The following is a 72089-nucleotide window of genomic DNA, read 5'->3' as shown; positions in this document are numbered from 1 at the left end:
GGTGGCTGACTACACAATCCAATTCATGAAGTTGACTGTGGAAAACTGACTGGGAAGGATGAGACCTTAACAGCTGTTATAGATCAGTGCCCACTACAACTCAGTCCTCTGGTGAGGTGATGGGTGGCACAGGAGGCTGGGGTTGTGTGTATAACTGTTTCTTTCTGCCATTCCTTGCTTCTTACTTGCCTTCCTTCAGTGCTCCTTGCTTCTTGCTCATCTTCCTCTGCTCCAGTGTGGCTCACCCACAGGCTGTGATCTCCTTAAAGGTGTTCCTGCACCAGCATGGCTCACCCATGGGCTGCAGTCCCCTCAGGAGTTATCCCCTCAGACACTGAGCACTTCCTTTCAGGAGTGTGTCCCTAGCTGTGTCTCCAATGTGGTTGCAGCTCCTAAATTTTTGTGAGCTGAGGTTCTCTCTGCTCCTCTGACTGGCTGAAGTTTTGGTATGTGATAGTTTTTTTTACATTGGTTTCAGAGCCAGCTGGAACCAGCTGTGACTTGCACAGGGCAGTTCATGATCTCCTCCCACACACGTCACCTCGGCAGCCCCCTGCTTCCCAAATTCTGCAATTTATGCCCAATCAACCAGGTTACAAAAGCACATCCTTATCACAGAATGGTTAAGGTTGGAAGGGACCTCTGGAGACCACCTAGTCCAACCCCCCTGCTCAAGCAGGGTCACCTAGAGCACATTGCACAGGATCGCGTCCAGGCAGGTTTTGAAAATCTCCAGAGAAGGAGACTCCACAACCTCTCTGGGCAACCTGTTCCAGTGCTCTGTCACCCTCACAGTGAAGTTTTTTCTCATGGACTTATCGTTGACTGGAAACTAGATGTCTTGTGTTTTCCTGCAGGAAGGGGTTCCTAGATCCTGAGGGCAAGAGCCTGCCCTGGGATCTTCTCCAGGCTGCCTTCCCAACCTCTGCACCCCATGTGGGTCTGTCCAGAGAGTCCCATGTTTCTGGCTTTACACTGTGTGAGGCTGCATGACCTTCACGACCCTGTTTCCTGCTGATGGCCCTCCATCCTGGAGGGTGGTGACCAAAGAGTGTAATTATGCTACAGCCACACCAAGTTGATGCCCCCAGATCATGTCTGTGTCCTCTTGACAGCACAGCCTTAGCCCCAATATGCCTGCATCACTGCAGCTCTGTCTTGCCTGGTTCCCAGGAGTATATCTCTGCCTTAGACTCTGCTTCTCCCCTTTCCCCTCACTATGCTCCCACATGAATACAGTGAATCTGGATGTCTTTGAGATGAAGGGGTCAGAAACATTACTACCTTGTTGCTCATTTTACTGCCCTGCTGACCTGACACCAGGTCACAGCAGGCTGAATGACATCATGATGAAGAACCAGCACCTACTGCTGCTTACCCTGGAGCTCTGTAAACATCTGCAGGGGACTTGCTTGTTCACAGAGCTGGACCTGTGAGAGGCCTACAGTTTACTCCAAATCTGGCAGGGGAAGACTGCCTTCCACACTGCATACAGCCACTAAGCGTATCTTGTGATGTCATCTGTTCTCTGCAATGCTCCAGCCAACTTCCAGCATTTTGTAAATGATGTCCTGAGGGACTGGCTTCATTACTAGGTCATGGCATATCTAAATGACATCTCTTACATTCTACACTACTTAAGAGGCACACATAGACCATGTCTGGGAGGCTTGAGTTACTTGTGGCAGCACCAACTCTATCCCAAACTTGAGACAGGCTCTTTGACCAGCAGAGGATAGAGTTCCTGTGGTACCTAATGGGCCCAAGCATCTTGCATATGGACCCCAAAAAAGCTGAAGCCATCAAATGTTGCCAGCTCCCTTCTGGTGTGCAGGGGTTGCAAAAGATCCTAAGATTCTTCTGGTGCTGTGGCTCCTACAAGGGCACTCACGTGGAAGGGAGCTTCCTTTTGATGGATGCCTGAAGCACAAGTGGCTCTTGAGAAACTGAAATGGGTATTCACCACAGGTCCTGTCCTATTCTACCCAGATTGCAGACAGCCATAAGTTGTGGAAGCAGGTGCCTCAAATCAAGCCATAGGGGCCATCATCTCCCAGAGGGCTGGCCCTACACAGGAGCTCTACCCCATACTTTTTTCTCCTGGCAGCTCCTCCTTGCTGAGGAGCTAGGCATTTATTTGGGACAAGGAGCTTCTGGCAATCAAAGCACCTTTGAAGAGTGGCAGCAGCTCCTTGAGGGGACAACTGTGATGCTGATGAACCACCAGAATGTGGACTAATATCAAGAGGTGAATTGCGTCTCTCTCAGTCTTGCTCACTGAGCCTCCTCTTTTTGTTTCCCCTTTGCTTTCATGTAACATCCAGGAAAGCAGAATGGCAAGGCAGATGACTTGTCATGGAAGGAGGATTCAGATTTGCTTGCACACCATGTGCATGCACCCTGATCCTTTTTTCTCCAAGATGCTTTGTTGCAGTCATGGCAGAGGATGAATTCGTAATAGGATTTTGCCATGCCACTGCAAATGACCTATGCTTAATAGCATCCCATTGGCACAGCTGCCCTCAGCCTGCAAGAACACAATGGTTGCCTGTACCAGGGCAGGCAGCTCTACATTCTTCAGGGACCACTGCAAACGTGTTCCACTGCTTCCATCATGCATCTGCACCCAGACACAGGGGCTGGTGGAAGATGCAGCACCTGATTTCCTTTGCCTATTCGTTGCCCACAGTACAGGCAGATGTGGCTATGTCTAAGCATGCGACAGCTGTGCTCACACCAAAAGGCCTCTGTAAAGATCTCAGGATCTCTTACAGCCCCTCCCCATGGCCAAACATCCTTGACAATTTCTGTTCATGAGTACTGCCCTCTGATCAGGAGCAACTGACAGAGCTCCTTAGCAGCAGCCAGATCTTGCTGGAGCTTCCCAGTAGAAGTTAAGGCCTGTGGCTGTCCTTGCCTGGCCCTCCTCACCTGTCAGCAGCAGGAACCCTCTAGGTGCTCAGAGAGTTCCCAGAATTTAGCTGTATAGACATGAACTATAGCTTGTTACCGAGTTTCAGGGCATCCATAGTTCTATTCAGAAAATCCCGACAAGTGGATGTGGTGCTGCAGCGCCCAGTATGAACACAAAGCATCTCCAATGCCCATGAGCAAATCCAACACATTGGACTTGCTATGCATCCATTTCTCAGATAACTTTTATCCAGAATACAATACACTTGCTCCTTTTGCATCTATCATTTTACCTCTGACTGTGCTGGATCTGTAAATACACAACAGTCATGTGCCTGGAATTCCTCATCAACCCTTCCTGCTTTTCCACAGAAACAAAATTTCTAAACAGAAAAAGAGATTGCATGTCATAAAATCTGTATGTATCACTGTTCTAACACCACATTAATTTAATTGTTGAAAAAAACCACAGTGTCAAGTGATAGGTATATTTGCATAGTGTGCTAAATAAATACAGTTCTACTCTATAACATATCTAGATTAAAGGCTGTCAGTTTTGTTCTGCTTTAAAAAGTTTTTCTTTTTTGCGATACTTGTACAAAATAAGCATTGGATGAGCATGCTGTACTAGCTACACATTAATGAAGTGAACTTCTGCCATTAGTATTGCTGTTTCAAACTGGATACAACTACAGTGATATTAATTCAATTACTATGATTTTTTAGCAATAAATTAAAGAGATCTGAATGCTACATGTGTGTTATCAAATAACATGGAAGAAGACTGTAGAGTATGTTCTACAAATAAGTAATCAAATTTTCCATTGATCTTTGCTTTGGAGCATGGTAAACTTCACTTTTTGATTTTTTTTTAAACATATGGATTTGGGCGTATTTCCATCTGTCATTTGAGCGTTCCCAATGATGTGTGCATATATCTCTCAAAGTACAAGACTGGAAGATAATGAGATGAAGCATACTGTAATGGAAGAGAACACCTAGGTAATATATATAAGGTGGAAAGCTCTATTCCTGTTTCATGAGAACTCTCATGCTGCAACATATATACATAAATAGAAAAATAATGACCTCCTACTATATGTCCAAATTTTTACATAAAATTTCCTCCTTTTTTTCTGAGAAAAGGAAGGACAGTAATATTTAGTTAGTTTTATGTTAACAAGAGATGTATGACTTCATGTTAATTGATATAAGCAAAGGAATACAAGGGGATTCTACCAATGTTGTGTCACCCAATTTACTACAAAATAATTCATGTACAACTCTGGTCACCTATGCTTAAGAAAATGTGATTCATGATCCAGGGAACTGAAGATTCCTTCTATGAGAGAAAACAAAGACAGCTCAGATTGCTTAGCCTAAAAGAGGCCAAAATAAAGCAGGACAGGGTCAACAAAAAACAAGATGAAGTTTGATTTTGTTCTTTGTAAATACAGCATGAGAGAACACAGCTGGAAGTGAGAAGAGATTTTTAAGGTAACCAAAAAACTGCAGATCAGAAGGATATAAACTGGCTATGACTAAATTTAAACTGGAAATTAAAAATTAGCTTCTAACATTTGAAGAGTGAGGTTCTGGAACAACTCCCAATAAATGCAGACAGAATAAGAAGTCTAAATAGCTGATAATTACTGTAAAGGATTAAATGTGACTGCAAGGCGTTTGACTCAATGATTCACGAGGTTTATTCCAACTTCTGTGCTCCTAATTTCTCTATAAATTATGTATACATGCTGGGGTGGTAACCCACAAACAGTAAATCTCCCAATGATATTGTCTTCATCACCTTTTCAGGAGTTTAGTAATAAAAGTCAATACAGTTTTGATGACCTGGAAGCTGCCGCATATCACCCAAGCATGAAGCATGAGCATGGATGTCATACCAACTGCCCCATATAAATTCTATTTAAAGTTTGATACTTAATGCCACTCAAGAAAATTGCCACTGAGGAAGATTTTCCTAAATCTTCATGTTGATCAGGTCTGATCATAGTGCTAAGCAGTAGCTTTCCCACTGCTTCTTGACTGTAACTGACATGGCTATTCTGAACTAGTCATGGGAATATTAAAAAAATGAATCTAGTATCTGTATTGATGATCCCTGTGGTGGCTCAGTGATAAGCTTTACATAAGCATTTCATACTGCTTCTAAGTTGGAGGCAATACCTTTTTTTACTCCTCCTTGGTAATAACTTGGGAAAACATTACATGCAAGCTAGTAAGAGCTTTCAAATGTCATATGCCAAAAGGATCAAAGCTGACAACAGCTGAGCAGCTTCATTGCTGACTGCAACAGCATTATCCTGGTTGGAGTGCTGGTATGTCAAACCCAGGCATCTGCAAGAAGAAAAAAGTATTCCCAATTGTTCCTAAATAGTAAGTAAATTATATGACACACATTAGAGTTGCCTAGCCACTTATTCAAAGGCAATCAAGTAATATTTGTTTTCATTTGTAACTAAATTTTTTTTTGCAGATAGATTTTATAAAACAATTTTTTAAAAATAAGTGATAGTTGTATGTAATTTGGCTAAAATAAACTAATTATACTCTCAGTTACAGGAATGTGATTTTCATGGACCCAACTGGGATTTACTGCTAAGTGTGTCCATAATTAGATCTTAATGTCTGTGCTTTCAAAGTCAGCTGAGACACCTAAATCACTCACGGCTTTTAAAAAGAAGCTGCCTGGCAACGAAGCTGTAGCTGCTCAGCCTCTCTGAAGGCAAAAATACCTGGAGATGAACAACAAAGAATAGAATTATAGGAATAATAATCAATCATCTAAAGGTGAAAATACTAAATATAGCTTTACACTGGCTAAATACAAGTTCTGATTAAGCAGTTAGGACTTTGTGTTAGTTTATACATGTCTTTAAAGCCCCTTTCCCTTCTTCTTCCAGAACATGGAACAAATCACAAATTATACAATTTAAAACAGCGCTCCGTGTTCTGGGAAAGAAACAGATCTGTATTGGAGGCATTTGCTGCCCCAGGCTGGACTTGGTACCAATATAGGTAAGATCTTAAGATAGATGGCTCTACCATTGTCAGTCACATTCATTTTCTCTTCCTCCCTTGTCACTATGCACTTGCATGGCAATCACTGGATTGTGTCTGACCTTCACCGGGCCTGATCCTAATGTCTTCCCAGCTTGAACCCTGGACCTGCCTAATCACCACAAACTTGCCTGAAGATCTGAACTCTTGCTGAACCTGGCTGCTACCCCCAGGTTTGCCCTGTTTGCCTCGTTCGGGTATTGTGGATGGCAAGGCCCCTGCCCTACCGGCCGTGTCATCCCACTTTGGCTCCTGGCTCCCTTAGAGAGCAGCTGGCCCTTACTGCTCCCTGACATTGTGTTTCCAAACCCACTTTCTTTTAGGCTTTTGAAAGACTTCCTTTCTTTGGAAGGAGGCAGATAAGAACACTGGCTTTTCCTATATTTTGTACATAGCTTGTGAACAGATACAAAATCTGGCTGCACAGTCCAAATGCTATCATCCTACACAACTAACTTTTTGGATGTGCTTGAATACATTATCTTAGTTTTAAAAATGCAGTAAGAATCTAAATTTTTTCTCATAACTAATGTCACTAATTTTAGCTAGGAAAAAGAACAGCCTTTTTGTAAGAGTTACACCCCCTCATCCTAAAAAAAAAACAAACAACAAAACTTGTTTCCTTGTATTGTCTGCAGAAGCAGAGCTTTAAGTAACTACTGTTCCCCAAAGACAATTTCAGTTACACTGGAAATCTTGCCAGATTTAGAAACCTATGACTGGAAGGCCATAAGGATAATTTCCAGAAATCCTAGCCCCCTCTTCCAAAGGACTGAGAATTCTGCATAGCATTTCTAAGTATAATATGAATCCTGTGCTTATTCTAAAATAGAGATTCAAGAGCATCATAACATGCAAGTCTTTAAATATTTTGTTTTAATATGGAGTAGAAGTAATTTGAGAAGAATATTGTATTAATTTTTCATCCAGTTCAAATTTAGCTTTCTTTGCTGATTGCTCTAGGTAAAATAGATAAGTTTGATGCTCTCATCTGAGCTTCATAGAAATTGGAGCACACAAAACAAATTCACTGGTCTCTTTTCAGTGGTCAAGCCTGATTGATAGTCTTCTTATGTGATGCTCAAGACTGAGATATTTTGTGTAGATCACACTAAGATTAATTTAAAATTGCTGAGTGAAACAAGATAATAAATTATGGATCAGTGTACAGCTTCAGAAGAAAATGCCTCATTCTTCAGTTTTCCCCTAACAGCCTCATCAAAACTAGTGTCTTATTTCTAGCACTGAATCCACAATGAGGGCTTCTTTACTTGTGTAGATTCTACATTTCGTGCGAGTAAAAACAGTTCAGGACCAATAGCTCTAATGCAAGCAAATAATTCTTCTTTTCTGCTTTCTGTCATGGGAATAGAATTTAAAAAATCGGTAATTTTATGGGAATTTATTTTTCTGATAAATACAATACTTAAATACAATGATGAAATCAGTGTGGCTATCCTTTTTGATTTTTTGTTTGAAGCCTTCCTCTCACCTGGTTTTGTTCATAATGTTTTTCAGTTTTGTGAAACTTTTTTTAAACAACATGTATAAATTACAATTTTTACTTTTTTCCTTTTTGTCTGACCCTTTTTGCCTGCTAAGATGAGATCTAATATAAAATTTCCTCCCATTGGATACATTCTTTTCCAGTTATGAAATTGTCATTCATAAGGTAAATAGCCATAAAAAAAATCACCTCAGAGAGCAACCTGTATTATCTAATACAATGGCATATACTATACTGAGGATTACTAGAAATAAAATTAAATTATAGGTCTACATTTTACACAGCTGACACCAGTCTCTTCAGCAGTATTGATTTCTGTCCTCCTGAGTATTTTAGCATGTGGAATGTTGTGGTTTATGGTAGAGCCACCTCCTCTTGCCTAGATTACTCTTTGAGATCCACTTCTTAGCATTTGCTTTGGAGCTGTCATCTTTGCACCAAAGCTTCTCTCATGCTTGGTCCATGGGGACTACATAGATGCAATGGATCCAAATTTTGGTACTCCGGGTTCAAATAAATGAAACTTAGGATATACTTTTTCTTAAGATTTCCTTTGGAAAATTTAACTCTGAAGCTTGTATGCTACCAAGGGAAAGATCACTATTTCCACAGGAGCTCCCTGTCCCACAGTACACATCAAAAGTTTTTCAGGGAGGAGGGAATGGACGACACATATCACGTGACTGCATATCTTTCATTTCTTCAGGAAACAATGTGACAGAATGAGAGGATCTTCTCACTGGTGGGTCTTTTCAAAAGACATGCTATTCTTCTTACCCAGTGCACATGGCTTTATATGATCTTGTTTGCTTTGTTCTCTTGCTCCTGTAGAAGGAGTTGCCCTAAGTAGATCATTTTCATTAGCRACTAATAATGAGAAATTCCAGCTATCTTTCGTCTGTCCTGTTGTACTCTAAGAAATGTCTTTACTAGCTGATGTTCGCTTGAGATTCCTTGCCTGTGCCAGGAGATCAGCAAAAGGGAATCTACACTTGAGAGGGCTTCTCTGTCCTTTCAGGATTCCCAAGTGGAACTGTGCTGATTAGGGAATGCTGAGCAAATCTCCCAGCCTGTACACCAAGCCTTCTAACAGGACCAGGAGGACATCCTGCCAACCATGTCTGCTTCCTGAAGTTTAAGAGAACTTGATCTGCAAATAAGTACAGGTTGTAAGTCTTTCCTTCTCTCCCTGGAGCCTAATTTTATTTCTGCTAAGTTAGAGATAAAGCCAGTGATTCATCTGGAGGCAATCTACACTCATCCTGCACTTGACCCAGCCAAAATCCCTACTCAGTCTTCAAGCTGAGGTATTCTAACCTCTGGCATCCCCCATCATCATCACTCAGCAGTACTTGTCAGCATACTATTCAGTCTACATAGCTGGTCCAATCTACCTTAGTTGTATGGTCTCTTCTCCTATTATTCATATAACATTCCAGCCTGTTTTTTTCCTGTTATTATAGCTGATGGCCACTTTGGGTTTCTCACATCTGTTCTTGCACTTGGGTTTCTAATGTGTAATGCTGTTGTCCTATGTTATTCCCTCCCAAGGGACTGCTCACAGCTGTAGACAAAAGAAGGTAAAACATGAGAGAGGGTCACACCAGTTCTGACTGAATATAGTAGCTAACAATAAACTATCAGTTCATTGGTTTACATCTGCTGGAAGAAAATGGTCAATACAAGTAGAAGAAACTATAATGGTCTCAAATGAGGACATATACCAGCACAGCTAAAAACAATCAAAAAGTAAAAACCATGCTCAAACAAATGAAGCAGCAGAAAAGGTGCCAAGGTTACCATTAAACAGTGCAATAAAACTATTACCAGCAAAATAAAGTACATGGCACAGCCTGAGAGTGTACAATGTGTCCTCTGCTTCTTCCTACTTGTGCATCTGACTGGACAATTGCCTACAGAGGGCTGTGAAGTTGGACTGTTGTTTACAGTAGTGGGTACTCCTACAGTGAGTGGTTCAAAGAGTTCCTCTAGGGGGAAGACAGTTATACAGACTCCTGCATCCAGATGCTACTGGAGTGGATTACTTAAGAGGGAGAAGTAATAAGGTTTGGTTGGCCCTTTCTAGCAGAGGCTATCACAACCACTCTCTGCAGCAGGAGGCTCAAGGCTAGGCAGAGTTTGACTTCCTCCCACAAGAGGGGGAGTCTCGCCTGTATTCTCTTCTGTCTTGCTCTCTAGGTCCCTATGGGCCTCAGAGAATTGCCTGTGAGTTCTCTTGGGGGGCTGATGCACCAATATTTGAGGTGGAGATTTTCCAACAGATCCAGCTATCAGTCCTGGCTGCTCCAGAGCATGTGAAAAGTGCTTCTAAGCAGAAGCTCCTTGGTTGCCCTCCGCCTCAAGTTCCCATGTCCCTTTCTCTGGGGAATCAATTTCTTGTTGGAAACAAGGATTGCAGGCCTGCAAGTCTTTTGAAGTGACTGAAAACATACAAGGCACTACACTGCTGCCCATACTCTGCCTTCCCTCATTCCTGCATCTTAAGGTCAAAGTTTACAACCTGACATTGTCAAGAGCAGTCTGAATGCAGTAGACTTTAAGAGCCAGGTGATTTCTCCTCTTCCATCTGCTATTGGTCCAGGTGGTCACAAAGCTGAGCATATGGTCCAAAGATACAGATAAACACACACACTGTACACGTGGCTGGTCACAGAGACCAGCACAGAGAACAGTGCCTTTACCAACAGCCACATAAATACAAACAACACTCACATACACATGAAAAACTCAGATAGCCCCATCCTGCTCTTCCTCTCTAGTTGATCAGAACTGAAGTTTACTAGTGGATATACACATACTCTCACTTTCTTGATCCACAGGCACACATGAATCTGCAGGTTCCTCAAACCCTAGACCAGTTCTTAAGTCCACCAAGAATCCATGCCCAGATCCTGGGCCCCATTTACCAAATCTCCAGCTCAGATCTTGGGTCTTTCCAGATGCTTGTCTCCTCCTATTTGCTGGGTATTCCAGCTTGATTGAAGTTTTCTAGCAGAACTTCTGTGCACATTCACTCATCTTACACATACACATACATCTACAGGTCCCTCAAACCCTAGACCAGACCATAAGTCTGTCTAGAATCCATGCTCAGACCCTGGGCCCCATTTATCCAGTCTTGAGCTCTAATCTTGAGTCTTCTCAGATTCTGATCTCTTTGCTGGCTAATTCAGTTTGAAGTTCACTAGCAAGTTACACTCCCCTTCCCCACCCCCTGCAGAAGAGAGAGCAAAGTTATGCAGAAAATTGTTAGGAATAGAGTTTAATTAAAGAGAATAGGATAGACTGCAGTAAATCAGGTCCAGGACTTGGCCAGATGAGCAGCTTGTTTACATGTGATCAGCTCCTCTTCTCTTATCCCCTCTTCTCTCCATTTTCCAATGCTTGTTCCTCCACTTCCCTGCCTTTGGCCCTTCCCCTAAGCACCCATAAGATTCACACATACCCACAATCCCCTTGAAGCACCCTGCAGTAAGTTTTATGCAATTCCACAAATATCCCATAATAAATTTGCTCTTTCCTGTGAGACCCATGATAATCTTATTTCCCTCCTTCTCATCAGTTACAAAGTTCTGGCTGCATCAGCTCAAGGTCATGTCTGCATGGTTCCTTCAAAGGGCCATTAATTAGTGAACTAAGAGTTCTGGTCTTTGTCTCTATAATCTCCTGCTGACTAGGGCTTGTGTATCTGGGTGTTTGATTTATTACTTTTCTTGTCTGTTGTCTTTGTCTTTTTTATGGAGTATCTGTTACCCACATATCCTGTCAAACCAGATATGCTCACAGGATATCTGACATGGTGATCCCATATAATGCATCTCAGGTGTTGTCTGGAATTTGTAGCTTTTCCACATATGTATGTTTCTGCCTCTTTTCTCATGTCATGACTGTATCTTCAGGAGATTTTTCTTCACCTCCACTTTTATTAAATAGTTGTAAGATTGCTTTGCTTTGAACTGGAAAGCTACTTGGTAGTGGAGGACAGGGATATGATATATGGTTTGCATTCCAGGGCAGTGGCATGGAGAAAATCTTTTGGAAAGCTCTGAGGGGACTGCAGTGCCCTGAGAAGACTGCTGGTGATCTGTGCCTCTCTGCAGCAGTCTGTCATTGAGACTGGCTAAGAAGGGATGCAGCCAGCACGAGCAAGGAGTAGCTGAAAACACAGAAAGGCAAGGGACCAAAATTTTGAGATGGCTATTTTGTGACCCATGGGTTGTGTGACTTCACAGAACAACCAAGGGCATATAGCCAAGGCAAAGTGGGAAGACATTTCTGGCCTTATGTTTATCAGAGGTTGGCAGGGAAAACACTACCGGGCTCTCCAGAACGGAGGGAGCTACATTTCACATATTACATGCTCACATTGCACGCTTGCCTGCAGTGAGAATGACACCAAGCAGATCTTCTCAAATGTGCCATGGTTTCCTCTTAAAATGATCTAGTTCCTCTACTCCAGGTGAGAGCTCTGGAGCACGTTAGTCTGTATTTATACAGCGTATCAGCTGACCAGGGAATAAAGAGCAAAACACTTGCTGCACCAAACTGACAGCGCATACAAAACCTTGAGAGTCAGCCACCTGTACATCTAGAATGCTGCAGCTTATCTGATTCAAGCTATTTCATTTCTGCAGTCAGTGAAAACAGGCAAGAAAGAAAAACTGGTTAGTAAAAATTCAGACATATTTAAAAATCATTGTCATTTCTTGTTAATGCTGTGCTCACATATGATCCAGACTGGATGTGATTGTTGATCAACAAAGCTCCAGACCTAGCATCATTGGTCCTAGAACAGTTGAGCCCCCTTCTGAATAATCTCATCAGATTGATGCATTTTCAGCATTTTCAATAATTCTAATCACATTCAGTGATGAAACTGCATGACTTAGGTGTCTGAGGTGGCCAAAATTTTGAGGTTTAGGTCATCTCCTTACAGTAAGCTCCCCCAAAAGGTGAAAAGACTTCTTCAAATTCAAAAAATCCAGATTTTATTGAAATATCAATTAGAACACTAGACAGAACACAAATAAAAAATTTTATAAATTGTGCTTTCCCCATGCACTGTGGCCTTGAAGGTGGGTTTGTTGCTTCCAGACTTATATTTTGTGAACTTAATGCCTTTTTGTTATAGCACACTCCTCTCTGTTCCCTAGGATGTTTTATGTCTTTCACCTGAGTTTTGCTGTCATTCTTTTCTGCCTGCCATACACTGCAGTCCCTGGAATCTGCTCTCCCCTGAGAAGGCACAGTTACTCTCCAGTGCAGAAGCAGCAGGAACGTAACACACAAACTAAAAATAATTTTTAGCTAGGAACTACATATGCAGCACTCATTTAGTTATAGAACATAAATTTAGCTTGTTCTTTTTATTCTGGCTATGTAGTTTAAAACAAAAAAATTTTTTCAGCTTTACAGTAGTACCTTGGCTATTTTAGTTGCTCTTGTGTGAGGGAATATTTTTGATATATGAACATAAAGTTATCAGTCACATTTTATGCCAGAAAAATAAATGAGCATTTGCAAATGAAATTCCTGATGCTATTGTTAAAGGTACCAATAGAGAAAACAAAAACAAACAAACAAACAAAAAAAAGAGGACATTACAGTGGGATTCATGTGTTCACATGTAGATGTTCATAGTGTAAGTATCTACATCGGAAGTTGTCTTCTAGATTCTTATAAATCAATGGATAGAAAAAGGTATTTTTATGGTGTGTGATTCATCCCACCCTCTCTCTTTTACATCTCTAAAATAGGTCAGTTGAAGTACATTCTACAATGTGCCTCATCTCTCTAATGAGTATCAAAGGAGTTTTGCTAACATTCTGCATGTGGATGGCTTCCACTCTGAGTAGCCACAATATTTAAGGATATTAGGAAGCTATAAAAAACATATATATGGGATTCTGAAGAAATAAATAAAAATGGTATCATTTTTCCTTTATGAAAAAAAAAGCACCATTTTCTTACTGCTTATAAAATTGTTCTTCAGAACATACTTTGCTACCTTGTCAAGTTTTTTTGTGCTACAATTACCTAAAAAGAAGGGAAAAGTACAAAATGAGATGTGACATTCTGATAGAAATCCTGCCACTTTCCAGGAATCTGGTTCTAAACATGACTTCATTAAATTTTCTGCCTTCCCTAGAATGTCCTGTGCCTGGACTTAATGTCCTATTGTAAACTAAATGGCTTTTCTCCATGCGCTTTGTCAGTAACACTGTAGCTTTTGAACAGCAGCTCCTATACACTTCACATTGTCAAAAACGTTGCAATACTCATGCATGATATATAATTTCTTTCCCCATTGTGCACAAAGGAAACAAAAAGACAAAGGTGTTGTTTTTTTGAAGTGTGACAGCAAATCTCTACCTGATCCAGACTTCACAACAGAATTCTCAGTGATCAGTTCAACTCCTAGATTTTAAGTTACCTCTGTACCATCACATCTGTGTAGGTATTTTTAGTATGTTTTATGTCAGTAATAGTTATTTAGGCCTCCTTTTTTACTGAACTTTTAAATTGCTCTTCATATGATCCTTTCCTTTTATGTATAGCATTGTCAAGTACAGTACTGTAGAAAAAGAAATGGAACATGAAAGAGATATGGTACTTAAAAAATATTAATTAGCAGCTATGAAGTAAAATTATTTTTCCAGGGAGAAATTCAGTATTTTAAGCTTTTTCTTGGGAGAAAATTACTGGAAAATTGGCAGAGCAGCTGGTAGCACTAGACCTATTTTGCTGCTTCCATCTGTGCAATATATGTAAAATATTCTCTTCCAAAGATGGATGAAACCTGCATGATCTCATAGCATTTACTTCCAGGAAGAAGCGGGGGAAAAATTGTGAAAGTATTATTTGTTTCCTTATTTAAGAAAGAACTTCCTCATAATCATTACCAAGGAGGTAGAAAATATCACTTGATGAACAAACTTATACTAAATGCATTTTTACTTAGGGATATCGTGTTCTTGGAAAAAATACTCAGAGCACATAGGTAGCAACATGTAGGGTTCAGGTCATTTGCTATGGGGGAAATGTAACTTTTTATGTGCCAGAGAATATCTTTTTTGACTATTTTTAGCATTCCTGCCATTTAGAACCAAACATTCATTTGCAAAGGCAAATGTTTGCTTTTCTAAAGTGTTTCAAAGGTAATTCATTTCTGACAGAAACAATACACACAGAGATTAAACTGCATTAGAGACTGTTAATTCACAAGTTTCCCTTCATTTCCATTCCCTTTTAATGCAGCTATCTGCTTCCAAAACATTAATGTTTAGCAGTCTGAACAGATGACTGATTATTTGCTTACAAGGGCTTGAATAAGGAGGAATGAAAACTTAAAAGTGCAGACATGCAGGTAGTTCAATGTTGTGGAACTGCCTCTGACGACATATGACAACAGCCATTTGAAAAACTCACTAAATGTAGTTTTTGCACAAGTAAAAAAATACAATATATGGGCAGGGGAGAAAGGAGGCAGAGAAACAAAATACTGATATTCTTGCAAAAATTGCAACTTCAAGACTCTTCGGCTATCTGGTGAAGTTAAGTGGTGTATGTTGATCACAGCAATAGCCTTTCAATAGAAGGAAATAAATCTAAAAAGGAGGAGTTGAAGCATTCAGGGAGAAATATAGTTTAAGGCAATGATTTCAGTTAAGGTGATAGTCTTGACAGTGGTTTAATATAAAATTTAATGTAAAGTAAAAATAATAATTTTGATACTGATCTTATACATATTTCAATCATGCAAGCAGCCAACTAAAATCATTACTTACTTCCATATGAAAGAGATTATGATCAAGTCTCTTAAATTTCATATTCATCTGCTAATTATTACCTATGTATGTCCTAGTTATACAGGATAAAATACAAACTCATACGGTCCTTGAAATTATCATAAAGGGACACAGGAGGATCTTGTTCTCTCAATGTCCTAGTAAAAGTCATGTCCAGTACAAATAGTAGTGTGAGAATTTTAAAGTGTTCCATCTAATAGTTATTATGTCAGTAAATCTTTTTTTCTTTAAGATTAAACTGCTTTTAGTATTCTGATCAATAGTCTAGAGACTATTCTGGATTGGGAAGGAAGGAGGTGAAAAACATTTAGCTGTTCAGAAAAGAAGGCAAGATTCTTTGGGTAAACACCACAAAAAGAAATCTCATTACTCCTTACTTTAAAGGAGAAGGAAGGAGAAGGGAAGAATAAAGAATAAATGGTCTAGGCACTCACCAAGGAAGGCAACATGCTGGTCCATGCTCCAAAAACTTTATATTACTCAGTAACAGTTTCATATAAAAGGCATAAACTAGATCCTTTTCCTGTTTGTAAGGATACTTGGAAGAGATTCAGTGATTCAGTACAACAAAAGGCCACTTCCTAAGCCCTACCCACCTGTGACCAATTCTTATTATACTATTGCTAAGCAGGGGAGGCAAGGGGGGGCCTGTTTCTTGAAAGGTGAAAGTTGTCATCTTGTGAATTTTCCTTTATAAAAATGGCTGCTGTGTGTCACAGTTATCAGAAGGGCTGCAGCCAGCAAGCTGATTACCACTTACCAAAAATTCTCCCTGTCCACAGACAGAAGTGCAGCTGTTCTCAAAAAAGTTAGTTACCATCATTGATTTTAATGAAACTGAAGGCAGGTTCATGGGCAAAATTGCTCCTGCTCTATGGTTCAAAGAGGTAGATGGGACATAAAAGAAGAGCACCAGAGAGCCTATGAAAGTTGGGTGTGAGGGAAATCTTCAATGATAGGGTCTATTGGGGCATTCAAGGTATCTTCCATTGCTAGGAAAGGGAAGTACTCTCACAGCATTTAAATGGATGGCCAGTGTGGCAGATATCTTAAAAAATGTATTTTTACTCTTTGAAGCTACATTTTGGAATAGTTTTCCCTATAGCTTTAAAAAAGAAAAGGCTCATATATTGATTTAGAATATATTATGATTTTTAAGCCAACTTCATGCTTTTTAGAGCATGCTTTTTTAGACCCATGATTTTTGAGCTAGCAACAATACCATGTATGTAAAATCTGGGAGACAGTCCAAACCTGGGCACAATGGATTAAGCATCCAAAAATGTGATTGCTATGAAGGCTTCATTGCAGGTTATTTGTCTTGTCAGATAGCAATTTCTTAGCTCAGAAATGTGTGTTTCTAGGTGGCTACAGGTTTTTGGGGCCTTTTTTTGCCAAAGGAATTCTTACATAGCTGGAAAAAATAAAAGCTGACCTTGTCCTCTTGTTCCTGAAAATTGAGATGACAGCTAGAGATATTTTGAGCTCATAGTATACAGACTGAGAAATCATAACGTCATGATGAACATAGAAATTGCTGGAAGTTGCAGTTTCTAAAAACAAAGCAGCAATAGAGTAATGAATCCTTTTATTGCAATTGTAGCTGCTAGTCCCTCAGAAGAAATCCACTGTTTGTTTTTTTGTAAAAATAAGCTTTCCTTTGCAAAATCAGTTATACTCTTGTCTAATAAGGACAGATAATACGTGTATACAAAGCTCAGCCCAACACAAAGTATAAAAACGGAACAACAGACAAAAGGAGCTTTGAAGACAGTGTTGTAAGTGTCATGGTTTGTTGTGACCTCTCCAATTTACAGGACAATGTACTGTGTGAATCAAACTTTATTTCATAAGCTCATTAGGTAAAAGGCAAACAAGGGCTCAATCCCTTTTGAATAGACTAGCCTAAATTGAAAATTCTCTAGTTAATTACTTCATTAATTCACTAATTTGTGTGAGCAAAATTTGTTTTTTTATGAGCAGCAAAATAGTTACCTAGCCAACAGAGCAAAATTTATGAGCAAAATAGTTACCTAGCTAACAGTGAGCATGCTCATCCTTCTTTCTCCATCATGATGAGGATGTCCCCTTAATTGCACTGGGATGCATGAGAGCCTCAGCAGTCTGGCTGCTGATGGATCCGCTTCATACTGTGTTTGGGTGAGCTCGCATATTTGTACCTTCCAGCTCAGAAGTTTGGTTTATACTATTCATATTGGTCATTTCAGTTACTGGGCAAGAATTTGCTCAATTCTGAAGACTTTTGGTCTTATCTGGTGTTAATGAGCAGTTACGTATAAAATTGTAAGGATAGGAGACCTTCTTCTTCATGTCCTTGAGTATCTGGTGTACGTGTTGCTCTTGCGTTAGCCCAGTGGTGCTGCTCCCAGCATACATCAGGCGTTAGCATGAGCTGTGTGTTAGGCCCAAAGCCTGAGCAGGGGTTGAGTGAATAGCCACAGATGGTGAGCATATTATAGAGACCAAAAATGAGAATCACATTTGTATTGTGATTCAACTATATATTGCAACTACTCTGCTAAGAGGAAGTTGTACTTTTATTGTGACTGAAGTGCATTGCTATATCACTCTGCTAAATCAAAATCCTGTGTAATGTCAAATAACTTAAAATGAGAAAATCTGGTATTCAACACTAAACCCTCTGCTTGTGGAATATCTAAAAAGCTGGTCAGAGAGTACTGGCCTCCTGACACCTTCAAAGAAAAATCAGCTTAATAGAGATGTATCTAACATTCAAAAACATTAAATGAAATATAAAATGCTGTGAAATTCGAATTGGATTCAGGTACCTGTTGTTTATTGGATGTTTTGGTGAACCATAGACTTTGATCCCTCCCACTCTGGACCACAGCACAATGCCTTTTGGGTTAGACACACCAAAATAACATACATTTGAAATGCCTTCTCACTTTTTCAGAAACATATTTTGAGTATCTCAAAATATGTGGTGAGCATTAGCTCTACAGAATTTTTCAGGAAACTGAAAAACAGAGATGATTTCCTTTTATATTATCTAGCAGGCAAGGCTGATCTAATTTAGATTGTCTGAAGTACTTCCAAGTCCTGCCCATTTTATCCGAAATCATATGACTGATCTGTAAAAATTAGATGTTGTAAACCAATAGATCAGATTAGCAAACTTTCTTACTCTCTTCAGTGTTGCTGCCCCAAACTGAGAGTACTTTTAGAGGTCAACATTCAGTCTAAATACTGCCCTTTCTCCTGACTGCTCTGAAGACAGCTCCTGTGATGCTCCAGTGGAAGAAAATCACCTAACCTTAATAGTTTTCCTCACCCCCATGCCCTCCCCAAAAATCTTAAATATGATTTTTGTTCTGTTATCGATGTTCCTCACTGCTTATTATGTAAAATTTCCACATTACTCTTTGCAGGCCTGGTTTCCTTATGTTTTGGTGTTTTAAATCAATCTACTTTATTCAAATATTTTATTTTAGATTTTTATTTATATTTACAAAAGAATCAGTGCTTCCCCACCTATGGATGAAATTATTTAATCCAGGAATAATATGTAACTGTAGCCTTACTGTGCGAAAATTTTCTGTTTGTCAAGAGCACTTGAACTAAGTTTACTAAAACCAAAATTTGCTAGCTGAAAATACCCCAGTTAGCTGAAATGTTCCACTTTTTGAGTTATTTCTCTGGAAAACTGTAATTCAGAAGTGTAACAAGAACCAAAATCCACTGAAATAAGTAGGTGTTTTTCATTAACTTCAGTTTGATGAAAGCCTAAAACTGCCTTGTATTATTTGTAAGAATGTATGGGTGACACAGTCCACCAAAATACAGTTTCCATTTTCTTGCACAGACCCCAAGAGAGGAGCAGTTTGGAGACTGCTGGCCTAGTCTGCAAGCACCTGCCTCCTATCACTCAAGCACCTTTTAGTCAAAGGGGCTTGCTTCAAATCCAACATGTAGATTTTTTGCTTTCGAGTTGCTCATAATGTGATGTTCTACCCTCTAATTGCTATTTCTGGCTAGCAAGAGTTATTTCTGGCAATTTCATTCTGTTAGTTCACATCTTGTTTTTTGTTAATGTCAGTATTTCTCCTGCTTTCTTTCCGCATTTACACATCGTTTTATGAAATAGAACTTCATACTCGGAGTTCTTTACTAGTGTAAAAAAAAGGAAGTGCCATTATTCATGAGTAACCAGAGTCACTAACAATTTCTCCAGTTAATAAACTTATTTATTTCTCTGATGATGAAAAATCAGCCTGAGGTTTGTCCTGGCTGGAGACTTGTTTGTTCTATTATGCTTCAAACACTAAAGCCAAAGACATCCCAAAGAGCCTTCATCATCCCGGCCTTCAACCCTTCGTTTATACAAGAGCTTTCTGGGGAGTACATGGAAAGGAAACGTGGTGCTGGACTCATGAATTTCTCTCACACTTATCGTACTAGGCCTTTCTGCTACACAGCTGAGGCTGCCACAGGGCAGGTTTGGTGTTGTCGCACTGAATCCCGTGAAGATGGTCGGGCCTCTTCACTTCCTCTGCAGAGCCTCTGGTTGCACCCGTCATCAGTACTGCCTCAGCCACTGATGGTGAGCTGAGGGTGACACATGCCACGGGTGTGTGTGTGTGTGCGTGTGTGTGACAGCTTGTGTGCTGTGAATGACCACTGGCGATGCTCTTTTCACAGAGCTTCTGTTCGTAGGTAAGGGCCTGSCTCCTTCTCTTCTGCAGTCCTAAGAAACACAAATGTGTGTTACACCGCCAATTATAACGGCCTAAGCATGCTGTGACTTTGGCGGTGCTAGAAAAGCAGCAGCAAAGTGTAGCCATGCCTATCGGCAACACGATACGACAGAAAGGCAGCACCGTCCTGCTTTCCCCTGCACAAGAGCCGAAGGCATCAACACCACAGCCCCCACCAGCGCTCAGCGGCGCGCCTCCCCTCCCACCGGGCGCAGCAGAAGCCCCACGGACACCCCCAAGAACCGCGGGCGGCGGGACTGAGACTGACGCGCAGCTGTCGCCCGGCAGCAGTGGCGGGGGGCAGCGCCTGAAGGGCCCCGCGGCGCGGCCGAGCAGCGACACGGGCTCGGCGGCGCTCCCCGGCCTCCGCGGCGCCCCCCGGCCTCCATGTCCCAGCATGCACCGCACCGCCCCAGGCACCCTGCCCGGCCTCTCGCGAGAGGCGAGAAAAGCTGTGGGAAGCCGGCCTTCGTACCCGTGATTTCCTCTCGCCGCACTAGCACTGGAGCGGCATCCGAAGGAAGTGCCCGTGTCAGGAAAAAATGCTACCCGCAGCGGGAGGTGGCAGATGCAGGGGAAGCTGCTTCTTAGCCTGTGACAAGGCGGCGCTCACAGAGCGCTTTCAGCACTGGCCACGACAGAGGATACCTTCCAGCGCCTTCTCCTCCGTCGCTCGTCAGGCAGTGACAGAGCCACCCTCGGGGAGGAGGTGGAGAGCTGGGCCCTCGCAGAGGCGGTGGCGCGGTGTGCGATGCCTGGGCCGAGCCCCTGCCCCGTCCCTGCCCCACTGTCGGGGCCGGGTGGGTGGCAGCGGCCAGGCTGGTGCGGGGCGCCGGGCGCGGCGGCGACTATGATGCCTGGAGAGACGCCGCTGCCGCCGGCGGGGACGGCAGCCGCGGCGGCCTGCGCCAACTGCGGGCTTCTGCAGCAGGTAGCAGCGGGTCGTTGCCTGGGCGGCTCTGGAGCTTCTGGGGGGCTGTTGCTGACGGGCGCGACCGCGGGGCGTTAACGGGCAGGCGGCGATGGGCGCCGCGGTCAGCTCCGCCGGCGCAGCGGGAGCTCGGGTAGCGAGTGCGGCGAGCAGGGCTGCGGCGGGAGCGGCCGCGGCGAGCTTTAACGGAGCGAAAGGCTATGCATATCTGGCAGAAGAGTAGTTTGTCTCCCTGCAGCCCAGGCTCTGCAGCATGGCTGAAGGGATCTGCTAGTGACCTCCTTCTACTCTGTCATGTGCCGTAGATGTATCCTTTTGAGTTTGCTTCGCTGTGGCGGGGGAATGTAGGTTCCCGGGGAAATGCAGTTCCTTCAGTGCCCTTAGGAGTGCTTGTGGTTTGGCAGTATAACAGCCTGGACAATGTGTTCCCTCTTATATGAGAGAAAGGTCTTCAGACATGCCTAGAATGAGTTTGAATTATGAAGCAGGGAAAATCACCAAATAGATACTGTTTATTGGGAATATTCTGCAAAGGCTTAATCTGAATCTGAAAGAGAAAGCTATGGGGAAATTTTTAGTATATAATTTGCTGTAAAGGCAAAGCTTTAAAAACTCTTGTAGTATAGCCTCATCATTCTTGTGGAGTCTGCACTCTTTACAGGCATTTGTATATGCATGTAAATATGAATGTATTTTTAATCAATTAGTAACTTTTTCACTGAAAGAGTGAGTTAGAAAAAAAGGCAGATTATTGCACTGTGTAGAACATGAGCAGTTAATGACTGTAGGTAGTTTTGGGGGTATTTACAGCATATGCTACTATTTCTGGGGTGGAACTTCTTTACCAACTTGAGACTCTTCCTTACAGAATTTAAATGAATATGTAGCTGCATTAATAGCGCTGAAGCAAAAAATGATTGATGGAGAGTAAGTACAATTGCACAAGTGTAACTTTTTTATTGCTCTTAAATTTTTAAAGAAATGCAGCAAATGTGATTCTGTGAAAAGTAGATATTCATTAATGCAAAAAAACTAAATTCTTCTCAAAATAATATAACTTCTTCAGGAATAGTTCTTAAATCTAGATTGTAAGCCTTGTTTGTTTATGCCCTAAAACGTCTGTGTCATGGTAGTAAAAACAGGGATGTTTTGTGCAGCTATATAATTTGCTTATATATGTAGCAGAATAAGCTCTTTGAAGAGATTTGATTGTTTTTATTTGTCATGAAGAATGTAGTATGAGAACTAAAAGTTGACCACAGCCATATACAAACCTTTTTAAGAAAATATAGTCTTAGCATTAATGTCTGAAATGCTGCTGGTGTTAAATATCAGAATATGTGAAAGTGAGGCTGAGTGATGATCAGAACAGTGGTGTTTTAAAATGCTCTTGGTGGTTTGCGTTCTCTTCTGTAATAGCTTGCCCTTCCCTTTCTCAATCACYGTCAATATATGGTTGTATGGAGAAATGTTTGTGTGTATACCCCCATACTGTGGCCTGATGTCCTTGCCACCTCTCCCAATTGTAATGGTTTATTTCTCATGTACTCTTTCCCAGATACATGTCAATCTGGCTTTCGCTAGTCTAAATTCCAGTCATGCATTCCAGTTTCCAGGAAGGATTTGAAAGAGCCCTCACTGTCTAACTGAGACCCTTTTCCTCAAAATTCTGTCACTCTGTGGATGCATGGATTCCTTCTGATGCCTTCAAACTTTGTGCCCTTTTATCCCTGCCAATGCACATATTTCCACATATGTGGGAATTGCCTCTTCTCTAGATACTTGTGGCTCAGCCCCTCTCTTTTTTGCAAAAGTTGAACTCTTGCAAGAGAAAGTAATTCAACCCTCTCTGTATTGCAGTAACTGTCATGGTCCTTCTCTTTCATGTCCTTTCTTCTCTCTGTTCTTCAAAAACATAAAAACTTGAGCAAAGGACAGCACCTTTCTTGGTGTTGTCTTGTCTCACTATATACCTTACATAAAAATAAATGCTATACTCTTCTTATGGCATCTAGGAGAATAGTGTTTAATAGTTTTCTCACAGTGGTGGTTTACTGAAGCAAAATGGTTATATTGACTTGTATCAGCAATTGCAGACCACTCTCATGCCTTCTGCATTTATCTGTAAAGCAAAAGGAAAAGTATCTTAAGACGTAGTTGTCCAAATCAGCTGAGAAAATGAATAATACAGCTGGCTTTTATGAGTAATGTCTTTATTTTCTATCTTGCAGTCGTTTGCTGACAGAGTATCAACAGAAATGCACTGATATCCTTTGTTTTTCTATTAGTGTTTGTATGTGAAATTTTGATATCCTAATTCTGTAAGAGGACTTGAGGGATTTTTTGATTTAAGTTAAGAGAGGATGCCTCTCTGTAGTAATGAACAGACTGAATAGACTTTACAAAGACTCTACAGAAAATAGGGCTTTGGAGTTAACTTTAATGCACTTGAGATCTGGCTGTGTCTAACATACGACTTAATACGGACCATTTTAAAGCTGTGTTATTGAGAATGACTCAAGTTTTGTCTTGCATCGGAAGAAACTCTAATGTTATTTTAGAGCCTCTGCTTATTCACTTCAAATATAATGAAATGTTTCTCTAATACGTTTTGTCTGTTGGAGGGAATGCATGACTTTGTATTTCTTTGCAAGTGGGGATTGGATTCAAATACACTTAAGGAAAATATGGTAAACTATTTTACCAGTATATTTCTACCTTAACAAGAGATTACAGCTTCGGTTTGCTGAAAGGTAAGAAAGAATACAATCCTGTTTAAACGAAACTGTTTATTTAAATCTACTATATTCACTGTGTCTTAGACAGTTTTAGGAGCCTTTCACTGTAATGGCAGCTGCCCTGGGTCTATGTTAAGCTTTTCATCTGATCCTTTTCTTCAGGCATTTCTAGGCCATAATTTGCAAAGATATCCTTGATGAGGAGAGAAATGGGGGGGGGGCCCAGAGAGGAACAGAGTCAGACTGTCTAACCTTCTTCCACAGTACCTGTGCTAATATCTTTTCCTTCCCACAGTTGGACTCTGCTCTTCATTCACAGCACTACTTATGTGGACACACTTATTCCTGGCATCTCAATGTAGGCAGCTGGGAGGTACTACTGTGTGACATGTGCAGCCTGCCTGCATCCAACTTTATGCTCCATTTAATGCTTTTAAATCAGATCTTTAATTTTCTTTGAGTGTAAAAGATTATATGGAACAATTAGATCACTTAGATAATAAAAGCCTTTGGATATCTGGCAGAACGTTTTTCCATCAGGGAAAGGAAAATACTCAAACAGTTGCCTGAAGAATCAGAACGCTGAGTTTGGACTTTAAAACACCCATGGATTTGTTTTGTTTTTAATTACACTTCCCATTTCAGAGAGATCTCTGCTCTTCGTTGCCAAGTGGAGCAGATGCTAGAGAAAATCCTGCCTCTGGAAAAGTGTCAGGAAGAGTTGGGTTCTTTGAAAGCAGAATTGGAAGAGAAAAAGGTGTGCTCTTAAGATTTAAATAACTTGCACTTTTTCCATTGAAGGAACTATGTTTGTTTAACTCTCATCTTAATGATCCTGGTTGTTATTTCCAGCCCTTTAGAACAGGCAGCTCTGGTTTTAGGTCAACTTAATTAAATGGTGGTGAGATCTAGATAGGGAAAAAGTTCAGCCCTTTGTAGTTTCTGTGATTTGTGATCAAATTTTATTTTTTTCTAATTTTCTGTTATTTAGGGAGAAAGGAGAAGCATATTTTCAAATTCCTTTAGGTTTCAATTCCAATCTTATTAGGTTACTGAATTCTCCATAACCTATTCTAATGAAAAAGGGACAAAGAGGATCTGTCCAGAATAGTGTTTTGCCTCTGTTACCATTTTGAATACATGCTTTTGTTTTTAGCTCCTTGAGTTTATCCTTAATTTCTCTCCCCACCCCTTAGCTGAGATTTAGTCTTCTTTAGAAGAAAAGCTTTTGACACTTCAAATCCCCCAAATACAAGTATTCATTAGACACTAACTATTACTTATGGCAAGGGAAGAAAAAAACCCCAACCTTTCACTCTTGTAATTTTTTAATCTCCCTATAAGATAGAGAATTAACATTTGTCCTGTCACTATGCCTAGTTTCTCTTCTATGTTAGCACTGTTTTTTAATCTTTAAACTGTCTTCCCTCAGCAAGCATTTGTAGTGGAGGTCCTGATGGCACCTGTTCAGAAAAAGCAGGATTTAATGTATAGTTGTGCTCTTGACTTCAGCTTTGAGTTCCTGTCCAAATAAGTGATGGAGGCACAGGCTCCAGAGATTTGTTGTTGCTGTTGTCAGAACTTGTGCCTTTAAAGAACAAATATAATCTGACTTTTCAACTCGCTTGTTTTCTCAGTGAATGTATCTTTTGACTATCCAGTTGTTTCCATTAGAACAGGTCTGCCATCTATTTTCTATCTTCTGTAAGGACATATTTTAACTGTGCTTTCTTTCTTTGTAGAGTTCTCTCAAGATCTATCAAGAGAGTCAACTGGAATATGTTAGGATTAAAGAAGAAATAGTAAAAAGTGATGCTGCGTGAGTGATAACTTTCTTTTTTACTTTTTGTCACCTTCTTTCTTTCCCTGACTTTACAGAACTTGTTCCTCTACCTTGCTAGTTGTGCTTTCCATTTTGCTGAGACTTTTATGCTTGTGAGATTTTTAGAGCACGGAGTTGATGGGAGAATTGTCTTATATTTTGTAGCAAGCTTTCTGAAAGGCTGTATTAGATTAATTAGTATCCTGTCTTGAAGTGGCTGTTGGAGAGTGTTTAATGAAGGGTTTTAAGAACAAGATGAGATTGGAGAAGAAGCTGTAGTTTCTCCATGTGCTGGTTTAAGTGGTTCTTAGTCTTGGCTTTTTGTTGCTGCTCTCCTTTTCAGTTGTGCTGCTAAGTCTTTGAGGCTGATATATAAGTGATACTGCCAGAGTAATCTGCATTAAAAACAATTTTTTGTTGTTGTTGAAGAGTTTTAAGGAAGCAGCTGAGCAGGCACTGAGTTGTCCATCATGTTTGAAAATGAACAGGAGGGATTTGGCATCAAGAATGCTGAAGCCATTTTTGCTGCCATTGTACAGAGTATTGTCAAATTGTGCCTCGATAATTCCCCCAGTGTGTTCTTGCAGTAACCAGTTGCTCTAGGGCTTCCTTAGCTGTAGGAAATGCCTGTGTTATTTTATAGCTCTTGATCAACTCTTAGTGATTTTGTCTAATTGCTTTTTAACTCTGTTGTACTCCTAGCTTCTAAATCACCTGTGACAGGGAATTGTGGCTTCTTAGTGTTGTGTGGAAAAGTGTTTAAAATTGCCAAGTGGAACCACCTAATGTATGGCCAGGTGCTGTGAGTTTGTATCTGTGGTTATTTTCTGCCATGTGTATTTATCAACACTAGCATTTGCTATCTAGTTGCTCAGAATTCTAAGACCCTTCTGCTTTTTTTTTTTTGTAGTCAGCTTTTAGTTTTGATGTGTTCCAGTACAAATCCCAGTGGGACTCCACTAGTGATTCCTTCCTTCCTTGTACACTGGCCATTATTTTAACTTTTTCCCTCCTATGGTATAGCTAGTTCACATACCTTTGATGTTGAGGCCATCTTAAGCAGTAGGTCACACACGTTCAGTAATTTCAGAGTTGAGTTCCTTCAGAAGCAGAATTCTAATGAGTTCATAAACTGAATATTAATTTACAATCATTAAATTGTAGAAGGACCTGTGAACGTCATTTGATCCACTCTGCTCCTCAGAGCCCGCTTTAGTTAGGTTGCTCTGGGCATTGTCTAGTTGAGTTTGCCAATTCCCTTACCTCTCTGAGCTTACAAGGAGTGCGATACTTGAGAAAAATCCTCCAGCATGTCCACTGCTAATGTTTTAGATATGAAATCTTTCAAAACTCCTCTGTAGGAGTGGAGTACTCGAAACTTAAGACTGTTTCAGAATTAAGTTCGTTCATTTTAATTAAAAGGTCGCGTTCTCTGTAAGGTTGAAGTAAACATGACAGGTAGTTGTTTGTGGTTGTATTTGTAATATTCAAAAGGTGGAGGGAAAAAAAAATACAGACATAGTGTTTTTTGTAGCTTGATTAGATTATACCACTGTATTAATTCTGCTTCTGAATGCAGCTTCTACTAACTCACCTCTCTGTCAGCTGAAGTCCTGTATACATCTAGAAGATCAGATGGGAGCTTGTTTGCTTAATCCAAATACTCATAGATAATCATAGCTAAGGTTATGTGAGAATTCTTAATTTAGGTATGTTCTATAATTTGCTTTTTTGGAAAGCGTTTGAGCTGCATAGTGTAAGAATTGTGTCCAAATGCATCATCTGCAAGCCTTGCTTTTTCAGATAATTAAATGTAATGTCTTCCTATTTTGCTTCTTTCTTAATGTAATTTGCATAGGCAGATGAAATTTGCCAGCATGCCACTTTGCCTGTGAAAGTAATTCCGTTCTGCAAATATCAATGCAATGATAAATGGAGGCATTTTAGTGGTTGCCTGTAGTTATTCAAGTTATTTGCTATTTATAAATGCAGTGCTTCTGTACTTTGGTCAGAACATAATCTGCAGGGAAACATAAGTTGATTACCTGTTATTTTTTTTAAAAGGAAGAAACAAAACTCTTCCTTTCAACTCCCTCCCCCCACCCCTTCCTGGAAAGATGTTTTCTGAGGAAGTTTTTGTGAAATTGTCCCACCTCTGGCTTGTCAAAGCAGTTTTCTGAGCATAGGAAGAGGTAGGTTTGAACCTGCTCAGGCTAAGGGACCCATGTTCTTGGGCCTTCTAACTCTGTAAATGCTTTGACCACTGAACATCCCAAAGGTGGTCAATCGCCCCTTCTCAGTCTGGGTTTGCAGATGCACCCTGGTGCATGCCTGAAGAGATGATCAAAGCTTCCAAGTCCAGAAGGGCTTAGGATGTAAGTCTCAGTTCATTTTACTGTGATGAACTGTGTTCCTCTTCATGAAAGTGATCAGTGAGCATCACTAGCTTCTGCTTGCTTTTGCTTGTTGGGCTAGTCCTCTACCTAGCACAAAACTTTAAAGACTGCTTTCTGGGATATTGGGATTTAATGGAGAAAAATATTAGAAGTGTTTATTATGTTTTCTTCAGTGTGCATGTTTTGAATGGAAGGAGGGATAGGAAATGTCTAAATTGTTGTTTAGGTTGTGTGTGTGTGTATATATATATATATATATATATATATATATTTAATCCATCGTAAACACTTGTATATTCCAAAGTAGAGGCTGTAGGAATAAGTGATCCTGAATGCTATTCCTGATTATCTTATTGCTTGAGTCTTAAAGACTGTAAACAAGACTTAATTATTTTTAAGGAGTGAGGCCAGCTTTTCTGTGTTTCTCTATAGAAATACGAAAAACAGAAGACAGTTTTCACAGGATGCACTTGTAGCAACAAGTAAGGTAACTGAAGGTGTTTTCATGCACCCAGATTAGTGGTCTGACTTTCTTAATTGAAGAGCAAACTCTGCATCTGTAGCAGATGCACGTGAGAATGTCAGCAGCATGCCACTGAGTTACGTTTTCAACTTCAGGGCTGCATTGGCATTACGTAACACACTTCACAGAATCAGGACCTATTTACTCTGAAATTGTTGGATTGGTTTTATGGTGTTTTTTTTGTATGACATAATTCTATCCAAACAATGATGTATTAATGTCTTCTTTTTGAACAGGAGAAAGAAACTGGAAGCAAAAGTGAAGAAACTGGAAGGTAACTCTCTATACTGTGTTAACAGTGCTGTCGTCTTCATCTTCCATAGTCTTCCATCTCTTCATTCTTTTGTTATTCAAAGAAGTAATTATGAAAGGTCTAGATTGTCTCGATTTTACTTGAGAACTCTGAGGCTCCTGGGAGCAAGGCAAGCCACTACCATATATTGTGCAAAGTGTCTGAATTATGTCAGCCCTTCTGCAAAATTTTGTCAGTCAAGTGTCTTAGGCTTATAGTGTAAATCAAGTTGAAAGGGACCTCAGGAGGTCATCTGACCTTCCCCTAGAAGCAGGGTCAGCTATGAGATCAGACCAGGTTACTCGAGGCTTTATCCAGTTGAGTCTTGAAAACATTCAAAGATGGAGGCTGCCCAATTCTCTGGGCAACTTGGTCTACTGCTTGCCTGCCCTCATGGTGGAAAAAGTTTCCTTATAGCCAGGTGGAACCTGTCATTTCAGCTTATGCTCATTGTCTCTCATCCTCCCACCACACACAGCCTGGCTCTGTCTTCTTGATTGCCTCCTGTAGGTATTGAAAGGCTGCTATCAGGTCCCTCCTAAGGGAGGGGACCTCTTCTCAAGCTAATCAAGTCCAATTTCACCAGCCTCACCTCACAGGGCATGTGCTCCAGCACCCTAACCATCTTGACAGGATTCTTCTAGCCATGTTTATATTCATTTTTAAGTATGTAGAGATGCTGACATATGTTTCCTGATTTATTTAAAGATTCTAGGAATGGATTTTTTTTTTCCTGTTAAGTAAAGATAAAGCACTTGCCTCGTGGTGCTGATTTCCCCCCCCCCCTTTCTTGCTAGTAGAAGGTGGACATGCATAAAGTATTCTGATACTTACCTTGCTGTACTGCTAGTTGGCAAGGTGAGCATTTTCCTGCATGGCACACTTGGGTACAGCTGTGCTTACCACAATTTAAAGTATTTCCACAGACATTAGAACAATGAATTGCTGTTGACTGGCCACAGTGAACTGAGTGGCTTGTATCTTAATGTTAGAACCCCCTAAAATCGTCCTGTAAAGTACAGGGTGTTTATTTTGACGAAAACTTTGTAGTTCCAGTACATGGCAGCAGGATTTTTATAGCCTCTTACACCCAAACTTATAAATTCTGGCAGAGCTAGAACAAAACACTGTGAGTTAGTTTGCATTGTCAAGTTTGAGAGACTAATTAATCTGTTTTGTTCTCTGTATTCAGTAAATATCCCAGAACCCATATTTTAGCTTATGTCAGTCCTAAATTGCTTTTTGTCAGCCTACCATCTGAGCTTCCTTCTTATTGCTCTTTCTGTTAATACTGTCTCTTCTCTTCTCTGATCTGGTCAGCAGACAGGTTCCCTCTGTCTCTTTCCTCTGCCCTTTGCACATGAGTCACCAAACTGATCTCCCAGAATCTCTCTCAAGCTTCTCTCTGGCTTGTGAATTTTCCAGAAACCTCACATTCAATTCCCAGTTACCTGCCATGCCCTGCATATGTTCTGTGTACTTCCACCCACTTGCCTCCTTCCATGGTCTCTGTTAGGCTTTTAGAGATATTCGTACTGTTCTCAATTTTTTTAAGTTTCAAATGCTATCCTCATCCATCTAATGCAGTTTGCTGTGGTGTTTATTATCTGCAGAGCTATGTAAAACAATTTCACCTTTGGTTCAAAGCCCCTCTGGGGCACATTCCACTTCCCTCTTATTTTTTTAGCCCCTTTTAATCTAGTGCTACTGTACTATATGCTACAGTATATGCCACTGAACTATATATGCTACAGTGTGACCCACTCTTCATTCTCATGTGTAATAAGTGAGAAAAGTAATACATGTATTATAGTTGTTTAGAACACTAGATATGTAGTGAAAGAAAACATACTTACATGGATGAGTTATGCATAAAGCTTGAAATCTTAATGAGCCAAAAGTATAACTTCAATGGATTTGTTCTTCACACTGTTTACTTTTTTCTGGTAATTTGGTTTGCAAACTGATGACCCATGTTATTTAAATTATTAGTCTGCTCTTGTAGTTTCTAACTTGAACTTTGGTTCTCTTGCTTGAAGAGGCTGCAACAAAACATACACAAGACTTCAGACAGCTGAAAACTGAAAAGAAGGGGCTTGAAAAGGAGCTAAAGAAGGCACAAGTAAGACTTTTCTGTTTGTAGATGAGGTTTCTTTTAGTATTTCTGGAAAAAAAGGAAATCATACTAATAAAGCAGATACTGAAATAGTGAAATTGTGTTTTGGGGGATGTTGAGTGAACAAATCTAGTAATAAATTTGGAAAATATTCTATTGCTTAAAATGAAGCATGCCATTTGAAATGTTGATTTAGATCTCATGCTAATTAAGCATAGATACTCTACAAAATGTTTTTCATGAAAGCTTAACATTCTTTAATTTTAACAGGGAAAACTTGATGGTATTCTTAAGGAGAAGTGCAGAAAGAGTAAGTGTTCAGCTTTGATTACCTTCAGACTTATGCATGGTAATATTTAGTTTGAACACTTTTTCTTTTCTTTTTCTCCTCCCCTTCTTTCTTTTCAGTAGTTAAACATGCAGAGACCCAGAGTTCTGGTGAAGATCTTACAACAGATATAGACAAAGGTATGATTTCTAGAAGACCTTTCTCTCTGCAATATAAACCATTATGAATTTGTCACTTTTCTGGAAATTAGTTTATTGTGTTACTTGAAATTGCATTTTTGGAGTGCTTAGAGTTGCATTTGTGGAAACGGAGAATGATGACAAAATTACTGTAAGAGCAGATGTGGTTGATACAAATATGTTACACTGGTTAAGGAACATAGCCACTAATGTATTAAGTGACTGTTCTCAGTTTTGCAGTAAGGAAGATGCTTGTGTCATTAAAATGACTGTGGTCTGCCTCATGCATGTGAAAGGCAGATTGACTTGCAATTATGCAACAGAATGCAACCACTGAGAAAAATATAAACCATACCATTGTCTTCGTCTTTGAAGCTCACTGAGTTTATAAGGAAACGTGGAAAGCGAAGGACACAAGATAGACATTGTCCCAGTTAACATTCCTATGTGAGGCTTTTTGTCTGAATGGGGTGGAAATCCAGTAGAAATAGTTGTTTTTATCCTACTGAATTTTCTTCTGCCAACTTGGAATGTCCACTACAAATTATCTGAGCCCAACTGCATAATTGAACGAACTCCTTAACTTCATCTAAACTGCTGAGGACAGGTAGAGGCCAAAATTTAAGCAACTGTGCATATTCTTTTGCATTTTTGCACTCTATTGGCAATGCTTTTGAATATTACTCTGTCAATTAGCTAGAAAATTTGAAAGCAATTTTCAGATAAAAGAAAAACCTCTCTTTTCTACTTTATGCTTTGCTATATATATATATATATATATATATATATATATATGAATTTTGTCACCCAAAACTGATCCTTTCTGAAAAAGAGACCTTGTCACTGGTTGTGTGTCTCGGTGCATTTTTTGCCACCTTTAGATTGTACTAAAATGGAACCCAATTTCATCCTTTAATTTTTAATTTGGTTCTGGTGAAATGGGAAAATTAAGATCTGAACTCTAATCTGAGCATTATTAATAGCTGTCATACAGAAATTGGCATGTTTTCTTCCTATGTGCAAAGTTTTTTTTTTTTTTTTTTTTTTTTTTAATATCTGCTTATAAGATAGTATCAGTTTGTTGTGGTCTTTGGCTTACAGAATTGCCACAAAACCGATATTCTCGTTTGCCAATTGTTTGATCTGATGATTGTTGAACTTGAGTCTTGGCATAAGTAAGTGAGGTCCCTGTGATGTTGTTGGGTTTTTGATCCCCACCCCTCCCTTTCTGCTCCAGAAACAAGGGTGTCTGGCATCCCTCAGCAATGACACTGTTAGAAGTCCAGACAATATCTACTAATGCTGTGGCCTGATACTCAGTTCAGATACATTTGTGTCCTGTTGATCATTGATAAGACTAAGACAAGTTACTGCTGAGTTGGCATAGAGAAGGAAAGTGATATAAATACTGTCTTCATAAAAGACTCCCTCCCCCATTTATCTTGGCATCAGCTGAATTCTTATGGAAGCTGTTTATTTACATTAATATTATCTTCAGACCTGCTTTTCTGTGGCTGTTACTCTGGCGGCTGCGGCAACTTTTTTGCCACCCTCACTATATAAGGAAAAACTAAAGCATTCTGCAGCCGTTCCTTCAGTTTGCTGTGTAGATATGTAGTTTGCTTTAAGGATCCATTCCCTTTATATCATCTAATATCTCTTCCTCTCAGGCTAAAATGGCTACTTGTCTTAATTTTTGTAATTAGTGTTTTCCACTTTGTTGTAGTCGTGTCTGTGTTCTGACTAAGAACAAAAACAAATTTTTAGCTCTCTGAATAACTGAGGCTTTCCTCAATTTATGAAAATATTTCTTTTAACAGAAAAAATAAAACTCTTATTGAAGGAGCTCTGGATGTGCATTGACGATGCCACAGGAAAAAGAGAGAATCAGGAAAATGATTACATCTTGGGTGAGATGGCGTGCAAAACTTTGGAATTCTCTTGATATTGTCCATTTTTTCTGATCAAAAATAAATATTGCTAACTTCTTTCTTCAGCTTCTGGTCAGGATAAGGCACAGCCTGAAAAAAGAAGACACTTTGTTACACAAGGTAGGTTCCAGTGAATGTAAACATACTAATATGCAAGTGCATTAATTTATCCTTACTGGATAAATCATCAGATTGGGTACTGTTAGCATAACACTTTTTTGGACAGTCTTAAATGCCTTCCCTGGTGACTGCTCGGTCAAGTATGTGTGTGATTAGAATATCTGAAAATAACTGCAAGTTACAATTTCAACAGCCAAGTAGGTTGGAATGCTCTTCTAAATGTAAGCTGGTTATAATCTACTGTTGCAGTGATATCAAATTCTTAGAAATAATCAAAAAAGCTGAAAGTGCCCTCCTACCTCTCTTGTAATAATTAAGGCATCATTCTAAACTCCACAGTATATAATGTGAACTATGGAGTGCAAGCTCTCTTTTAGTCTGAAATGAACATGTGATAAAATAGTTGCTTTGTAAGAATCTCTCACCACCATTTTCTTCATGCATACCTGCATGAATAGTAAAATGTAATGGTAGGTTAAACTTCATATGCGTTTGACAGAGAAACATAATATGTAGTTTGGTCATTGCTTTGATTTTTTTAATGTGGTATTCTGTCTAATTCCAAAAGATCTCTCAGTAGTTATCCATGCACATATTGACACCAAACTTGAACTGCTTCAACTTCACAGGGCAGATCCCCTTTTCCTTCTGCCCTCAGAAGCAATGAGTGCTGTGAAACTGCATTAGTATTTCTGTAGCTGTCTCTCCAGTATGTGCTAGTTAATCTTTTATTTTTCTATACTACTTTGGTTTTCTGTAGTTTAGGCTGTACAGATACTGCCTGGGAGAAGTACCCTATTGAGAGCTTTGAAGATGGACTATGCTATCTCCTTGCCCTGTTAAGTCTGAAAATTTGCTAGCAGTGTAGATCCTAATGAATCTAGTGTCAGATTGTATTGCAGTGGAATCCACTCTATAGGTGCTAAAATATAAGGATAGATCTGTAAGCCTGTTTATCACCCTTACCTTTGTCAGCCTCTGAGCAGCAGATCTGCAGCCTCATGTCTGCAGCTCCAGAGCTGAGCTAGACAGTTGTCCCCTTAGATTCTGAATCTGATTCCTTCATCAAGGCTCAAACTTTTCAGAGATTGCTGTGCTTGTTCTTGTCATGTGGATGATTTCAGGAGTGCCAGGTTCCAGTGTAATCCCCTTTTGCTGTAAGGGGAGCTTTAGATTTCAGAATGGATCTGTCCCATTTTTCCCATTCGCTTCTGACAGAGGCTATAGTGCTTTCACAGAAGGAAGCAATTGTCCCTAACAGTCCATCAGTCCATTTCTAATCAGTTCCTCCCTTACTTCTGTTGGGATGGCTGGATATTGGGGAAGTACATCATACTTTTAATTGCCTTCTTTTTTTTTCTTTTCTTTTCCCTCCTTTCTTCTCTTTAAGCCCAGGACAGCCATCTTGTTGTTCTGCCTTATGAAAGTGGCCATTACCTCAGTGAGCAGGATTCGTAAGATCAAAATGCTAATGGTTATAGATGGAGACTTTTAGGGGGGAAAAAAATCTTTAATGAGTTAGGAGTTTGTCTTAAGTCCCTGTCCAAGATGGTGACAGTTTCATCTTTGGGAGCAAATTGGCTTGCTGGTGGTATTTTTGAAGCATTGTTTTTTGAGAATGATCTCTGTTCTTCTGTCTGCCCAGATCTAGTCTTTCAAAAATAAATCTCTTTGGCCTTTTTCTTAGTGCGCTCAAGTGTGCTGCAAGGTACTAGAAGCCTTACATAACAGTCAGTGCTTTCTCTGTTCCACCAGGACTGAGACAGCTTTGAATGGCTTTCTTGAAGAATGTTTTCATGTATGAAATCTAAGACTCATCAAGCTTTCCATTCATGTTTTTACCAAGCACTGTGCCATTGTGAAAGCCTCACAGGTCAATGAGACTTTGCCAAATTTATTTTAAAAACATTTTGGCTTGGTTTTGGTAGTGTTGTTCCAAATCTGCCAGTAATAAAGTTGGCTGGACCTTGTCATTGACCATCACTACTCTAAGGTTAATAATACATTGCTGTTTTCTTAGAATTTGGAAACTTGTTTCCCACATAATTTGAGCATAGTCATCTACAGTGTGAATAGGTATATGGAGAAACATTTGAAGAATCTTGCAGCACAGTGCTGAAGAGTTTTTGGTAATTGGGATTCTTTAAGATGCATTGCCCATATGCATACTTCTGGGGAGAGAAGGTGAGGAAAGATGGGAAGACCAGATCTGGCAATCTGGGAGGAATTGAGCTTCTCCATATGGTGTATACAAGAAGCTTCTGAGCCAAATCTGGCCTAGTACAGAACTATAACCCATCTTATCTGATCTTCCTACTGGTTTGGGGATCTAGAGGGAGAAGCCATTTATAGATGTTCAGAGCAGGGTTGGAGAAAAGCACCCTGGAGGTACCTTGGTGTCTGTGTTAATTAAAAAGGAGATATAAGGCTTCTATGCAGTGGTGTTACCTGTAAAATAGAAAGCTAAGACTGAATCCATGAGGACCTAATCTGTATGTTGGATGAACCTGAGGTCAAAGTCCATATGATGTTAGTGATTTACTAAGCAGACCTCATTTCTTTCATAAAGACAGTGCAAAGATCTCTCAAGAAACATCTTTTTAGATAGTGTAGCCTTGTACAGTTGTTTCAGGTGGAGGGTTTGTAGGTGCTGCAAGGTTCTCCCTAATTATTTGTATTGTGTGATGGGATGTGTGGTTTTGCTGTCTTGAAATCTAGAGTATTGCCTGTGACTCTAAAGAACTAGTGTAATTCACCTAATTGGAAAAAGGGATATCAGTAGGGTATGAGAAACTTCCTGTGGAGGAGTTTTTCCTCTGAGAAATACTGGTAGATGTTTGTCCTTGAAAAGTGGACAATTGCCACTGCCAGGCATTTTGCTTTGTGCTGACTGTGGTGAGTTTTTGTTATGAACCAGAGAGATTTATATGGCAGGATGAATTAATATTGTGATAAAATATCTAACGTCTTAATCTGAAAACTGGTCCTTATCTTTGCGAGGAAAAACAATTTGAAGCTAATGTCTTTGTTTTGAAGACTTGTTGCAGAAAGGTGCTTTGTTTTTTGGGGTGGGGAGAGAAGAGGATATTGTTTTGCAGTGGTGAGTTGCCCTGCAATGGGGATGATCAGGAACAGACACTAGAGTTGTAAAATTCAGTTTTAGTTCCAAGACAACTGATTTTAGAATTGAATTACTTAATCTCTGCTCTTCATTCTCCATCCTTCATCAAGGAAGTATTTCATAATTATGTGGAGTAGCTTTGGGTGGTGTTTCAGAGTAATCCTAGTCATCTCTCAGAAATGGGGGAAGGTGGCAATAAGGGATTGAAACTATATAGACTAGATTTCTGACTATAGATTCGAAGATGAAACATAATCATTTTGATAAGTGACATAGTGGAAAAAGAGCGGGATTCCCTGGAAATAATAAATTTTATCTTTGAAATATAATCTTTGAGGGCATACTTTGGATGAAGTTGATTCAGTATCAGAAGGGCCTTTTGCTGGACCTCAAGTGTAAGTAATTGGGAATCTCCAAGGAGCCAAAGAATTCTCTAGTTCCTGTAGAGATGCTTATTATATCCTGAATAAACTTAAACATTCAGAGATTTCTGTGACAACTCTGTCTACAGATAAAGGGGAGACCATGAGGAAAAACATCTGATCCCTGAAGAAATTCAAGCAAATTCATCACGGCCTGGGTAGGAAGGGGGATGGAGAGAGAAAGGTGGAGAATCTCTTAGTTGTTCAGAAATGATAATGGATCTTTGATCCATTTCTTTGGGGAAACTTCTCAGTGGGTGGTATGTATTTAAGTTTTGTGCTTAGAATTGGATGCAAATAAAGTAGTAAAACGGTCTCTTTTTTTTTTTCTCTCTCTCTCTCATAGCTGTGATGCTTGCATATTCTAGGGCTCCATGTAGCCATGTGACCAATGTCCTTGAGAGGATAGGATGGAAGGTGCCTGATAACTCAGTACTATTATTTCATTCACTGTTCAAAGTAAACCTCCCACTTGTCTACTTGAAGTTTTTCTAGGAGAAAAATGTGGAACTGTGTGTATCTGCCCTTTTCAGTGTAGAGGAAGTTCTGATTTTTAGAACAGGTTGGCACAAAAGGGCATGAGAGGAATCTCCTAAAATCCTGAAGAATACCATCTTCTTACTCTTCCTTCTAATCCTCCTCTTTGTTCCTACTTGTGAAGGATCTCTTTTTCCCTTAAATGGTCCAGTGGGGGACCTAACTAGTAAAGGGGATCTAGGCTTTTCATGACAAAAGATGTAGAACGTCCTGGAAGCTCTATGTGACTCTAGGGAAAGAGTTCAATAAAGTAGTGTGTGATCTTCAAACTTCTAAGATGTTGCTCTAATCAAAGGAGATTGTCAGAGCTTACTTATCTATGGGAAAATAAGGTGGTAAGGTCTTTTGTTTGAACAGTCTCTCCCTCTTCCTTGTGTCCTTTGTAGCAATTAAGATATAGCTGCTACATGAAGTGACTGACATGGATCTCGGAAATGGGGCTTTTGATGAGTTTCCCTACCTAAACCTTTTTTGGGAGCCAACATATCAGAACATTCTTATAAGGCTATTGGGAGACAGATCTTTGAGGGAGCATTTTCATATCTGGAACTAAATCAATATTTTTGAATCTAATTTCCCATTGATGGGCTGTTTCAGGAGTGTCTTTGCAAGCTGTAGCAGAGGAGAAACAGCCACAGGTATAGCAATGATGAAGGATGCTTCCCCCACTTCCCCCTATGTCAGTTCTGCCAATTAAGTAATATGTTCACTGTTCAAAACCACTTTGCGCATGTGCCATTTTTTTTTTTTTTTGTATAGTGGAATGGTACATGGACACGCAAAGAAGTTTGATAACTTGCTTGGATACTGCTGAAACTACATCCAGTGGTGTTTCTGTGCACTATAAACAGGATCATGCACAAAAGTCTTACAAAAATTGCAAGTACTACAGGGTAGGTTCTAGTTCCATGTGGCACACTGGGATTGTCGATTTCTATGGGAGTAGCTGGTAGTTGTTTTATCTGAAGGGTGTTTTTCCTTTCCAAAATCACAGAATTCAAATTTCAGGATTTCWCACAGCATTTGGACATGCTTTCTTGATACTATAATAACAGCATAAAACAGATCTAGTTGTCATTGCTTTGGAAGGGTTGTCAACTTCTCAGTATCTCTTTTTCCAAGTGGTTCAAACTCTTATCTTTTGTGCACAACTTTTTTTTTTAAGAAAACACACTTCTGGGAAAGCTTTCTTTAAGGATTCAGTTTTCCTAATACACTTAAATAAACAGAGAATCTTGTATGAATGAGCTGAAGAGTGAAACTTAAACAATGAACAGTTTAAAAGCTTGTATGTATTAAATTGTAAAACTGGGTGTGGTGTTGTGTTTAAGGCAGGGTATAATTATGATTGGCCTGCATGTTATGATTTAAAGATAAAAGTGCAGCTGCTGGCTCAAAGCCTCAGGTTGCTTTAAGCTGAGAATTAAAGGGTGAATGGGGAATGTCCCTGCATGCTTATCCTGCTTTTACTGAGTGTCGGTTACTAGGCTAAAACTGGAAACAAAACATTGAGCTGTATGGACCTCTGGCCTGACCCAGTATTGCTTTTCCTGACTGGAAGAGTTGTGAAGAATGGTTTCAGTGGTCCAAGGCAGAAGGTGGTCCATGTGGGGAAGCTCTTTGTACCTTCACATATCTTTTGCATGGAAGAAGAAATATTTGTGAATAATAACATCTGATCTCTGTATGGAAAATATTTCTGAAAAAGACTTTAAGTGCTTCTTACTACAGTCTATGGGACCATCACTTGAAAAAGTGGTAATGCAGTTTTATTACTTTGAAGTATTAGGAAAGTAGGGGAAAATATATTAATTTCTTAACAATATTTTTGTTTCCTAGAAACTGTACAAACCCACCAAAAGATGAGGAAGTCTGACAAAGTGCTACCTTGGCATTCTTCGCTAGAAAGTGTTGAAAAGCAAAATTCTGTAACAGCCATGCAGCTTCGAGTGGGTACGGAGCCTTTTGGAGATGACCATCTTGAAAACAGGACTACTGAAGAAAGTCTGCAAGGTTGTGCTAATGATAGTGCTTTTTGTGAGGACAAAACTATAGATGTGATGGTACAGACAGAAGGGACACACAGCAGTTCAGACTTTTCTGATCAGGAGCAAAAAAGCCCAGGTGGAAACGTGATAGATATATTGAATTGGGCCAGGCCTCTCCCTGCTCTGCTTTCTCCAGTGCAACTTTCACCACTAGCTACACAGGTGAGTTTCAGGATGTGTCTGAATTGGCACTAACTCAGTCTTACAACTAGTGCAAAAATAACAATTTGGAATGCTTGTTTTTTTTCTTGGAGGGGAGGGTTGTTGAGAATCAGTGTTACTTACTCCTGTGCACCGAAGAGGTCTGTGTGTCTGTGTTTAGATCTAAATGTATACGTTTTTCTGATCTCTGTAGTATACTGCTTGTGGAAAGAAGCAAAACATAGTTTTCTGAAGTATATTTAAAACAAAGTTGATGGTGTCTCAACTGCTGTTATAACTTCTTTTCCCAGTGCTACAGACTTACAATCCTGATTTTTTGGGGGTGGGGGGGGCATAAGCATGGCTTTAGTAACAAACTCAAATTTTGAAAGTCGAGGAAAAACTATTCACTTTTCTTTGCCTACTGATTTACATTCTAAGAGTACCAAAAAAAAAAAAAATTTCAAACATTCCTGTTTCACAAAGGTGCTTTCCATTTGCTATGAAAAGCAATGATGGAGAGGGATTTATTTCTACTGATCAGCCTTAGTATCTCTAAATCACTGTGTGTTGGGCCAGTGTATTTGTTTAGAGAAGTACAGGTCTTCGAATTGATATGGGACTTCAGGAAAATTAACTTCTTTGTATTTTTAATTGAAGGATGTATTGTTTGGAGATGTCACGGATTCCAGTGATGAAGAAGTTGACTGCAGTGTTTCTGCAGCGGAGGGTATTTTAGAAGAAGACAGAGTTCAGCCTCAGAGATGTAATGTATTCAGTCTGAGTGAAGAGTCTCTGCATGGTCTTGATGCAGGAATCTCAGGTAACCTGAGAAGTAATGAAAAGATTGTTCATATTGGTCCGAAGATGCTAAGCAAGGAGGAGAGAGGTGCTGTAACAAAGCAACCTGAGGCGGCTATTTTAATTATGAACATGGAAGCTAACAAAGAGCTTTTGGAGGAGAATTCTGAGACTATGGAAACTGAGAAGAGAGGACGAACCAAAGTAACAGCACATAAATTAAAAGCCATTGCAGAAGAGAGAGGAGAYATTGAGGACATGCCCAGTGAATATGGAACCTTCTCAACTGTTTGTATGTTATGTGATTTCCAGCCTCAGAATTGGATGGAGAAATGTAGTGAGGTAGAGCAAAAAGAGGGGAATGCAGTCTTAATTGGAGCTGTTGATTATGAGGGTAAGCATGAAAACCATGGTGAGTTAATGAAGGCAGGAGATGGTTTATCAGGAGAGAGAGAAACTCCCAGGGCAGTATCCATTCCTGAAAATGTTGTTCACTTGCCACCTGAGCAAGGCATCTTTGTGCTTCAAAGTGAAGATTCTGAGGAGAAATCTAATGTGTTGACAGAAAATGAAGTAGTTGAAAATGAATTCAAAAATGTAGCCAAAGTAAATAATATGGCAAGTGACACAGAAGAAAACACAGAACAAATGATAATTGGAGAGGAAGTAACAGCTGCAACACAGATAAAAGGACTCTATGCAAAGGCAAATAATGAGAGGAAGCTCTCTGAAAGCATACAGTCTGATTGCAGTAATTCTGAATTCTTCTCTGAAGCAGAACATGCTGAAGACCTGGTAATACAGTGTGATGGGGAGAAAAGAGGTATGGAGACTGAGGTAGACACTGGAGCTATTGAGATCTCTGCTCACTCTCAGTGCTCTGAAATAAAACATGACAGTGAAGCGATACTGAAGAAGCAATGTGTATATACAAAAAAATGTAAAGTGGATGAAGAGTACAAACTGGAGACTTCAGCTACTGAAGGAATCAGAAATTCATTGTATGTAGATGATGCAGGCAAAAACATAGATGTGGACAGAATTCCTTGCTCATCCATTCCAAAAGATGATGAACAGCTCAAAATTCAAGAGGTGAATACTACCAAACCTGACACTATTGACCCAGCCCTGAAACTGAACAAAGAAAATGTTCCAGAAATAGCTGAATCATCAGAATTACTTCACAGAGCAGAAAAAGGAGTATTATTAAATGTAGAGGAGGGGGAATCTTTAAAAGTTAAGCCACACCAGGGAGAAAAAGATAATAATTTGTTGCAAAAAAAGTCAGACTTGAAAAGTGCACTGGCCCTACCAAAGACAGCATGCATTACCGATGCAGAAAATGGTGTAGCTAAGTATGTCTCACCTGTGTTAGATTTTACAGAAAGAAATGGTGAAATGAAACAAGCTGAAAACATGTGTAGTACATTAGAATGTGGGTTTTCCAGAACTCAGAACTTAAAAGTGATTGAATCTCAAGAGACTGAATTCAAAGTTAAACCAGAAGATTTTGGAGGGGAAAGCAGTGAGCTGTTAGAAACAGAGAAAGTGGATACCATCCAATCTGTCTTAGTAGAAAGCAAACTTATTTCTCAGGCACAGTTTGCAAAATGTGTAAACCGGTTCTCGGTAACTGAAAATTTTAAATGTAGTGAAATAGAAGGGGAATTAAATAAGCAAAGCAAGGAAGTGATGATTGAGACCTGTCCCAGTTCACTTCTCTGTGAAGAGAGTATTGTGAAGAAGAGAAATAACATTTCAGAGATCATATGCCAGGCTACTTCAGAAAAAGATTTTAACAGTGGATTGACTCTGTCTGCTCAAGAGGTCTTGGAGACAGGCTGTATAAATACTGAAGAAACGGATCCTCCTGTTCAAATGAAAATTGGCTTGGAATCCACAGTGCCTACTGATCTAAATTTCAGTCTTCAGAAAGTTGGCAGGTTTGAAACTAATTTCACAGAAAATGCTGCTTCTGCCCATATATGGAAAAATGGGGGAGATAAAAAGGATGTTATGCATAGTGTGTTCAACTGCTCTTCGGCAAGCTTGGAAGAGGGTTCTGAGATTTTACCTACTGAAAAAGAGAATGCATGCAAAGAACTGGACTGCCCTGGGAGTGAATACACGCATGAAAATGAAGTGGAAATTCCAGGTGAGGAGGAACAGACAGTAGATGAAGAACCTCAGCCGTCAGTAGAAACACAGATCCTGGATGCAAACTCCTCTAACTTCTGTTTCCAAAAGCTTCTTTGTGAAGAATTAGGATGCAAGACTTCTGTGTGGGAAGCTGGTACAGATCAGTCTAGAACTGATGAACTAACAGCTGGGGGAAAAAGCAAAGAATTGGACAGGGTTGAGACACCTGAGAAAAGTGACAGTAAAAGGTCTAAAAATGCTTTTGAAATCCCGGAGCAGAGCAATGAATCTGAAGAGGAGGACTGTCCCTTACAAAAAGTCAGGTATGTGAAATGGTCCGACTGTGATCCAGTGTTCAGAGAGAAACTGAGAGCTTCCAGGACAACTGTGGTGGATGCTGTGGAAACTGGTGCAGTTGCTGATGCTGATTACCAAGTATGTGAATTTCATTCAATAGCGCACCCAAGAAACACTGTGATGGTTAGTGGTTTAAAAGCAGATCCTGTAGCAGATATGGATGCACGCTGTCAAACTGACACCTCTTCAAGTACTGTAAATGAGTTGTCATGTTTGGTTGGGGAGGACTATCCTGAAGACTTATCTATGGAAAGAGAGCTTTTATTAGAGACCTCTGAAAATACTGAGGGTGCCTGTGAATGTAGGGGAGATTCTAATACTGCTGAGTGGGTGCATGGCAATGAGGAAAGTCTGATAAAAGCTGGAACTTCAAAAGAAAGCCTTGCAATGCAAAGTGCTCCAAAATATAGGTTACCGCTATGCCAGATGTTAACGACATTCTCAGAAACATACAGAGTGGCTGTAAAAAACAGTAAATTAAATACAAGAATGTTAGCACCTAGCAATTTCTTAGAAGTAAATGATTCTGGAAAACTTCAGTCGAATGTGGAGCAAAATCTGTTACAGAGTGTTGATATAGGGGTATCAGTGTTTGAAGAATATAATCGTGATCAAACTCTCACTATTTGCAACTTGAGAGACAACAACACTGATGTTATGCTAGGTGGTTTTCAGCCGCCTTGTTGTTGCAGTTGTACCTCTTGTCCTCAGAAGGACTTTCTGAGTAGTGGTGGAAAAAACTTTTCAGTCAAGCGTCTTCCAAATCCCACCCTATCTGATGCAGTATGTAATTCTCAGACAGTCAGCCAGCCTTCCGAGTTGCAAAAAGCAACATTTGAAAAGCCATGCATATTGGAGTTAGGATCTTGTGTGGATGTTGCTCTCGAAAAGAGCAATAAATTGAAGAGCAAAGTGCAAGAACCATCTGAAGTCTTGACTGTTTCAACCAAGACAGCTGTCCAAGTAATGCATGGCAGGCTATCAAAGAGGCTGTTTCGAGGTAAAGGAAGAAAAACCCTGAAAGTTAAACTGACTCAACCAGTTCTTGCAAATGCCGATACGTCTGTGCCAACAAAATACTCACCCGAGATTATAAATAAAATTAGGCAGGAGATGGGTCCTCCTCTGCCCCCTTTGCTACTGCCTTTGCTTGCTACTCCTCCAAGAGCTGTGTATTCTGCCTCCCCAGTAATGACTTCATCTGGTCGATCCTCCTTGCTTTCTCCTCTTGATGACCTGATATCCCCACTACGTGAAACTCCTGTTCCTCCTCTTATGTCTCCGTTGACAAATACTCCAACAGTCAAATCTGCCCTTTTATTTTCCCCTCCGTCTCCTTCAGAAATGGCAGTAGGTAGAAGAATTCTCTCTTCACCTTTGAAATTTTGTACTTCCATTCCAAAGCATGCACTTCCCGTTCCAGGAAGATTTCCTCTGTTTGCAGCTGATAGTACTGCTCCAGTTGTTGCTCAGGAGAACTCTGTGAAAATACTGGACACTATGTATCCAGAGCTATCTGCAAGGGCAAGAACCCTAAACATTTTGAAAGGCAATATTCAGCTTAACCGCAGTGCCCTTTCAGATGGCCAAAATTTGCCAGGACCTGTGACTCAAATAGGTGGATTCAAAGCAATTGCATCTACATCGACTGCTTTTGTTAAAACTGGGGGCAATTTGAAGTCTGACAGTAGCAAAGAACAACACAAAGACATGCAAAATCAGCAGTTGTTTTCCAGCTCATTGAATCATCTTGGGAAAAGGACTTTAATGCCAATATCTATGCCAAGAAGTGCAAAGAGGCTGAGATTGGACAGAGAACCACCAAAGCTGGAACCCAGTGACATTGCTGCTATCAGAACTACCGAAAATAAAATGTCTGAAGTGCAGGGGCCTTTGCATGTCGAGAGCTGTGAAATTGGTGATTCAGCACACAGTTCCATTTCAGAAGTGTCTTTACCAGTAAAGAAGGTTATTGATACTGATTGCCAGATAGTTACTGTGGCATTGAAGAAAATTGCTGAATCCTGTTTTGACTTGTTACCTGTTATTCGAAGTCATATATATGTGGGTAATATCTCAAAGATTCCAGTAATGACAGATGAAGAGAAAGAAGTTGTCTATGAATTTGGGATCACAAACAAGGTATGTAGCATTTTGTATTTGAATAATGACTTCTGTGCAGATGAAAGGAGTATAAGTGTGCAGTGGTTAAACTCTCAATCAATCAGGCAACCTGTTGTGCCGAAGTGTAGTCTTGAAAGGTTATCAAGTGTATTCTAAACTTGTGTAAGCTTAACAAATATAAAACTTAAAATAGCACAAGAAATCACGGTTCAGTGGTGTCCAAGATGCAAAACTACACTTGTAAATATGTTTGCTTCCCTGATATTTTCATAAGGCATTTTGTTTTAACTCTACAGCATTTTTGTAGCTAGTAGAATTAGCTATAGAATGAGTTTTCTTCTCAAAGTGTGAAATTTGATGCATCTTTTTTCAATTAAATAAGAAGGAGATATAAGATATACATATATAAAAATAAATATACATATATGTATATGATATAGAATAGTGGCATACCCTTTCATTCCATATTCACCTTGATTAGCATGTTACATTAAGATATTCAAACAAATGTTATTGGAGAAATCTTTCATTAGTTTGTTTCTCAGAATTTGTTTTGCATCAGAGTTGAAAWAATTCGCTTTGGTTGCCCTATCGTTCTCAAAGATAGTTTGAAGTCTGCAGCAGAGCAGTTTACCAACTGACACATGACAGCATTTTGCCCTGTTTTCAGTTCTCAAAAGTAATTAAGCAGACTGAGTTAGATTAGTATTCTGAGCACTCAAAAAAAAGCTGCTTACCAACTTCTCAGGGTGTCTGTGTTAGGAGCTGCAGAATCTGGTAGCCTGATAGAAGTGAGACTGCTGCAGCTCTGTGTTCCCAGGTTCAGGGAGTAGTGAGGCTGAGCATGTACTCCCAATAGGTGCCTGTGCACATGAAACCTGTATACATATGTGCACAGCTAAACACAGACAGCATCACTCACACAAACATGAACAGCACAAATGGCCTGATCTGGTTTCCTCCTCTAGATCATCAAGATGAAAGCCTGGTAGTAGAAAATGTATACATACATACATACATACATACATACAGTATGGATCCCTGTAGTAGCTGGCCTTAGACATTCAGTCTGTACAGTAGCTGACCTTTGATCTTCCCCACTTGTTTTATACACAGGCACACACACATCCCACACATCTCTCCAGTAGCTGGTTTGGACCTTCTAGTTTCTTCAGCAGCCAACCCTCAGACCCCATGGTGTCTGCAGGTATCTGGCCTAGGCTTGTGTCCTCTCCAACACCTGGTTCCCCAAGCCTCTCATCCTACTCTGTCCCTTTAGTCCTTGCCTTTAACATCCTATAGCAAGTCTTGCATAATCCCAAATTGTTCCTCCCTTGCACATCCCATAATGAATCCTGTAGACAGTAACCCCCCCGCTCAGTCTGTAAGGTGATCTGGGGACCCTCTGCTGCTGACTGGGCTGGTGAGTTTCACAGGCAGGCAATGGGATGTCTGTGTTCCTGTGACGGCCCCGGGAGCAGCCAAGTCAGGGTGCTTTGTTTGCTTGGATTAGGTTATTGGGGTTCCTCTGCCTGTCACTGTTCCTCTGTGCTTTTTTTTTTTTTTTTTTCCTTTTTAAAGAGCTTTTTAGTCATGTTACCTTAGCAATCCTTATTTAAAGAATAGTAGTCCTGTTCTGCATCTGCTTAGGGTACATTTGCTCTGGGAAGTCACTCCTCGCTTTGGTTATATTTTTTTCTTTGCTAGTTTTCTGATTTAATCATGTGCATTTTTATTAGTATGCAAACAGTAGTTTTGCAAATAAAACAGTAATTCTCTTTACTATATTCTCTAGTGTAGTATGACAAATTTTTTTTTGTACCTTACAGCATTTAGCAGAGTCACTGCTGCGCACTGTTCTCAATAAACTCAAGACTCGGAAGACCGCTTCAAATTGCAATTTCACTCAGGCGCTCTGTAGAGTTTATGTAGGAATTTGTCGGCAGCTGGGAGACTTGGAAAGAGCCCGCCTATTCTGCTATAGCTTACTTAAAGAAGGTATAGTATGTATTAGCAATATTGTGTCTCAAGCATGCTGTGCATCTTTGCTATGGTGTTCCAGAATGATTATATTTGTGGAGTGTTTTTCCTTTTGTGAAAGGGTCATTTTTCTTGGACCTTTGGTTCACAGTGCAGAAAGTACAGAAAATTCTAGAAATAATTTCCCTTCTCCCAGTTCATCCACATCTGTATCTCTGTTCATGTTTGTGGTGATGGCTTGGGCTTTTAGTAGTCTTTGCTCTTTTGCTTGATTTTTTTTTTCTTTCTTTCTTTCTTTCTTTTTTTTCTTTTAAATATTTGATTTAGGATCCTCTTTGCTTTCATTTTTTGCCCTGTCACCCCCAAGATAGTACTGTGAGTCCAGGGAATTCTCTACTTTCTGCTTATTAATGGCTTTTTTAATTGCTATTAAGTAAGCATGCACTGATTCAGAAAGCAAGTGTGATAAAACATGTCTTGGCTTAAAACAGTGCCAGGGGTCAGGCAATTCCTGGACCAAAACCAGTCCATTTATACAACATGTACTCCTTAAAGTTTTAATACTTTCCATTATCTGAAGTTTCCCTTCATTGAGAGTTATGTTGTCTCCCTGTGTTTCCATTCTCTTGAGTGATGGAGTAACACAGGTAATACGTACATACTATCACTGTACTAATTTAAGAGTCTGTCTTGATTCTGGAAGGACTTAAATTAATTTGAAAATACCAAGCCATCTAGGGCTCAAAAATAGTATATTGGCATCTGTGTGCCAAACTAAGAGAAAACTAAAATTGAGAGCCTGAGAAACAAAATGCAACAACTTTTGGTTTTATGGGAAGCAAAGTTAGTGGTTATCTTCCATATAACATCCCTGTCTATTTTTTTTCCTTCTTTTACTTGAATTAAGAATTGTGATTTTTTTGATTTCTTAAGTATCTCTTTTTTTTTTTTTTTTTNGAACTCTTCTTGTTTTCTTAGCTGCTTTTCTATCCTTCATGCAGTCCATCGTAATTCTCCTTTCGCTCTTTTCCTGGTAACAGTCTCTAACATGGTGCGGTATTAAAACTATTATTTGACAGAGGCCTTTGTTAGTCTAACTTAATAATTGATCCTTTTATTTTGTGGTAGCTTGGTACTTTTGTCTTTTTATGGGCTCTTGCAAATGTTAATGTTGTTAAATTTTTTTATTTATTTATTTTTTTAAGACCCAAACTTCAGTGACTAAATGCGTATATTGCATGCATTGTTGAATGATTTTCTGTTCTATACTTTGAATTGCCTTAAATTCCTGTTGTGGATGTTCTGTGATTTTTATTTTATTTTTATTTTAATCTAATCTTTTGATGGTGCACAGTTATAAATATATTTTTATATATATATATATATTTTATATGATAGTGTGTTCATTTTAAAGTTTTCTTTCATACGGTTTCATATATTAACTGTCATCAGAATCTTAGCGACACAACTGCAAGCTATGTACCAGCTATGCAGTTGCCAGACTAACTATGAGCAGTCAGTACAATCTCTTTAGATTTGCATCATCTGTTCCCTTGACTTTTCTATCCATTTTTGTTCTGTTTCCCTTTCAAGTGTTGTACCTTAAATAACTCTAAATTAGGTTGCTTCTTCATAGTTTAATGTCATTTGTAAAATGACATTACTGAATACATCAAACCAAGAAACATTACTGTATTTTTGTGTGCTGTCCAGTTCTTAAGCAATTTCTGAAAATGCAACAGCTGTGCTGAACTGAAGAGGGGACATGCATTTAGCTTGCTAATCTTTGCTGGTTCTGTAGCTCTTAGTTGTGACGATAGTTTTCTGAGTGTGTATATATAGCATTTCATACTTGAAAGTAACATTTTATTCTTGCTTGTTCCAATGCACTTTTTAACTCCTTGCTGTCTATACACTCACCACCTATTTTAGTAGTATTTTGCCTGGAAGATCTCTGTTCTAGCGTTCAGAAGGATCTGTGAGCTTCCCTTAGATGGCCTGGAATTTTATCTTTTCTTATTTTTGTAGTTCTGGATACAGTCTTTCATAGCACAATGTATTGTATGCACCTTTCATTTCAACTTTCCCTCGTAGCTAATTATGCACGTTCTACCCTCTACTGAAGACCAAAACATGCATTTGTTTCTTCATTGCAAGTGTTCGAACTCTGTAGAAACCACGGTTGATGTGCTCTGAAACACAGGGGTTTTGATGGGTAGGAGGAGAAGCAGGTGCCTAAGAGGAAAGAACTGGACTTTAATGACTTCTAGCTTGAATTGAATGTGATTGTGCTCAGATACCTGCTCTGAATTAATTTCATGAGTAAGATTTCTTCAACTGTATCAGTAGCACACATTGTGTTTGTGGAAATAGGAATTTTGATGTGCATCCTTCATATAAAGTAACTTGCATATAATTTGGGAAAATTGCTGAGCAGGGTCAAATTTCATGTATGCATTTTATGAAAGTTCCAAAGAACTTTGGAAAAAAAAGTTTTTACATATGTTGATTCCATAGGTGTATGTGTAAGAGATATTAGCAAGTTGTGTGGATCTGTACTGAAGATCTGATGTTCATATTACACATCTCAGGATTTTTTCTTTTGGACTAGCTCTAGTTTGGTCCAATGATCTGAGTATTCATTTTTTGCGGGAGTGTAATACCTAGGCTCCTGGATGGTATCTTCTATTTTAATTTACTCCTAAAAGAATCCAATTCCTGTGCTCCAAGACCACTCTCCTAGGTGAACTAAAGTAGGGTAAGGATGATGAAGTGAGACTAATCTCAGAAGCCAAAGGGAACAAGGGTGCTGTCCTTCAACAGAAAAGTCCAGTGAAGCCATGCCTGCCTTCTAGACTAAAACATCTTTCTTTTCAAAAAGGAGTATAATTACAATGGGGGAGGTGGTTTGGGGAGTGGTGGTTTTTGTTGTTGTTTGCTGGTTTATTCTCGGGACTGAGATATGTGCTAGTATGCGTTCCCTTTCTTGGGTTGCAGTTGGCACGTGACTTTTGGGCCTTCTCTGCTAGTTACCTTGCTGTAGAATGTACTAGCTTTTAATGTCTGAGCCTGTTTTGTTTTCTTTTTAAATATTTTAAAACTTGCTTTATTCTTTCTTTTCTCTTAGACTTTCCAGACTCAGAGAAATTGATTTTATTTATCACAAATATGTGGCCTGACATATTTTGCTTCCAAGGTGTGATTAACAAAGCTATGCAATTAGTTATCAGGCAGCGTGTCAAGGACGAGGTGCTGGCCTGTTTGAGTGCTTATCTCAACTGGGAACAGGTAATTTCTGCTTTCACTGTCAGTGTCAGCTTTTTTTCATCATTGGTCGCCTTGCTAGCTGAGTCAAATCAAATAACTTGCTACTGATGAAGGGTGTGAAGATGCCCAGTGAATCTCCCATAGAGATTGTACAGTTGCACAACTAATGCTGCTTCAGGCTTTTTCCTGTGGATGTCTGAACCCTATTAGAATACAACACTCTTCTTCTTATACACGTTAAATATAATCTTTCTATTAAACACTTGAAGTAAGCATTGTTTTTAAACTTTGACTGGTGTGTTCTTGATCCAGGGAATAGGGTTGTGTTCTGTTCCTGTATGGAACTGGGATTCTGATATTCCTTGAATATTTTTGCTAAATATGCATTAGGCTTTTCTGTCTTCTCTAGTTCACCATGTAATTGGTAATTGTCTTTCTCAGATTTTTTTTTTTTCCAAGATAAGCCTGTCTTCTTACTCATGATCTTTCTCTCTGGGAGATTGTAAACACCCGTTTACCACAAAAGATGTCAGTGAGCCCAATTTCATAAGCAGTTTGCATGGTCAGTGCGAAACTGTTTTTTGAAATGATGGTAGAGGAAGGATGACCAGTGTTATGGACCTAAGGACTTCTGTGATTTGGGTTTAAGTCTTTGAGCCCAGGACTTCCTGTATGATCTTGGGCAAGCCATTTAATTTCTGTCAGTTTGAGGCAGGCACATGTTTCCTACCTAACAGAGATGTTGCAATGAGAATTGCAGTAAAAATTCAGAGACGCTTGATATCAGTTGGAGCAAATCTATGTTGTGCAGATGGAAAGCCAGAGATGCTTTGCTTCTGGATAAGGAGATTGTGTAAGACCTGTATATTTGCTTGAAAGCCAGTGCCCCACTTGTTTTAAAGACCCCATATTAATGCCAGGCTTGCTAAGTGGAAGCACTGTAATTCTGTAAATACTAAGTGAACAAAAACCATCTTGGTTTACAGCTCTTCTGTTCCCTCTAGTGTGTTGCTCCACATTAGCCTTGAGGACTGCAGCTAGGCTTACTGCTGTCAGCATAGACTCTTAAGTGTTGTACCTGCTGGAAAAGCATTAATTTTTTTTAGCTCTAAAACCAGCTCTGAATTTCATATGGTACTAATGGAATTATAACCCTTAAGCCTTTTGATCTAGTGCAGGCTTATGGTGGAGCGAGTTGAGAGGCATGGATTTGTACATGTTTCTTTTTTGATAAATCACTGTTGGGATGTAGCATTAAGCTCTGATGTTCTGTCAGAGTTAGGCAATACTGCAGTCCTTGTTTAGTCAGGAACTTGTGCTCTCCCTTTTACTGGGGTACAGCTTTTAATCTCGGGCTGACAGAGATGCACTAAGTATGTCTCAGTAAATGTTCCTGGAAATGTTAATTCTTTGCGCTCATGCTACCCACTTGCTTTGTGGCTTGGTGTGCTATGAAATGTGAGAGCCACTGCAGCTGAGGACAAGGCCCTCAGGAGTTTCTATTGATGAGAGCTGATGACATGGCTCCTTGTGTGTTTTTTTTTTTTTTTTTTTTTTTTTTTTTTTTTTTTTTTTTTTTTTTTTAGGCGGAAATACAGGGTTAAGTTTCAGTCAGATCTTAGTTGACAGTGTGTTTATACTGAGATGCATCTGATTTCATGAGAAATTATTCTACTTACAAAAGTGAAATTTATGTAGAATTGGAATTTAATTCTTGGTCAAAGTATGCCGTTTTAGTGACTCATACCATTGCAGAACTTGCTGATTACATGAGCTTATGTACTGAGAAAATAAGCTCAACACCTGCTGTGTTTGCATGGTAAGCATAGACTCTTTTATTAAAACTTCAGATTTTCAAAGGATGATTGTGCTTAAATTTACTTGCTTTTCCTAGCTGTTTAATTAGTAGAATTATTTTACATGACATTTATTTTATTATTATTTCATTTATTTAAAATGCTTACTTGGGAATTAGCTGCTAGTGAACAATAAACAATAACAAATTTCAGCTTTAGAAATAATTAAAAGAAAAAAAATTCAGAAATTAAGCAGGACTGGTCTCATCTTCTTGCATTGGAAAGTGGCTCTTCTGATCCTATGGCTTCATTGAGACAAACAAAAATGCCAAAATTGTGGAAAGAGAGAGGAGAGGGTGTGTGGTGAGTGGTTCTTGTGTGTGGTGGGGTTTTTTTGTTTGTTTTATTTTGTTTAGCCAAATCCAAAGTTGAATTTATGGTGTCAGATAAGCTGCAATAAGAAAAGCAGTTGCTGTAGCCAGTCAAAATCAAATATTTGTAAAGAAAATATGGTGTGTTTTGTGGTTGGTAATTTTTCATGCATTAAGATAATCATCTGTTAAAATTCCAGAGTTCATCTTTGGATGCTGGCATTATGGTCTCAAGCCTGCTTTTAGAAATGCAGTCATGTCCAAAAGTAGAATTTCAGTCGAGTGAGCAGTATGGAGAAGATCTGAATGAAGATGCTTGGCAGTACATATTTGCTGTTGATCTACTCTGCTCCAACCTGAAGTGGAATTGGACACATGACAATGTCATAAGGTATTGTGGCAAGCAGTTTCTTCAAATGTTAACTTTTCCTGTATTTTTTAATATTTGAGAGACTGTAACTTAGCTTTTAACATAAGAAAACATTGCATAGATGCTTCTTTGTAACCAGATGACACCTAGACTAGCTACAGTTTTTATGTCTGCCTTCTGTTAAGACAGCATGGGTGGTCAATGAGGAACGTAGACCTTTACAGTACTATTCCAATAAACTAACCCCATTAGAACCATCTTAAAGATTTCATTTTTTTAAATGGCTATATGCGAAGGGTTTTGAGTTGCATTATTTGTCAAGAAAGCAAAGTGCTTTGTTGTCTTCCTCTGAACTTAGTTGATGATTTTTCCAGTTACTGAAAAATGAAAGTGGAACTTGTGAAACCCACTACTTCGGTGCTGAAAAATAAAAGTATGGTTACTTTTCACTAGTTTACTATCCTAATTTCAGCCTCCATAAGCCTCTTTATTGAAGTTGTTTTACAACTAACTGAGTCTAGGTATTGTCATAGTTTTAGAATTAATGTTTTACACTTTCTTAGAGCCCTATAATCCAGAGCATAGACTGCTACCATACTTGACTCTGTTTGAAAGACTTCATTTTGATACCTACGTTTATATGAGAGCACCTATTTTGTACATAGGGATTACATTAAACTAGTAGAATCTCCAAAAATAATGTGTTTGTGAAACTGCAATTACCTAGTATGAAATAAATGTGAATAATTGATGATAATCAAGCTTTCTAATGATACAGATATTCCACATTTTTGTGGAATACTTCTAGATTTGATACAAATTGGCTTCAGTGAAAGCTATATCATTTTAACTTAACCTGTTCAGATTTGACTGTCTGTGTGGAGTTGTACTGATGATAAACTTAGCTCTACTAGCATCATTTTAAGGGTTAGAAAAGATCTTGCATCTCAAGTTCTTTTAGATAAAAACAAGTATCAGATCTCATCTGTAACATACAAATTGTTTTCCATTGATATAAGAAGCTTGCCTAACATCTTGACCTGAAACCTGAAAGTAATATGATTTCATAGATGTGTATGAAGTCTGAAGGTTGAGAATGTTGCAGGGAAAGGCATGGAGATGTTTTTTATCAGGAATATTATTTTAAACAGGAATGATTCCTCCAGCAGGTCAGTTTTGATGGTTTGGGTTTAAAAGCTTCTTTACATTACTGAGCTTGTGGATGCTTGGAATGTTAAGCTTTTTCCTGAGAAGGTGAATTAAAATCAGGTGGAATTATGGAAATAGATGATAAATAGAAGAAATATTGCATGAATTTTGCACCACCCCTTTGTGCAGTATCAGATTTTCAAATTCACTTGTCTTCCACAGCAAAGTGCTTTGGCCTTCTATGGATAAGTGGATAAAAAACAGAAAAGTTCCTGAAGTGGTTCAGTCCATTCCTGATACTATGATAGCATCAACACTCAGGCTAATTGGTAAGTAATCTAAATTCTTGGTTGAATTTCTACTTTGTATAAGTATGACCTCTGGAAGTGTCAGGGTGCCTGAGAAGTGAATTGAAATGTTTGTGCTCCTTCCCCCGCCCCTCCTTTCCCCCCCCCTTTCTTTTTTGGAAGGAGAGGGGATTTTCCCCCCCCCCCCCTTCAAAAATTTTTCATGCATGTACTTCAGTTTTGAGAGATGTTACTTTTTTTTCTTTTAGGTCGATTGGGCCAAATAGGTTTGAAGGAAGGATATCTTTCTGCTGTGAGGAATATTAGCTCTGTAATTGGACTGTTTGTACAGCATGCAAAAGAAGAAGGTAATGTCTGTTTAGAGGAAATCTCATGGAAAATCTACAATATGAATTTCTGTCAGTGTAAACAAAACACACCAATTAGAACACATATGCCAAAACAGCCTGCTTTTGCAGTTTTATGTTAGTGCAGAACAGGCTTCAGCTTGAGTCCCTGGCTCTTCCAAGGTTAATGGAGCACTTGCTCCCTGACAAAAATGTAGTAATACGACTCAGATACAGCCAGCCTGGAATTATGCTGCTTCACGTAACAGCATATCGGATGCTTCAGATAACTTAAACGGTGATCTTGACATGAGCAGGAATTGCTAGTTTGTTACCTGAACGGCTCTTGGTGGGGTTGTGTTGCTGCTAGCAAGAGGGTTGTTATTGGTAGAGGGCTGCAAGCCAGTCTAAATTCCTCACTATGGGATGAAGCAAGCCAGTAAGGGCAGCAGAGCCCTAAGGGGATTGTCCCTAAATAAGGGCACATTGCTCAGTTATTCTGGATGTTAAGTACGTGTTCAGCCTCATTTTGCAGTGAAGCATTGGTTGATGCCAGGGAGCTGTCTTGAACCACTTTTGTGGCTTCTCTCCCTTCCAGTTTCTAGTTACTCCAGGTAAGTAGTATATATCTTGAGGTTTCTGTATCAGACTCTTGTGTAAACCTGACTGTTTTCATAAAGGTTAGCCACCTTAAATCAGAGTAAAATCACTAGATGCTCAAGTCCTTTGGACCTCTTCAAATACTGAAAACCTACTAAATTCAGAAAACTGGAGAGTGCTAGCATAAAATGAGATGTTATGGAATTGAAGTGTGTGCAGACTTTTACCTGCTATTATCTGGTTTTAGGCATCCTGATTCTTAATGTGTGTGGGTTTTTGTTTTTTTTTTAATTTTATTCTAATCCCTGAAATGGGGGGGGGGGGGTCTTTTTCTTTTTCTTTTTTTTGATTCGGGTATCCCCAAAATGTTACTGTGTGTTAAAGTTTCCATAAGCTGATTTGTGTTAACTCTTTGCAGATGTGCCCTGGGGTGTGCAGCTGGCAGCCATATATTCACTGTGTGACTTGGGTTCAAGCAATCCAGTAGGTATTGTTGAGGCCATCCATGCTTGGAAAACAGCAACTCTAAACAGCATCCCTTTTGCTGTCACAAGTGGCATAGCTGAAATCACTTCAGTGTGTAAAATGGACTTAAGCTAAAACCTAGGGAAATAGGCTGTTCTAAAGGAAGAAGTGCCTTATTTTACTAAGCAGTAGTTGGTTCCAGTTAAAAACAATACCAAGAAGATAACCAGGAGAAAAATGGGGTGTAAAACAAAAAACCCACAGCACTTTGGGTTTGGTTTGGTTTTGTTTTACTGAATGTCTGATGACACAAGGCAAGCTCAATTATTTTTATTTCCCCTTTGTGTTTAAGGGGAGAGGGATTTTAAAAAAGCAAAATGGCTTGCTTTTCCCTGATAACTCATCAGTGATCTGAAAGCCAGTATCTGAAACCTTTTTCTCTCCTGAGAGATTTATGGTTTGATGTCAATAGTTTCTGTTGTTTGTCTTCCCTCAATCTAGAGCGCTGGCTTTTTGCCACAATAGAAGATTGAGCCTGGCTGGAAACCTGCTCTATTATTTTGTACTTTATTTATAAAGTAATTGTTCAGATAGCATGACTTTGCCCAGGTTCTGCTCTGTTTTAAATTAAATTGATGAGACTACTCACGTAAAATACTTGTTTAAAGCAAGTAGGAATTGGCTTTTTATGTAACAATCATGTATAGAGTAACAGAGGTATTAAATCTCTGAATTTGTATATATGGTATATTCTGATAATGTGTTTCACATTTGATATTGTTCCACTTGAGGAATCTTGTGCATGTACATAGAAAGTTGGTTCAAAAAAGTTCAAATTTCTGATGATAGCTTCACTATACTCAACATTTTTGTACCTTTCATAATAAAAGAAACAAGCACATCTGTGTCCTTGTTGGTCTCTTAAATAATACACTTTGAACATCAGTTGTAGATGACTGAGAATGGACAGTTGTTTCTAGCTTAAGTGCATGCTGTTTTGGGGGCAGGAGGAAATGACCTGAGGTCTGCCCATAACATTGCAGTTTTGGCTACTGGAAAGAGCCTGTATTGCAGCTCTTCAGAATTTTCTGCTGGTATGGGGAGGGGTGGGGTTAGGTTAGTGCTGGTTTTTTGTTTGTTTGTTTTTAACTATAATCATATGAAGGCGTGAGCAGTGCTAACACAGGTTCCCATTGTAATGGGACCTGGACTGAGCCAGAGCTTTGAGATGTATCAGTCCTTCCCCCACCCCTTTTGGGGAGAGTCTTTTAGTCTCCTGAAAAAAGCTGTGAATTGGATAATGAAGTATTTAACTCAAAGTAAATCAGACAACATACAGTTTACACTCAATTTTTTCTCCTGCCCATGGTGTCCTTGCAGGCAGGCCCATGCTTTCAGGCTTGTCTTCAGTTAGTTCAGTACCTTTGATTTGCAGCAAGCTCTTTACAATCTCTTTTGATCCTTGTAAAGTGTTTTTGGGGCACCTGAGTTGTCTACTTTTTGCTCCTCTGAACAGTTTCTGAGTTGTTCTGCATGAACAGCAGGGGCTCAGTCCATGTGATGCATTTTTGTGATCCCTGGGAGGTTCTGTCCTGGAGCTTGCAGAGTTGCTCATTAAAGAAAGAACAGTCTTCCACTCATTGCAGAGTTTTAGTGGACTAGGTACTGCTGTGCCCAGGGGCACCTAGTGTCATATTTCAAATTTGGATACAGGCTTTAGCTTATTCTGCTGTACAAATTTGTTTTAAATCTACTTCAGATGAATGCCTAAAACCTAATAACTACTTATGGTGTGAGCAGAATCTTACAGGAGCTTCTTTTGTATCTTAATGCCTTCTATTCTAGACTCTTGACAGGAAGGAAAATCAATCACTTAGGCAGTAAAAATCAATCTGCTAATATTTCTGAACGTTCATGAGAAATATGAAATCTTGGCAACTTTCTTTAGCTTAATTTCTCCAAAATAAAGGATTGGAATGCCCTCTATTGACAGTTTAAAACTTATAGCAAGATCAAGTATTTTATAAATGATGAAATGGTTACTGATCAGCTTGGTTTACTCTAGTGCTTTCTTTTGCTTATCTATAGAAGTAAGTTCTTAATTCATGCATCCGTTCTGCTCTGTCATCAGAGTCAGTCAACTTGTTGTCCACCAGGACCCCCAGGTCCTTTTCTGCAAAGTTGCTCTTGAGGTGGTTGGCCCCCAGCATGTACGGGTACATGGGTTTATTCCTCCTCAGGTGTAGGACTCTGCATTTTCCTTTTGTTGAACTTCATGAGGTTCCTCTCTGCCCATTTCTCCAGCCTGCCAAGGTTCCTCTGAATGCAGCACACATGGTGCTGAGGCACAGCCCTCTGGTGTATCAGCCACTCCTCCCAGTTTTATGTCATCAGCAGACTTGCTGAGGTTGCATTAAGTCTCATCATCTGGGTCACTGATGATGATGTTAAACAGTATTGGCCCCAGTATCGACCTCTAGAGGACACCACCAGTGACTGGTCTCCAGCTGGATGCTGTGCCACTGATCACAACCTTCTGAGCTGGGCAGTTCAGACAGTTTTCAGTCCATCATACTGACCACTTACCTAGCCCATACCTCCTCAGCCTGTCAATGATAATGTTGGGGGAGACAGTGTTGAAAGCCTTACTAAAGTCAAGGTAGACAACATTCACTGCTCTCCCCTCATCCACCAAGCCAGTCATCTCATCATAGAAGGCTATCAGATTGGTTAAGCACTATTTTGTCTTTGTGAATCTCTGCTGACTACTCCCAGTCACCTTCCTGTCCTTCACATGTTTGGAAATGGTTTCCAGGCTTAGTTGCTCCATCATCTTTCCAGCAAGCAAGGTGAGCCTGACCAGCCTGTAGTTCCCCAGATCCTCCTTGCTGTCCTTGAAGATAGGAGTGACGTTGGCTCTCTTCCAGTCCTCTTGAACCTCTCCCAACCACCATGACCTTTCAAAGATAATAGTGACTTTGCAATGACATCGGCCAGCTCCCTCAGCACTCAGGGCTGTATCCCATCAGGGCCCATGAACTGCAAATGTCCAGTTTGTTTAAGTGTTCCGTAACCTGATCCTCCTTCACCAAGGGAAAGTCTTCCTTGCTCCAGACTTCCCCTCTAGTATTGGGGTCTTGGGATTCCTGAAGCCCAGTCTTACCAGTAAAGACCAAGGTGAAGAAGGCCTTCAGTGGTGCCCAGCAACAGGACACAAGGCAACGGGCACAAACTGAAACACAGGCAGTTTCATCTGAACATGAGAAAAAACTTCTTCACTGTGAGGGTGACAGAGCACTGGAACAGGTTGCCCAGAGAGGTTGTGGAGTCTCCTTCTCTGGAGATATTCAAAACCTGCCTGGACACAATCCTGTGCAACGTGCTCTAGGTGAACCTGCTTGAGCAGGGGAGTTGGACTAGATGATCTCCAGAGGTCCCTTCCAACTTCAACCATTCTGTGATTCTGTTATTCAATGTCTTGGCCTTTTTTATATCCTCCGTCACTAGGGCCCCTGCCTCATTTAGCAGTGGGCCCACATTTTCCCTAGTCTTTGTTTTGCTGCTTATGTACTTAGAGAAGACTTTCTTGTTGCCTCTCACATCCCTTGCCACTTTCAGCTCTAGGTGGGCTTTAGCTCTCTTAAACCCATTCCTGCCTACTTTGTCAGTGTCCCTATATTCCTCCTGGTTCACCTGTCCCTACTTCCACCTCTGTATGTCTCCTTTCTATGGTTGAGTTTAGTCAGGAGCTCCTTTTTCATCCATGCTGGCCTCCTGCTGTGTTAATTTGATTTCCTGTCTGTTGAGATGTACAGTTCTTGAGCTTGGAGGAGGTGATCCTTGAATATCAGACACCTCTTCCCTCCAGGGCTGTATCCCATGGTATTCTTCCAAGCAGGTCCCTGAACAGGCCAAAGTCTGCTCTCCTGAAGTCCAGCATTGTGATCCTGCTTTTTGCTTTTTCCCCTCCTTGCATGATCCTGAATTCTGCCATCTCATGGTCACTGCAGCCAAGACTGCCCCCAACTTTCACATCTCTGACAGGTTCTTCCTTGTTTGCAAGTATGAGGTCCAGCAGAGCACCTCTCCTCATCAGCTTCTTAATCACCTGTCTCAGGAAGTTGTCATCAATGTACTCCAGGAACCTCCTGGGCTGCTCGTGCCCTGCTGTATTGTCCCTCCAGGAGATATCAGGGTGGTTAAAGTCCCCCATGAGAACCAGGGCCTGCAAACATGAAGCTTCTTCCAATTGTCTGAAGAAGGCCTTGTCTACTCCTTCTTCCTGATCAGCTGCTCATCAGCTACAAGAGGAGTGAACCTATTCTGAAGTTGCAAGTTTTCCAGTGGGGCAGGAGCCCTCTTCCTTGTGCTGGAAGTCACCAGCTTCCAGCCTTCACCATCATGGGAATTGCCACTTTCTGATCTGATAGGCACTGACTCTGCCTGCCCCTTCATTGTCGCTCAAAGCTCGGGCTCCTGAAGCTGCAGAGTCTCAGAGAGGATCTGGTTAATCTTACCATCCTCTCTGATGCTGCACAGTCTGCTGACCTGCTCCAGCAGCTCCGTGACTTGTCAGCTCAGCTCCTTGACCACTGCACACCTGCATGCAGAAAGACCATCACTCAAGCCTCATTGAGAGGCCCCAGGCACTCCCTGCAGCCTGAGACTTGCTGACCTGTGTCCACCTTCTGAAGCTTCATCTGGGTTGAAGCTGCTGATGTTGTAGGGACAGTTACTCTAATAGCTGTTGGGGATTGTACCCTGTGCTGTGTCACTGCCATAGTTGAGGATGTGTGGGCTGGTCTGAGCAGTGCTACCAGGCCCTTTGCATCCTTCTGTGCAAAGTGCTGCACAAACTGCTGTCTCTTTTGGCTACACTCTGGGAGCTGTGCTGTAGGCCTGGATCTTATGTAGGCCTCTCCCTAACACTGGCTAAAAGGGTGCTTGGCCCTCCCTAATCAGGAGGCAGCTGGAATAAAGTCCCAAACACTATCCAATCGGGGCAACCAACAGAGCGCATTAGCAGCTGTTTCGGAGAGCTTATGGCCTCCTGTGGTTGGCCTTATCTGTCTCTCTTTACCTGTTAGCAGCATGCACTCTCTAGTTTCTCAGGGATTCCCAGAAGTCCCCAGTGATCTCCAACAAAATCCCTGGAAGATCTGAGCAGAGCCTAGAACTGCTGCAGAAATTGCTACATAATGGGAGCGACAGCACTGCCTCCTGTCCTGGGGCCCTAGACCTTCCTGCCCGTTAGCCCAATTAGCCAGGCAAGCAAGTGGGAGATGCAAAGGGACAGCTAGAGAGGACAAAGTGAAACAGAGGAGGAAGGAGCACCTGTGAAGACAGTTAGAGGAAGGTGCTTGAAGTGGGAAGATCTCTCCATGTGGCTGTACAAACAAATCACAGCAGGATTACTGTCCTCTTTGTAGGACCTGCCCATGCATACTCTTAACCTCTTGCTTGTATGTCAAAGATTCCAGAGTTCCCAAATCTCAACCTTGCAAATCCATATTTAAGTTCTATAACTTGTTTTGTCTTAAGTGCTTCTGAACTGAAGAGCTGTTACAACCAGGGGTTGACTTCTGAAATTATATGCCATCTGTAAGAGTTATCACAGGATTACAAAGTCTTGGACAGGGAAAAGATTTATGCTTTTTATTCCTTCTCTATGGTCAGATATTTTGCATGTATTTGACCCTATTTTTCTCAGTCACAGAGATTCTAAATGATAAGTTGCTCATCTCATAGAAAAACCTCTGAGAATTCTGTACAGCATACCCTGCTATCCATCCTTTCTCTATCTATATTTTGAAGCTCTGCCACTGATTGTTTAATACCTTGCTTTGTACCTGTTGTCAGTTACCATGTTTTTCTATCCTTCGCCCTTGACTGACTTGCTTGACTTGATTCATCTGAGGGAGATGATGGCAATGATGAAAATGTGACCATTTAGGAAGAGGCAGCAAGAACTCACACACTGAATGATGGGCATCAGGTTTTTGTCTCACAAGATTAAACAGCTGAGATCTTTCTGGAGTAGTGCTCTCTTCTCAAAATTCAGCCTCTGAAATTTGGCCTCTCTTCCAGTTGACAAATCTGATGATCGTGCTCCTACCTCTCCATCCTCCATACCATATATACTGTCCCTGTGTATTTAAATCGCACAGAGACTTCAGGACTACACACATAGCCTCCTGCCATTACATTAGTTCTTATGGTAAAGCTTGCTTTGCTATCCATCAGATCACCAGCTGTTGCACTGTTAGGAATGCATCCTTCATGGATGGGCAAAGCTGTACTACATGACCTGAAACTGGAGACTCGTTTGATTCTTTTTTTTTTTTTGAGTGACATTGGTGAAATGCTTACATAACATGGTGCATTCAGAGCTAATTCCCTAAACTTTCCTACTGCTTTTTACTGTAGAGCTTTGTTGTCTCACTGGTTGTGCATATTTCAAGCAAGAAGCAAATTTACAGTATTTGTTTCCCAAGGCAATATTTATTTAAAATTTCTTTGAGTTCTTGGGTTAGAAGATAAGCATAAGGGGAGGAATAAAGAAGGGTATTTATTGAACATTAAGAGATGTTGCCTTCTTCTCAAAATGCTGAGTTGTAAGCATATGTTTACGTCCTAGAGCAAAACATTGGGGAAATCTTGGAAAACCAAGTCAGCTTTTCATAAGCAAAGTAGGTTAAATTTGAAATGACTTTCAAGGTCATTGAAGTTGAATTTTAATGCAACTTTTTCAAAAGGTTATGCAGGCTTTGAAAATTCAATTTTCTGCTCCAACAAATGTTAAGCAATTATGGCCCAACCACATTCAACGTTGTAATTGTTTGGTCCCCTCTATTTAATTTTCAGATCAGAATATAACTTCTTTAGGAATATAATTCCATGTTATAAATATTTTATATGATTCTTAAGTAGAATTAAGTAGCTATAAACTGTTTTCAGTGAAGAAGACTGATTTTTTTTCCACTGTTATTTAGGAAGTAAAGGAAATGGAGAGATTTATTCAAATAAAGAAGGCTGGATTATATTGCACATGTAGGAGGAGGCAGAGTAGGATTATAGAGGAGGTTCTATGGAGGATCCAAGGAATTAGGTCTAGAAGCTACCTTTAACACCTACAGAACAATAGCATTTAAAATTGGAATTCCTGAAAATAAATCTTCCACTAGGAAATCCATTGGCTAAATATATGCATCACTAGCTGAGTAACAGGAGAAATGCTGAGTGCTTTTATTACTAGCAGCAACTCTAGATCTGCTGACAGCAGGCAGATTTACTGATTTATGTGTTGCAACTGAATATATATGAATATACATTATATATATATATATATAATATACATCAGGGAATTAGAGATCATTGTGATAGGAGTGGTTAGAAGATGAATGAATCAGGCCTGTTTTAAACTTTAAAACAAGATTTTACTACATTCATTAACACACTTCAGGCTAATGGTTAGTTCTTACAGCTTATTAACATTATCAGTACATACATAAAAATTGTGTTTTACTATCATATGCAAAATTAATATGAGTATACAATACTACAGAACTGATACTATATATATAGTTCTGATGGCTGTGGTCCTTGATGGCTCTTAATCACCAAGGTCAAGGTGATCAGGCTTTGAAAGTTGTTTGACAGGAAAGTCAGAATGGAAGTAAACTTGCCTTCTTTTTTTCCAGTTTTTCTTGGTCACTGTTGATATACTATGCTTCTTGCCCCATCCCTGGTGCCCCCAAAGGGGGATCTCAGCTGTTCCTGATGCTGTTCATCTCGCTTTCGGCTTTGCCAGTCATTCTGCCTGTTTGCAGTCTCTTGTGCTTAGCTTTTTCCTTGTTCTTTATCTTGCAACTTCTATCACTTAGATGCCTCTTACACAGAACTACAAAAGTCTTAGTTTGCCCCTTTTGTGTCATATTGCTCATACACTTATGTAAAATGCTTATACATTGTGCATGGCTATGCTGTCACAGTGTTACAAAATACTTACATACTGTTGTTGGTTACACTGTTTTGGTATGTGGGCCATCCATCTCCCAGGGCCATCATAAGAGGATGATCAACCCATGGAAGTTCATCTCCATGAACAGGAAGGAGCAGTGTGGGGTGGATAGGTGGGGGAACCTCAATAGTCCAGTCATAGAAGGGGAGACCCTGAGCTGGCTCCTCCCAGGGCTGTCACAGGACAGCCATTGCAGCCCCTTATCCAGGTGTGAAACCCTCCTGATGAGGCAACTGGAGAGGCTCTCTGGATCACCTTACAGATGGATGGAAGGTTACTGCCCATGGGGGTATGTCCACATATAGGGTGCAGGGGAACATCATAGGATGCAGGGGATGAAGATTTAGGGATTGCACAAAACTTATGGGATGTCCAGGGGAAGAAAAAATGGCAGGGGGGGAAGGATCAAGGTGGCTTGGGGAGGAACAAATGTGGAAAAATAGAGGGATAAGTGGATAAAAGGTGCTGGTTGCATGTAAACAGGTTGTTGGCCAGTATGCTTGTCTGGCCATGCCCTGTGCCTGAGCAGTGCAGGCTGTCCTGTCTTCTTATTAATCTCCATTTCTAACTCTTTTGCTGGGTGAGGGGGGATTTCTATTTTGTGTACAGGTGTGTGTGGGGGGACCTAAGTGCAAGCAGCTGGAATCAGACCAAGAGTCCCAGGGGCCCATGTGTCTGTGGTGCCAGCAACTGGAGTGAGGGAGGGTGCACATATCAGTCTGTGGTCGCTACTGAATATGAAGCCATTCTAGCTGGTGAGTAGGTCAAGTGATTGGGAACCACATATGTGTATGTCTCTGAGGATGAAGCACCTGGAGATTTTGCCTGCCAGAGGGACCAGAGGGTCCAGGTCAACTGCCAGAGAGACAGAGGTCCAGGGGCTGACTGAGAGACCCACTTGCATGCGTGTGTGTGTGTGTGTGTGTGTGCATGTGTCTGTGCGGGAGGCAATACTGGCAGGGAGTGAGGATACAGGTCCAGCTACTGGATGGACTGTGTGTCTAAGCCAAGTTACTGGAGGGATCCACAGTGTGTGTATATGTGTGTGTGTTTGTGTGTGTTGGTGTCTATAAGGGGGTCTGTACCAGCAGCTGGAGTGGGGCTGCAGGCCTCAGTGGCTCAAGTGCCCAGGTGCCAACATGTCATGGTAGTGAGACTGGGGGGTCCAGCGACCAGTTATTGGTTAAACTGAGTGTACAAGCCCAGCTACTGGAGGGATCCACGTTGTATATATGTATATATTCCACACAAACAGACCTTCATCCTGATCAGCCAGAGAGGAGAACTGAATGAGGCTGCTGGTGCTGTTTGTGTTTGTGTGAGTGCTGAGTGTTTCTGCCTGTCTTGTTTTGTGTGACTGGACAAGAGTATGTGTCTATATGTGTATTGTATATGTGTGTTTTTTTTCTGTGCCTACTGGAAATAAAAGCCATCGTTTTTGCAATTTTGATTTCTCAGACCAATCACAACATAGTCTTATGCCGTTGCTAATATTGCTTCTATTCCTTAATGCAGACATTGTTGTATGAGGATTTAGGGCTTTTTCTCCAGTCACTGAAACAAATATCTGCAGATCAGCTGAACAATGATAACTTTATGATATGCATGTTCTTAGCCTTGGGCTAACCATTACTAGTGGCTAAGAGTGTTTGCACAGGTTGCTAACACTACCTTGTTAAGTTATGGTGAATTGATGAAACACTTGAACCTGTTGGACAAGTGGGGATTCACATGTGATAATTCCTGGCAAATAGGAAAAGGCATGATCTAGATGGACACYAGTACTACTGGGGCGAGTCTTGCTTGCATGTCTGTTGTGTGATGGCTGGTGTCCACTTGCAAAAAGCATTAATGTTCAAGGTTCAGGTAAAATATAGCAATCCTCGTTATGTTTGAAGCTGACTGGACAAGAAACTCATCCCTTGTGTGGGTGGGTTATGCTAACCTGCAGCAGTGGAGGCTTAGACAGTGCAAGGCAAGACAGAAGGGCTTCTTTGGGTGCTTGTGCTTGTACTTATTCTCTGCAGTTAAGGCTCAGCTGGAGTCTGCAAGCTGTGGATTTTTCTTCTCAAAACTAAAACTCTATGGGAGGAGCTTAGTGGTGGCCAGCACAGCTGAAGTACTTCTGGGAGGCTGAACAGGGTGGTGATGAGGTAGAAATAGCATCTCATTGTACTAAACCCACTGTGAGAGGCAGCCAGCCAGCCAGAAGACTCCTGCAAGAGCCTTGCCAGAAATAGAGTTGTTATTGCTTCAGCTGGGGTATGGCTTTAGAAGTAAAACCTTCTATTAACGCTGGGCCTCCTGAGCTTTGATGCCCATTTAGGAATGTGCATATGGGAAAGGGAGAGCGGAGGCTAGTTTCATCAGACACTTAGCAGTGGGAGGAAGATGGATTCACGGCTATTGCTGAAGTATCATGTCTTCACCATCAATTGATTGAGATAAAAATTTCCTAAGCTGCAGTTGTGCTGTGTATGACAGGACTTAGGAGAAAACCCAGAGCTTTTCTTAAAGTGAGCATCTTACAAACACTGCAAAGAGCTTTAAAACTCAAAGGTCGGGTGCTAGCTACCTTTAATTACAGAAGGTGGCTTCCAGAAGAGAGAAAACACAAAAGCAGCTTCCTGAAACAATCTGAAACCTCTTCCTGCCTAATGTGTTCAGCAGCTCAGTAAGAAGCAACCTACCTGCAAGTCTGAGGCTTTCTGGGCTGTAATGAAATTTGCTCAGCTTCCTCAGGATCCATAGGAAAAAGGTCTTCCATCACCTTGGAGCTCATCATTTCTTTTGGTAGTCTATACTATGACTGTCTTCTTCTTGACCAGCATATACTCCTATAAGAGTGACAAGGTATTCTTTGTTTTTGACAACACACAACATGTAGAATGTGCAAAATTGCTGGGAAGCATAAGGAATTACAGAGTGATTTTTAGACCCGTAACACCTCTAACAGACTAGGATCCAGATCTGTGAAAACACAGCAGCCCAATTGCTTGCTGCCATGGGCATCTCATCAACCTGTGGCCCTCTGTTGTTTCCCTCAGGCTGGAAGCAGATCACATCTGATGCACAAAAAGAGCCAGTTTAGTTCCCTGTTCTGAGTCACTATGGATCTTGACACTGTGGAATTTGGGAAGGAGTTGTGAAGTCAGCTCTTGCATCACCTTGCATGTGACGGCCCCTCCTGGGAGTTGCCTTCTTCTCCTTCCAGAAGGTTCTGCCTGACCAGGAACCTCTCCAAGAAATATGATGTGACATGTGCAATCACAACCAATGCCAGACTGTGTCTCTCTTTCCATGTTAATATAATGCCATTCATTTTAACTGTTGATCTTGCTGCTCACCAGTGAGGATGTATTGTTCTTTCTGAGTGTTTGTGTGATGATTTTGGTTTCTTTTACCTTCTTAATGAGCATCTGTGGAGTTCCTGTTTGCTTGTATTTAAACCAGAGCTCCTAAAAGTCTAACCTGTCCCTTGCTGCTGCTGGGGGAGCAGTGCTGCAGCCAGGGAGCAGTGGCACAGCACTGGAGATGGTGCGTTGAGCCATTGTGCTGTCCTGCCACTTTCAGCTTAGTCTCCTGTCTTGTCGCAAGCTGCACTCACCTAGGGTGTGAAAATTTAATGACAATATGTATGACAATGCACATAGAAGCTCTCTGTAAAGACAAGTGACTCTACCACATCAGAGATGCTTTCCCTGGAAGGAACAGTGTTACTGCTCAGGCTTGGATAGAAGAGGGCAGGGGGGTTTAAATGGGCTTGCTGATTTTCCTCCTCTGCCTGAGGAGCTCCCTGTCACTATATGTACAGGGGAGCCAGTTTTCCATAACTGCTACAAGATCAACTTTCATAATCTGAAAGCTGAGACATTTATAGGGTATATTTTAGCTTTGCTTAAGCTAATGAAAAGCACATGTGCAAAGCACATGTGCAGTTTACTTCCAGCCATGTTACTTAATGGAAAAAGAGATCATGAGAAGTATTCTTAGTGGAGACTGCAACTCTGATTTAAAAAATATGTGTGTATTTATAATATATGTCTGTAATGTAGTGGCTTAAGTGTACATGACATACTGATAATCCAGCACTATCCAGTATCAGTAAAACACATGTTAAGTGGCTTAAAACCCTGTGAAGGTGCTGATCTAAAGAAAAGTTGGCAGTGCAAACATATAATCAGTTTGTAGATGAGTTGCTTCAGTTCTGGGCTTGACATTTTTCATCATTCTTTTTAAACACTCAAGGAGATAATATCTAATCACTCAGAGAGGTTGCAGATGACACAGAAACTGGAGAATAGTAAATAAGGGTGAAGACAGTCAATCACACTGAGTTATCTAAATTCAGTGAGCACTGGGGGAATGGAGGGAGAGAGATCCCCTGCACACAGGGAAGGCTCTGCTTGCACAGGGGAAGGATCTTGATTTGGAGCAGAAACTTGAAATTGGGTTCTCACAAACCAACTCGTGCACTTACTACAGGTGTCTGAAGCACTCTCCTTTTCCTGTGTGCTCTCTTGTTGGAATTTTTGACTTGATTTCAATTATTAAATGTTCATTGAGGCTTTGAAAAGAGCTGACTGAACAGGACACTCTGCTCAAAGCTATGGAGTGTCTAGATTTTAGAGGTTTCATTAAAATATCACATTCTGGAACTGATTTCAGTGAAAAAGCATTCTTCTGACCTAACAAGTTTCTCTGAAACTTTTTCAGACCCTTCCATAATTGACCCAATTGCATAGCTATATGTGAGGAAATCTTGGATTAAGTTTAGACCTACTGAGTGAAGGAACATGATCTTGGAAAGCAATAATGCTGAGAAGAGTGCAGGCCTCATGAGCAGATTTGATGTATACTGTGATACCTATGTTCATAGCTGAATTTCAGCCCTAACTTGCAGGTTCAATTGTTTTATGATTTAATGTGTTGCAACTTTCTATGTTACCCTCTCAGGGCAGGTAGTTCTGGGCTCCCAAGTGTTAGAAAGATCTGGATATACTGAAGTGGGTCCAGCAAAGGGCCACAAAGATGATTAAGGGATTGAAGCATCTGACATATGAGGAGAGGCTGAGAGCTGAAAGAGTTTAGCCTGAAGAAGGGAAGGTTCGGGGCCGATCTTATCAATGTGTATAAAAACCTGATGAGAGGGATTAAAAAAGATGGATCCAGACTCTTCTCAGTGGTATTGAGCAGAAGGACAAGAGGCACAGGACACAAACCGAAATACAGGAAATTCTACTTAAACCCAAGAAAAAAACCTTAACTGTGAGTGTGGTCAAACACTGGAACAGATTGCTCAGAGCAGTTGTAGAGTCTCCATCTTTGGAGGTATTCAGAACCTGGCTGGACAGGGCCCTGAACATCCTGCTTTGGGCAGGGAGTTTGGACTAGACAATCTGCAGAGGTGCCTCCAACCTCAGCTATTCGGTGATTCTATAGTCAGAGAGGATACAGCTCTACTGCAAAGTTAAAGCTCCTTCCTAAATAAGGTCTCCTCAGGAAGTGGGAAGACAGTAAACAATATGAAACTGAAGGCTGAGGGGTAGAAGTGAAGATCTTCTTAAACTACTTTTCAGCTCTAACTGGTCACATGAGTGCTTGTAGCCCACTTCAAGAAAAGATCAAACAAGAGATCTCTAATGTCAGCAATTTAAGCTAATTTGTTTGCGTTTATTTTGAGTAGATTCAGTGGAGATATGGTAAGAAACTGCTAAGAACTCCAAAACCAACCTGAGCCTACCTCAATCTTATGTACCTGTAACTGCAGAATTATAACCTGGAGCAGCAGCCATGTAATACAAATTGTAGTTACACTAACATTACACTTCAATGACTGCAGCTACATGAAGTTGGTCTGGACTAAGGCTCCTTGAAGGCCTGTGCAATAATCAATACTTTCTGAAAAACAACAGCAGCAGATCAAGAGGGATGCCAGATTTGAGGACCAGGTTTGCCATCCAGTCATACCTGCCCTGGATAAGAAAGGAGCTTGCAGAGTGAGGCCATGGAAAGGTTAGTATATATATAAAGTTAGTTTATATTTGGACGTATACATCACAATAGCCTTCTTAATACAGACTTAATCAGATCAGTTGGCAAGATATCTTAAGGGTTGCAGAAGAAAGGCACAAAAATAACTTGATAACTTGAGTAACAGAATATTCCTGTTGGTGAGAGACTCATAATGCAGAATTTGTTTAGTTTATTTAAAAGAAGACTCAGTGACATGCTGCCTACTTTCTCATAAAGTACAGTACAGTTTCTTAGCCTAGAAGAAAAAGACCATTGACTTGAAAGATAGACCAGCAGCCACTGACAAGGGGTTGAAAATTAAAATAGGTCCATGTTTTTAACAGTAAAAGTCCTAGGAACAAATTTTCCAGAAAAAACATAGATTCCTTTTCTTGATGTTTTCAAATCAAAAGTCATTATGTTTTGAGAAATCTATTAGCAAAAATATCAGTTATGCTGTAGTCAAACAAAAGTTTGATGCAGAGGTAGCTGACAAATGTAGTGCTCTGATGCACAGAATATCAGACTCAGTGATCCAGTGATCCCATTTGACTTCAAACTCTGTGAATTATTAACTTCTTATAGGCTTTTCTGTGGCATTTAGCACTGTAGATCAGAATGTGATAGAAATACTCATTAATTTATCTTTGCTGCTCCTAGGAGAAACTTAGTTGCAGCTTCCATTGTAACAGTTACTGCCTTCAGGAAAAGAAAAATGAAGCCCAAAATTATTTAAAAGTGCTCACTGATACTTGGCATTCACTAATATTGAGATACCCGCACCTTATGTTTTAGAATGTTTTGTATCTTCATTTCATTTTGTATGTATAAAGTGATACAGCCCAACACAAAGCTGTGTGCAGATGTCTAAGATGTCACAATACACAGAGCGTGGGAAGCAGTAAAGCTACGCTGAAGAAGTGTCATGCCTGGTTATTATACTTTGCTCCTCAGAAATAGAAAATTTGGGTGAGGAGTTTATATTATTTCTGGTACTTGTATTAGCTTGTTTTGAGTTTGCTTTGATTTTTTTTATGTCTCTGTTTCACACCTATATGAATCATGCAGCTTATACCTTCAGAGCAGTGTCCATTGATTTCAGTTGCTGATAGAGCATTCAGTTGCTAGCATTCTGAACCTCAAATTGACATGTCAGTTTAACATAGCCAACTAAATCGATGACAAATGTCTAGTAGCAGTGGTAATACGTGTGCACAGCAGGCATGGTTACAGGTGCTGTCTTTGTACCTATCCTGAAGGCTTCCAGTAAGAATCCATAGAAATGCATTTGCTTCAGGTCAAAGCAATATGATGTCTAGGATCTTTACATCTCTCTTATGAGGAAAGGCTGAGAGAGCTGGGCCTGTTTAGCCTGGAGAAGAGAAGGCTGAGAGGGGATCTTATCAACGTGTACAAGTATCTGAAGGGAGGGTGTCGAGAGGATGGGACCAGACTCTTTTCAGTGGTGCCGAGCGACAGGACGCGAGGCAATGGGCACAAACTGAAACACAGGAAGTTCTGCCTGAACATGAGGAAAAACTTCTTTACTGTGAGGTAACAGAGCACTGGAACAGGTTGCCCAGAGAGGCTGTGGAGTCTCCATCCTTGGAGATATTCAAAAGCCGTCTGGACAGGGTCCTGGGCAATGTGCCCAGGTGACCCTGCTTGAGCAGGGCGGTTGGGCTAGGTGATCTCCAGAGGTCCCTTCCAACCTCCACTGTTCTGTGCTTCTGTAGTGTGTCGGGCATTTTGGTGATTGTCAAGGCTCTGGGCTCTTATATGTTCCCTGTCCTGCGTTTACTTGTCTTTCTTGCATTAAAATTTGCTCAGAATGTCTGGAGTGGAGGAAGGACAAAAATAAGCAAAGGTTGACAATAAAAGGATTGATAATGAGTCTGGCAAAGGAAACGAAAGTGGAATAGATCAAATAAAGAAAACAAAGAGAGGAAAACAATTGCCAGAAGAGAAAGAGAGAGGAGAGAGAAACAAAGGTGAAAGATAAAGGAAAAGCTTCTTAGTTGTGATTTTTACTCTGAAATTCTTCCATACAGACAAAACATTAACAGTCCCACAGTTCTGAATATTTTCAGGAATTTAAACTCAGGTAGAACAGAATCCCAGAAGAACAATTCTGATTTCTTAGGGCTTTGTGGGAATACAAATTCATCTGTAAATTTGTTCTGCTGTGACTTTTGATAATTCATTCTATGGATCATCTCATCAGGCTATTTATCACCATAAATCTGCAGTGTTTTCTGCCTCAGTGAAGGTTTTCTGGACTACATCATTTGGTTAAAAAAAAAATTCTGCAGAAGTGATGAAACAG

At 40.2% G+C, this 72089-nt stretch overlaps 1 protein-coding gene across 5 annotated transcripts; it reads left to right on the top strand.

Moving 5' to 3' along the window:
• Positions 1–20549: 20549 nt before the first annotated feature.
• On the top strand, positions 20550–56631 carry ICE1 (interactor of little elongation complex ELL subunit 1). 5 transcript variants are annotated; one of them, XM_026081390.1, is made up of 21 exons: positions 20555–21000; positions 21239–21307; positions 21888–21927; positions 23232–23266; positions 23735–23753; positions 24384–24495; positions 25481–25557; positions 28716–28753; positions 30811–30893; positions 31158–31197; positions 31296–31355; positions 33176–33265; positions 33353–33406; positions 39326–39696; positions 40336–45114; positions 46926–47094; positions 50204–50364; positions 52711–52901; positions 54252–54358; positions 54586–54684; positions 55682–56631. In XM_026081390.1, exons 2-21 carry the CDS (start codon positions 21295–21297, stop codon positions 55861–55863), a joined length of 6720 nt encoding a protein of 2239 aa, XP_025937175.1. In that variant the 5' UTR covers positions 20555–21000; positions 21239–21294; the 3' UTR covers positions 55864–56631. The 5 variants fall into 5 exon arrangements, with proteins under 5 accessions (XP_025937176.1, XP_025937177.1, XP_025937175.1 ...); XM_026081388.1 differs by lacking the exon at positions 21239–21307 and having other exon boundaries at positions 21869–21927; positions 31299–31355; XM_026081387.1 differs by lacking the exon at positions 21239–21307 and having other exon boundaries at positions 21869–21927.
• The last annotated feature ends 15458 nt before the right edge of the window (positions 56632–72089 follow it).

Source organism: Apteryx rowi, unplaced genomic scaffold (assembly GCF_003343035.1).
Source record: "Apteryx rowi isolate R43461 unplaced genomic scaffold, aptRow1 scaffold_549, whole genome shotgun sequence".
Classification (NCBI taxonomy): Eukaryota; Metazoa; Chordata; class Aves; order Apterygiformes; family Apterygidae; genus Apteryx; species Apteryx rowi.
Note: the sequence above shows the minus strand (reverse complement) of the source record. Positions and strands in the feature narration are given on the sequence as shown.